Raw genomic sequence first — 71,439 nt, 5'->3', positions numbered from 1 at the left:
CTTCAGTATTCTATCTACTCTAAAACACAACACAACCATTACCACATCACATTGTTAATAAAGAAAACTAGCTGTGGACTTCAAGTTGGCAATTGCTAACGATGGAGGGTTTTCAGGCCAGTTACTTGTTCTTGATCTTACTCTATAGTTTGCTAAACTATTGTGTTACTAGAATAAAACTGTAGATTGATACATGTTTTTAGCATTCAGTAAGAAACTGATTATCATATTGCATTTTGAATAAGGATAGTTACTTGTGGGTATTGTTTCCTCTACATTTTTATATTCCATATTTTGTATTTTGTATAAACTGTATGATAATGATTATATGTTTCATACTATTTGGATATGTTGCTTTATTCAATAATCTGATATGACTCTAGTATGAACACCGGCATTGAGATATTGTAAATTCTGTATGAATTTAGTTTGCATTTCTTTTAGTGTATGTAATACCTCATGGATATATGTGCATATAGGTGGGATCCACTTGTGTTGCGCTCTCTTGTATTCTGAATTGTGTTTGATTTGCTTGTTTTCAATTAGTGTTGATTGCTAGCTGATAGGGACGCAAGTGTACGTGTCGACCGCCTAATAAAGTGCGCGAGTGCAGAGTGTCGGTCCAGAAGAAATAAAGTGAATACTAGTATTGACTTTAAACCCAAAAAATAGCCTGAAAGATCGAGTGGTGTGTGTGTGTGTGAACAAAAGCAAACAAAAATAAGAAAATACGGGAAATAATATGAGAGAAGTTAAGGAAGAAAGCAATGTTCAGGCATAACATCCCTCTAGGGTTATGAGATACAGGACAATGGTTGTCTAAACATGCAATCCTATTTGAATCGAAATGATTCCACATACAAAACCCTGTTTTCTCAGGCGAAATATAACTAAATAGTTGCAGAGTTGGTACAAAAATTCACACAATTGCATTAACACTATGAGACCTTATTATAGACTAATGAAAATCTCTTAAGTAGATACTCTCTCCCCAAAAAGAGATTATTTCTAATCCGAATACAGTACAGAAATGCGATTTCTCCTAAAATCCACTCCACATGATTACAAAAAGCACAGAAATTATCACAAATCTACTCGAAAGGATGGTGGGAGACAAAGTCTCCTAGATATACCCTAACCAGAGATGTACCCACTATCCTCTCGAATTGCGGTAAATCTATACTAGGTGGGGATTTCTTCTCGTTACGTAGCAATACGAAATATAATAGCTAGGGCTTTCATCTCATTGGCAATTAAGCATTCAATCACGCAATTAAACTCAAATAGATATGATTGCAAATGAGAAATAAACTAAAGCATCAAGATCCAACAACCAAAGTCAAGAATATAAACCCTATAAGAGTTTAACTATGCCCAAACATTTACAAATCAACTTTTTATTAATGGAGGGAAAGCATTAAAGATACAAATAATGGAGAAAACAAGAAAGCCATGAAAACACCCTTTTCAGTCCCTAGGATGAAGAATTATCAGAGAAGTTGCTTGAAAAGTTTTCACGTACATCGCCAAGATGTGCTTGACGGTTATGATCTTCAATCCCCTTGAATGTAGATCTGAATCCCTCTCCAAATTGCTCTTTAGGTGTTGGATATTCGTCTCTTCTCTACCCTAACCTTGCCTTCAAGAATCACCCCAAAAGAATAAAAGGATAGAATAGAGTATGTCCTAAAAATCCTCACAAGTTCTATTTATACCAGACTACTTATGGGTTGCTTATGGGCGTAAAGGCTAGGCCTTAAGGGAGCTGGAGAAAATAGTCGTGAGCCTTTCAGGAACACTTACGGTCGTAAGTCAGGTCTGTAAGGTCTTTTGTATATGTTGCTGTCCAACTTACGACTGTAAGAATTAGACCATAAGCTTCACTATTTTGCTTCTTGCGACCCCCCTTATGAGCATATGCTGTGGTTGTAAGCTCCTCTTGATGGTCCTTACGGGCATCTTTACTGGCGCCGGCCTTCCTAGTAAGGTCCTCTGAATTGGTTATGAATTCCCTTTTACGAGCATAAGCATGCCCGCAAAGTCTTCTAGAACTGACTTATGACAGTAAGGCTGGCCGTAAGCCACTTAGTTTACCTTATCCTTGTTATAATGATGCCAAGAGAGCTGAAAATTCATCATTTGAGGTGTGAAATGCTAGCTTTGGCTTTCTCTTGTCTTGAATAGGGCTGTAAACGAGCCGAGCCGAGCTGAGTATCACCAGGCTCGAGCTCGGCTCGAGTATAGTATTCGAAGGCTCGAGCTTGGCTCGAGCTCGTTCGAGCTATTTTTTTTGTGCTCGAGCTCGGCTCGCTGAAAAGCTTAAGTAGCTCGAGCTCGGCTCGTTTAAGCTCAATTACCTTGTATACATAAGTATTTTTGTAATTTTATATAATTTATATAATTATGTATTTTTATAATTTATATATAAATAATTTAATATTTTATATATAAAAGCTCGTTTAGGCTCGCGAGCCTCACGAGTTGAGTGTTTTTGGGCTCGAGCTCGGCTTGTCAACATAAACGAGCAGTTCGAGCTCGGCTCGGCTCGTGAAAAATCAAATCGAATTCGAGCATTAACCGAGCCGATCTCGAGTAGCACATGAGTAGCTTGGCTCATTTACACCCATAGTCTTGAAGTGCTGCCCTAAGCATGTAAATACGAAACACACTAAATTTAGCATCGAATTTCATAATATGATCTTAATACATGTCGGATGAGTGTACAAATTGGTATAAAATACATGCATGTTGTACACTTATCATAACACTATCAAAATGCGTCAATGGATGAAAAAATAAGTGGATACGAACAAAACACGGCAATATATTAAAATAAAGCAAACTTTTATAATAGTACCCCCCAACATTTGGGCAGACTATAATTTTCAGCATTAATATATTAATGATAACATTAATCAGTATACAAAATACATAAAAATTGATACAGATAAACATTCTACTCAAATGATACATCTAAATACCATAAGTGTCTTGCTGAAGCTATGACCACTTTGCAAATATTTGCAAAAAAAGTAAGACCAAAGCAGCTGCCTTGAAAACAATAACCCAAGGGATCACATAACAACCCTTTCCAAAGAGCCCCTTAACGAATGACCAGAAGCTGAGTAACACCCATAAACTGCAAACAAGCTCCCCTAATCCAGGACCATCACCACCACCTTCTTCTACATCTTCTCCATTCACCATCATCCTCACAAGGCCAACCACAAGAGCCACCATATTCACCATCACCACTGCAGTCCCCGGCACAAACATTGGTGATGAGTCGAATGTGAATCTCCGAGGATCAATATTACTCTCACCTGAGTTTTGATTCTTCCTTGTGAGCTCAAAGATGGTCTCAGATAACCCCATTGTCTTTAACACCCCTCCAATGAAACCAAACAACCATGCAGTCAGTGCATAGATCCTCTGCATCCTCTGGTTGTTCCACCATGCACGTATGGACAAACCACACTCGAAGTACTCCAATAAAGTCCCAACATTATAGCTTACCATTAGTCCCAATGGTATCATTATTGCCGGTTCACTTGCCTGAAATGCCATTCATCATATAATATTACAAATATGTTCATAAATTTCTTTCAAGAGTTTGAGCATAATAACAAACCTTTGGCAAAAAGGAGGTGTTTGTGAGGAAACAAGAAGCAGGGAGGAGAGTGTAGCAGAGCTCAAAGAGAGAACGCAATGGCCAGACAATGAAGAAAAGGTAAGCGAGGCACTGGCGAAATCTGAGACTTTTGTAGATGATGGCCAACAATGGGTTGTATGGACCAAGGAGAAACTGGAGAAGGCCAGTAGCCCATCGCTTGAACTGTGTCAAGCTGGCTGGACCACCGGCCGGAGCAATGCCGAGGAATGGAGCCGGGTCTAGAGTCATACACTTGGATTCCCAACCCATGCTTTGAATCTTTAACCCAGTTATTATGTCCTCCGCAACCGCCCCATATACCCAGCCAATCTATATATAATAGTTGAACATATACTGAGCTTTAATTAACTGTGATAAATAGTAATTAATGATGATAATGGTTAAATGGATGAGAATTAATAACCTCTTTTCCCCAGCAGGTATTGAACTCGTAAGTACAAGAAGCTACTTGTTTTGCTGTTTCAATCTTGGTTGAGAGATCAATGAGTTTTGCTGATGTCTTCATGGTGGCAGACCTTATATGAGCAGCAGAGTCTAGTAACTCTCTGCAATCTCCAAACACTTGTTTAGGTTCTTTGTAGGACAACACATCTGTTGTACATAAATTACTAGTTTCAGTTATTGGGATTACAAAATCAATTGAAAGGAAGTGATCAAAATGTTACCATATTTGTGAGCATGGGGAAGATCAGGAGAAGAACCATATATGATTTTCCTACGGTGAAAACAACCAGTTCCCCCATACAAGGGACCTTGCAGGCCTGCAATCCCAAGCGCAACTTTCTAAAACAAAATGAAAAGGCATCATTAATTATAAGTTGGAGGTAATCTTTGTATGAAACTTAATTTAACAAATTGATCACCATTACTGACATGTTGTAGGACAACAAGTTGGTTGCCGAACGGATCATCTTTGAGACCACCATAGAATTGTTGAGGGGTCTGAACATATCCACTGTGGACTTCATGAGGGAACCCAAAAAGAAGGCACATTCCATGAAGAAAAACCTCCGGGTTGTTTGCAAACATGTCACAGTCCACATTGAGAATTAATGGTGCATTGGTCATCACTCCTGATACTCTTGTCTGTGCACAAATAAGAACATCCATTAATATGCTAATCAATAACTAGCTCAATAAATAAATAACTTATTGTGTTTTTTTTTCCAATGTACAATATTACAAAATGCAAAGATTATATGAAAGGATGCTCACATATGTTAGGATACAACTATATTAAGTGATAACTTAATATAAGATATAAATAACTGCATATAAAAATAACCGGATATAGGAAAAAGAAATATGTCAGTGCTATATTAGTATAATTATGTAATTTTTTTTATATATTTTATAATGTTTATTAGACTTGGATCTAAACTTGTTTCTTACTTCAATTTACTTCATTTTTTCATAAAATTACAAAATGTTAGGTGCGTGTAATCATTAAATATGTGGGATTCTTTAGTTAGTCAAGAGTAAATTAGTTCTTTCTTGTTTTTTATTGCCTGTACAAATGATTTTTGTGTGTATGAATATGTCAGATAAAAGTTTTCATATTAATGTAATATTTAAAAGACCCCCATATGGTTGTTTTTGGTTTGTAGTGATTGGATCCAACAAGCCCTGGCAGTCAAATTGTTTTTTACATGCAGGTTAAGTCTATCATGAATATATAAATAATATATATATAAAAGTATATTGGACTATGCATGAGTCCATGACCACGAAAGACAATCAATGTGGGTCATGGCTTTTTGAACCCAATCACTTCAAAAAAAAAAAGAAAAAAAAGAAGAGACACCGACAGTATGGAAATAATTGTGGGGATTAAAAATCTTTTTAAATATTGGATTAGTAGAAAAAATTTTATCCGCTCAAATTTTAATCTAATCAATATTAAAATATTTTAAGACTAAAACTTTGATTTGATCAAATTCTTTTAATTTTAATTATAAGCTGAAGTACAATATTTGAAAATTTCTTTTTTGACAAAAATGTTTGAAACTATATATATATATATATATATATATATATATGTAGCTAAAATCGATTTAATTATCGTCTTGATATTGATTGGATGGTTCGATTAAAAACACGCAGTATTCCACTTTTTCATCGCTCTTATAAATAAGTATCTATGTTCATCATTTATAAAAGCGATATGCAGCCGATTGGATTGAAATCCAACGACCTATATGAAACGTTCACGATTACGAATCATGAGCGTTAGTAAATGATCGTCCTCTCTCTCTCTCTCTCTATATATATATATATATATATATATGCAGTAATAATAAGGCTTTTCTATAATACTTACCAAGACATTCATAGCTCCTGCTTTGAAGTGGTGTGAGTGCCTTGGCCTCTTCTCTCTAGACACATAAATAAGGTGTGGAAATCCATCTTCCATAGCATTAGCATCCTTGTTGTTCTCCCATATAATCTTCATTAACAAAATCATCATCAAACTTTAATTACAATTATGATTCAATCAATCACATTCAATCAAACATATATGTACCTTGACAATGCTAGGATGGTTCCCTCTTTCCACATCTGAAAAGTCAGCAAACTCATCAGTCTTGGGAACACCATCATGTTTTTCTTTACATGCATTCTCTATTCTTTGGCATAACTTCTCATACTCATCCTGAGCAAATATTTAAATGCGTGTATAAGTTTAGCTCAAATCTCAAGCATGGTATATATATATATATATATAACTAGAAAATTAATTCATCAACCTTGACATGGTTCCAATCATTTCTGAAATCTGAAGGGAGAGCTGATGGAACTGAAGGTGGACACTGAGTGGAAAAGTAAACTGAAGGAGCTCTAACTCTAACATCATACTTCTTGCAAAAGGGAACCCAGAGCTTGGCAAACTTGGAAGCTTGAACAAGAGAGTAAAAGGTGGCAGCTGAGGCAGCATCATCAGAAACATAACAAGCCAACTTCTCAACAGGGTACTCCACTGCCAAAAGAGATAGAACAGTGTTGACAGTGATGATTGGAGGCTCTAGCTTTGGGTCTGCTGTTGTGACAAATATGTCCACTGCTGGAAGTTCATCAAGTCTGCAAACAAAGTAATACAAGAAATTAACAAGTTGTTTAAACTGAACTCAATATGAACCAACTCTATGAATTTACATATCTATATTTAATTATACCTTTTGAGAAGGTTATGTGGGTATGTTTTGTATGTGACTGGATTCCATTTGGCGTTGGTGTCGAGGATCCAAACGAAGGTGAACCAAGACTCACAGATAAAAGAAAGAAGCCAGACAAAGCCATGAAAATGGAGTGATATGAGACGGCAGTAAAGAAGGGAGATGAGAAGGAAGAGGATCGTGAGGTCTGAAGCTCTTTGCAGAGTGTTGTTGAGAGGAACTCTCTCTTGGAGTGGTAGAGAGTGTGTGGTAGCCATTGGCATAGCAGAGAAGATGAGAAAAATGATTAGATGCTTATGAGAGTAGGTGTGTCAGTGTGTCTGATTGGTCTCTAGTTACAAGTTACATATAATGAGCTGATGATTTATATGGAAAGTTTTGTTCCTTTGGAGATCCTTTAATTAGTTCCAAAGTATATCCCCGTGAATAATTGTCCTCTGTATCTAGAGTCATCATTTTTGAGACAGATTTTAAGCTTTTGTTACGTGAAAAACAAAATTTATTATATATAAATAATATATACTCAAATGCTCAATATATGATTTGATGTTTTCTTCTCTATGTGAACGGCGTTTCCTCTCTGAAACTAACTAGTCGCCAAAAATAAGTTTTCAAGTAAGGTTTACTAACTTGTTCTACTTTTTTAATCTTATTTTATGCTCATATGTTTTAGATATTTTAATTAATCATTATATATATATTGGAATAAATGGTTAAATCATAATTTATTTAAATAATAAATGTCAAGTACATGAGGACCACAACAAAATAACAAGGACCACACACAAAGACTCATATATATACTCCAAACTAATTAATTAAAAAATAAGAATAATGACAATTACTCATCAACAGTGGAAAAGACACATGACGAAATCATAACAAAAAATTATAAAGGGAAGAACCCTCAAACTTGTGAATCATGGAAATTTAAGATATGGATCAATACTGGGGAATTTTAGGGATAACTTCAATTTCATCAAATTATGAGAGATTTTGTTTAATATTATTTTTTTAAGATTTTTTTATTTATTAAAACTAATAAACAAAATTTTATTAATAAATAAATAGATTACAATTTGCCCAAACCTAACAACATCAAGACTAATACATTACATGAAATTATAACAAAATATATAATATATACTAGAAAAAGCCCCAACTTCCACCCCTATGATCAATATAGGGATGCAGAAGTGATTTGACCACTAAAAACCGACACCTAAAAAATAATTATATAAAAATATCATCGGATTTAAGATTTTTGTTTCTATTTTTTTATCTTTGATTTTTTTATTGTTTTAACCATAATATTTGAATGCAATAGTTTTCCATAAAATCTAAAATCTGACTTTTTTTCATTTCTGCCCTAAGAAAAACTCATAAATTTTTAAAAATGGATGGGCAGGCAGTGTTCAAGGCTTCAAGCTATCTAAGCAAGCATGCATTCATACAATAGAAGCATCTTGCTTTTTGTTAAAATACCATTAAGGCAATTTTCATTCAGATTTGGTGATTTATTTTTATTTATAAAAAATATAATATTAGTGGCAAAGATTATACTCCAATTTTTATTGCCAGATTAGTTCTTTCTTTTTTACGAAATTATTATTGATGGTTTGTTATTTTAAGAAATTTGATCCAACTTGTTGATGGTTTTTGTTTCCTGATAAATATGAATTTCTCCATAAAAATAAGCCCTCATGAACATAATATATATGTTGTTAATTTTTTTATTGTAATTATTAAAAAACTAATTATCATTAATGAAAACTTAGAAAAACAGTTCAACAATATATTTATACTGATAAATGTAGGTGTGGGACCCACTATATTTTTTAAATTCTAATGTTAAATTCGGGCGGTTAGATTTATTTATTTTTATTTATTTTATGTTTTATGCTTCAGTTATTTTTTTAAACCTACCCACTTCTGCGCTCCCTTCTGTCTTAGTCTTGTTATTTAAGAAAAAGTTTTTTAATTAGATCTAGCGTCTATCCTTGATTATGTGTGGTGCCAGGGACGAGGAAAATGGAAGGGTCACAGGGTATGGTTTTACTATTATTGATGAGGTAAGGATTTGATTCTTTAATTTGTTTTAATTATTTAGAAATTTGGTGGTTAATTTTATGAGATTAGAATGTTTTGGCCTTAAATCAATGTTGGTATAATAGCCTGATTGAAAATTTAAGGATTTTTATTTAGGGATTTAAAAAAAAATGGGATGTTGTTGTTGCCATCATTGAGAGAATCCTCTGATTCTTAGTTGTGTTGTTGAATTATTTGATCCGGTACTTTATTGAAGCATACTTATGGCTTGATTGATTGGAATCTTGAATCCTTGGTTGATTGTGGTGATTATCTTTTTTGACATGGTCCTTGACAAAATTTACACTTGAAGATGCCATTAATATTTGGGTTGTGGGGATAAGAGAATGTACAAGTCTATAGTGAAGATAATGAATTCTTGAGGTTTTCTTGAAGAGCTTTTCTTTTGGATCTATAGTGAAGATAATGAATAATGAATTCTTGAGGTTTTCTTGAAGAGCTTTTCTTTTGGATCTATAGTGAAGATAATGAATTCTTGAGGTTTTCTTGAAGAGTTTTTCTTTGGGATGTGATTTTTTTTAGAAATTGGATGACTATAAGGTTGATAGGTTTCAGAAATTTTTCTTCAAACGTGGCAGAGATATCTATTTAATTTGAGAGATCTAGAGACATAATTTGGAAGATATCACAATACAGAAATTGGAGCTATTAATCTTGTTTAGCTGACTACCCAATTTCAGAATTTGTGCATAAGTATCCTGTAAGTTATAGGCTTTAAGCTTAGGTGACATTGACAGAATTTTTGTGCAGCCCTTGAGAATTTATCCATTTATTTGGTGATTGTAAAGTCTGATTTAGATTTTGACTTATATAATAAAGTTGTAGAAGATGATTGTATATTTGGCTCTGCCGAATTTTAGAATTGTTACCCTTGTAATTTGTGAGATATGATTAGATTTCTATAGGTGTGCTCAATGGCATTTCTACAGAAAGCATGATTATGATTAGAGAATTTGATGATCTTAGAGGTTGAATCAGTACTTATGTTTAATAAGAAAGTTGTTCAATTTTGAGTTAATTTTATGCTTGTAAAGTTTAATCTTATTTGAAGTTATATGTTGTGAGATATTTTTTTGGAAGAGGCATGTTTGAAATTGTTGGGTTGTATATTTATGTTTTTAAAAGTGATCGCTTAACTTATGTAGATCTCAAATCATTGTGAGATTTGGATATGTTATACATGTAGATGTCTAGTTTTTTCAGAAGGTTGAAATTTCTATTTTGGATTAGAATTCATAAAGCTTTGTTGTTTTTAATCTTAAGGGTCATAGGGGAATTGTTTATTAGTCACTTGACTTTTGTAGCTTCGTTAGTGTCTTGAAAAAGTTTTTGCAGTCATGTGGATTTTAGAATTTGTTTCGTTTGCAATTCTGATGGGTTATTCCCAAATATAGGACTTTCCGAGAAAACTCGATTGGTGTGAATTCGAAATCTGGGCGTTAGGCAGGTAAATATCCCACATATAAATCCTACTATATGTATATACTCGAATATTCTAGTTTTCTGAACTTCTGGAATTTTTGAGAAAAATATTGATTATTTTGATTTATACTTTGAATTACTTATTTATTTGCTATTTGCAGTTCATATGTAAGTATTTAAATTTGGAAATAAATTCGAATTATTTTCTATCTGAAAACGGAATCAGCAAATTTTTATATTATGTTTTAATAAATGTTTAGACATAACGTATTTTGAGATAGCAACTTGTAGTCCCCAATCAACCTTGTAATAACCCTGTCATTGAGGGTTAAACATTGACCGTGTCGACATGTACCTGTGAAATAGAAACTATAGTTTCCACCGCTTTCTATTGGTGAAGAATAACGGCCTCTGATAATTCTAGTCGGGTCACCGAGGGTAAACATATGACCTCTGACATTTTGTTTTGGCAATATTTATTTGTAGGACATATATGCTTGACTTTTTGATCAGTTATGTTTATTGAAAAACTTGACTTCAAAATTTGAAATTGATAAACTTGTATTTTATTATACATTGTTTAAGTTTCAAGATTTTGAAACTTTTATGATCCCGATATTTTTAGTGGGTACTTACTGGACTGTTAAGCTCATAATCTGTTGTTTTTTTTTTTTCAAATCAGGAGTATAATAGCTTACCTAGAGTGAGCAAGTAGCAAGCCTATCCATGGTGTTGGTTAAGCTATAATTTTGTTTGTATTGTAGTCTATGAGTTTGTATTTACTAAATTTTTCTTAAAATTTCCGTTTATGACTTTTGAAATTTACAGTTTTTGTTTTGTAATAGATTTTGAGGCTTTGCATGCCTATTATGTTATGCACTATGGGTGTGCGGCAGTTTGTCGGTGCACCAGGTCTGGCAAGCCAGGTTCAGGGCATGGCAGTAGGCATGAGCAATCGGTTTTTACATAATTTGGGGACTCACTCAGACAAGAAATGGTGGCTCTTACGGTAAATGGGTCCTTTACAGTGAAGTCCTTTATAATTTTTTGAATGATGGGGGTTGCCGGTGCCCAATTTTCAGGTGGTTCTGGCGTAGGAACTGCCAGCGGAAGATTAATATCTTCAATTGGTTGGTATGGAAGAATAGGGTTCTCTCCTTTGAGAATCTTGAGAAGCAAAGATGTTACAAGCTTTCGACATGCAGCAACTTGTGTGATGTGTTATTCAGAGATTGAATCTGTCAACACTTGTTCCTTAAGTGTTCTTTTGCTAAAATTGTTTGGGAGTATTTTGTTTGTTTATTTCAGCTGCCGGAACCACCCCAGACTATGTCGAACGTTTGGGGTTCGTGGCATTCTCTTTTGAGGCAAGCTTTTCGGAATGTGGGGGACTTGATTGTGAAAGCTCTTGTTTGGAATATTTGGCTTACTAGGAACGATCATATTTTAATTCTAATGTGTTGCCTACTCTTGTTATTATCTTGAAAAGTGATCGCTTGATTTTATCTTGCTTATCAACAGTGGCAGAGGATTCCTGGGCGAAGTTTGAAGATTCTGTCTCTACCATCAGGCATAGTTTGTATTTCTTCAGTTAGTGCTCGGAGTAGTTTAGTGTTACCACGATGGCCGAGAAGGCACAAGACCATATCCAGGGCTGGTTCTTTTTATTAGGGTTGGGGTCTTCGAGGAGGCCCGTTGTTTCTCTTTTTGTCGTTTCCTACTCTCGTTTTTTTGTTTGGTTTGTTTTCTGTTCGATGCTCCACTCCTAGTGGATGGATGTGTTGTTTTCTCCTGTTTTTTTTTTTAATTGAAGTGATTTATCCATTATCTCATTGTAAGCAAGAACTATTATTATGAGAGAAAGTTGAACTCTCAACCTCTAACAAATTGGAAAAGAAATGAATTACGACACTTCTATTACAATTGTCGTGTGTGTGTGTATATATATAAGGAAAAGTTTATATATACATACCTTAAAAAAATTATGTTTGAGTAAGAATGCAAGTAAATAATATAATTACATATATTCTTTTTTAAGCTTTACCTTTGTATATATGTCTCCCTAATATAGTTGTTAAGCTTGCATCTAAAACATTGTTTATACAAATGAAATGACTAAAAACTCATCTATTATGTGTCACCCTTTGTTACATGATTTTCGTAAATTTAAAATTGTTATTTATATATTTATTTATTTATTTATAGTCTTTGATTCACCAGCTCCTTAAGGGCCATGTGCTCTAATCAATCTGAGTGAGGTGTTGAAAGCGTTACAAATTGGTAGACCTCTCCTTATTTTAAATTCAAGATTAGATTCTTTTTCTTGTTCAACATAGAGATTTTTTTTTCTAATGAAGTGAGTAAGCCACTCACTTCAACCAATATTGTAAAAAGAAGTTGATATTTCAACCTCTCACTTAGCATGAAAAAGAATAAGTATCATCCTTCTAATGTGAAAGTGATCACCATAAAAAATTTATAAGCTTAATATATAAATTATTATTATTTTTTTTTGGAGAAATTCTCTATTTGCATATTTTACCACTTTGTATGGTGATATTGCCAATCATATTAAAAAAAAAAGTGCATTTGGTGTCTGCTTAAACATCATTTTACGACAGTTAATACCATCACTAAAGTTTTTTAGTGATAATTCAACAATCACCGCGAATACTAGCGTCACAATACTGCTGTAAAATATCATTTACATTTGTCAATTGCATGTTAAAACTACCATCAAATATACGACAAAATGTATGAGGATTGCATTTAGGATTGCGTAATTGCCATTGAGTGCAGATTGGAACCATAGCAAAATGAACACTTAGAAGCAGTTATGTAGTAGTGGCTAAATGCATATTATTTGCATTTATTTAAATTGTTAACTCTGAGCCATGCCTCCCTCAAACCCAACTATGTTTATATATATATATATATATATATATATATATATGTTATTATTAAATTATTTTCATTATTATTATTATTATTATTATTATTATTATTATTATTTTGCACTTGTACTATATATCATTGTATAATTCATTACTATTAGTTACGTTATATATTATAGACCTACGCGTAGCATAACCCTTCTTTTATAGTTCTATTTGGTTATCAAATCCAAACATATATATATATAACGGCTGCAATTACTGAAGTTTAATACTAGCTCTAAAGAAAATTTTGGGTCAAAATTAAGTTGTGGCCATCTACCCTCAATTAGGAGTAAGTAGGATTAATTAAGGGTTAATTTTCTCCCATTTTACCTATAAATAGACATGAGTACAAGCCTTAACACATACTAGAAAGAGATAATATGAAATAGAAGAGAAAAAATATTAATCTTTTCTTTCTGGGTTTAAAGAGTTACTATATACTCCTTTTATAAAAGAGAATAAATTAGTTTTTTTTATACGTAGAGAGATTATAACTCATTATTTTCCTACTCTATTGAATTTTTTCCAAGTCCCAATTTATTTAGGAGTTTTCTACATAAGATTTGTCTTTTTTCTTTGTTATTATTTTAATTTTTATTTTACTGTAACAAAACTCTATTTTATCCAACTTTTCTTAATAAGTGGTATCATGCCAAAGTCTGATTAGGTGGTATATATATTTACTTATTATATGCTTTGCGGTTGTCATTAAAGAGTGGATTCTCCTATAGCCTTATAGAGGGGTTTTTTTGTGTATTGTATTGTAAAAGAACCTCAACTGAGGCTGATATATTAAAAGGAGAAGAATACAAAAAAGAGAAACTACAGAAATAACACTGGAAGTCCAACAACAAGAAACACAAACGCATGGGAGGAAACTTAAAAGAAATGGAAACCGGCAGCAATAAAATTCTTCATGACCCAGTAAGGGAGATCATGTCCCAATAGGAACAGATTCAAAGTGTGATGATTGAGACTTATATTAGCGAGGCTAATAGCGGGACACATCCAAAATGAAGGAGTGATGTGGAGCTGAGGGTTGCCATTCATATTCAACAGAAACTTCGTGTTGGAGATAAGATCAGCAAAACGCCAGGATGTGGGTGAGTGCTCATCGGTGACTGCAATAACAGCTGCGTAATTGTTGATGAAAATGTGTTTAATCAGTGCGTGCTTCTCCCAAGTAGAATATAATGCAGCCTCTAAGGCGATCAAGTCTCCACTAATGGCATCATTTGCAGGGCCGGAGTAGCATCTTGTAAAAGAGATAGCGAAGTTAGTATTGGAGACAAAGAAACCGGTGGAGAAAATAGACCTAGAGTACTTAAAATGAGCATATATGAACAGGAATTGTCCATCAGCCCAAGAGAAGTTGTTGCAGATAAGCATCCTGCCATGGAGATTGTGATTACCGATATTAAAGTCTTTGACATGAGACACAGCCTTGCAAACAACATTACAACCGCTCAATTGTGCATTTCTAAAAATAACGTCGCATCTGCATTTCCATAAGAACCAGGCACCGGCAGCAATAAGAGAAACAACGTACAAGGAATGATTGTAGCAGGTGAGCCAAGACCCAGAAGCGAAGCTATCTAGGAAAGTAATGTGTTTATTAACCCATCTATTGATCAATAGCCAAATAAATTGAATTTTTGGGCAAGATACAAATAATTGATTGATGGTTTCTCTGTGCAGGCCGCAGAGAGCACACAGGATGTCTGGACCAAGGTTTAACCTGAATAAGTGGTCTGTTGTAGTAAGCCTTCCCATAAAAATTAACCAAACAAAATGCTTAACACGAGGGGCAATATTAAGAGACCATAATTTTTTCCAACCGGACCAATTGGCATTGCTAGAAGTATTAGCATTCAACTTGTGATAAATAGCAGCATAAAGCTTAAGACTAGAGGGAGCAGGATGCCAAATCCAATGATTATTGGAAGATGAATTAATAATACGAAGATTTTCAGTTTCCAAATCAAGGACATTTCCCAAAAGGCCGTTATGCGTATTCACCTCCCAATTATCATCCTGGATAACATCCTCCATAGTGATGTGATCCAAATCAACGGATTGACAGATCCCCTGGAAGAACCAAGAGCATTTGGGAGGGGCTCTGTCCCTCCAGAAATTTATGCTTCCATATTTCATACTAAGGATATTCACCCACAAAACATCATCGTCATTTAGGTACTTGAAAATAAGCTTAGCCATAAGAGAGTGTTTGACTATAGAGAGGTCATGAATACCAAAGCCCCCCTCAGTCTTACCTTTAGTAATGTTACACCATGCAACATAATGCATGGCCTTTCTATTGCCATCTTTACTCCAAAAATTTTTTCTTGCAATCATAGAAATCTCAGCAAGAATGGACTGAGGAATAGGGTAGACTGAAAGGGTATAAATGGGAATAGATAATAATGAAGTATTAATTAAAATTGCTTAGTGGCAGTGGAAAGAGACAGGTTAGCCCAACGATTGCAAGAACTTCTAATTTTATTCACCATGGGAGTAAAGGTGGAAGCATTCATTCTATTAGGAGAAATCATTACACCAAGATATTTAATGGGGAAGGAAGCTTATTTAAGATTAAGAATAGAGCAGATGAGATCTTTGACTTTTTTGTTAAACCAAGAGGGAAAGAAGACTTGTGATTTAACTTGGTTAGAAAATTGGCCAGTAATGGAAGAATAACATTTTAGACAATGAACAATATTCCTAGCAGTAGATCTAGAGGCACGTGTAATTAAAATTAAATCATCAGCATACATAAGATGATTAAAATTATGTTTCATGTTAGAACAAAATCCAGGAATCATTCACCTTCTAAGCTCAGAATAAAGAAATGTTGTAAGAATATGAGAAACTAGAATAAACAAATGGGAGGAAATGGGGTCACCCTGACGCACACCTCTAGAAGATGAAAACCAAGGAGAAACGACACCATTGACCATGACAGAGAAAGAACTGGACTTGAGGCAGGTGGAAATCCAAGAAATCCAATTGTCATGAAAATTCATTTTTTTCAAGATGGCAAGAATTGAATTCCACGAAAGAGTGTCGTAAGCCTTTTCAATATCTATTTTAATTAACATCCTAGAGGGGCCATTGATATCATGCTCCATAGTATGAACAACTTCTTGAATAGCTATAATATTATCAAAAGTACAACGGCTAGAGATAAAACCAACCTGCTCCATACCAATCAACTAAGGGAGGACACGTTTTAAACGGTTGGCAAGAAGTTTGGTAATGATTTTAAAATAAACATTGCAAAGAGAGATGGGCCTGTAATTGGATAATAGATGTATTACCCCAAGAAGAAGGCAAAACAGAGTTATCGAAAAAGTATTTAATAGCTAAGAAGAGGTGATTACCAATCACAGGCCAAAAGGTACGATAAAACTCAATATTGAAACCGTCTGGGCCGGGAGACTTACCTGGGGGGAGATCGAGGATGGTCAGATATACTTCCTCCTTAGTTACCTCACTGATGAGGGATGATCTCTCGGCATTGGAAAGCTTGGGAATGTCATCGTGGAGAAACTCTAGGATATTGAGATCGCAGACGGAGGGAGCTGTCCAGAGCTTAGAATAAAAAGTACTGAATGTATGAAGGATGTCTGACTGGTCAGTGTGGATGATATCATCTGGGTCCGTGACCTGGCTTATAAAATTGTAATGAGAACAGGAACGAGTAATATGATGAAAAAACTTAGAATTCTTGTCCCCATTCATGAGCCAAAGCATGTGAGCGCGTTGGGCCCATCTAGAGTTACTCTGTCGGTGAAGGGCTGCAAGCTTAGAGTGGAGGTTCGTGAGATAGGAATGAGAACTAAGATCAGAATCTGAAATCGCAAAGGCACAGATGTCAGACTCCACTCTCAGGATTTCAGATTCAATGTTATTCACCCCGCTTGCATAAGGTTCCCAAGCGGGGAGAAGTTCCATACTTTCTGAACTACGGCATGACAACCCAAATAATCAAGCCGGAAGTTATTGAAACGAAAGGGATTATGATTAGTACAAGAATGCATGCTAACGCCGAGAAGAAGAGGGGAGTGGTCAGAGAAAACCCAAGAAAGATGATTCAGTTTATAAAACCTAAAGGCGGTGATCCAGTCCATGTTTACAAGACAACGATCCAGCCTGGCCCAACGACGAGCAGGCCCATTCTGGTTATTGCACCATGTAAACTAACGACCGGTATAATTTAAATCTAAAAGGTTATTGAAATCAACAAAATCTCTTAAAAAAACGAGCATTTCTATCATAATAAGAAAATCCCCCCAATAAACTCATTCCTGGAAAGCACAGCATTAAAGTCTCCAATAATAAGCCATGGAAGATGTAAATGAGAGATTTTAGATAGCTCATACCACAAAAAACATTGGATACAAGAAAGGGTGGAGTTATAGACCACGGAAATAATGCAGTTTTTTAAAATCGAAGAAGAAACCACAATATGCAAAGCATAACGGGAAACAACGATTGGGGTAACATGCCCAATATTTTTAAGTCAAAAAATAAAAATGCCTTCGGAGAACCTGTCTGCTTCGATAGCAACCTAGTCCAAGGAACGGGGAATTCTAGAATTGAACCGATTGATACGTCCAGAGTTGGCTCTAGTCTCTACAAGGCACATCAACGAAGGCTTGTAGGTACGAATGATTTTGAAAATGTAAGAAGAAGTATCTCTAGCTGAAAGACCCCTGTAATTCCAACAAAAGACTTTAATCATCATCATAACTAAAATATAGAGGAGAATACAAATAATATCTTCCATAAAGGAAACAAAAGACAGAAACCGAAAAAAACCCCAAGCCGGGATCAAGATCCGGTGATTTCAGATTCCATCCTTCCTTTCTTCAGAGAAGAACAGGAGGAGTGGGTATTCTTCCGTATGAGGGCTTCTCGTCTGGCTTCTTCCTGGTACTGGACGAGGGTCATATCATCGTCAGGATCGCCATCCTCTGACATCTCTTTTGCATCACCATCATCATCAGATAAGCCGGTGTCGCCAGTGCTATCTTTATCCATGTCACCATCAAGCAAGGCAGCAGACACATGATCGACGACGAGAAGGTGAGCATCTCTCTCAGACTGAGGAGAGCAAGGTGAAGGAGGATGTAGTGATGAACGGAGAATAGGTGGGGGAGAGTTCAAATGGACAAAAGGAAGTGCTTTCTCAGTTCTAAGATAGTGAGGATCTAGGCACCGCTCGATTTGATTGGAGGGAACAATCGGTTGGATAGCTTTGGAACCAGAAGCGCCACTCAAAGCATATCGGTGATCCCGATGAAAAGAAGAATTATCTTTATTTACGGTAGGCGGAGAAACCAAAGAAGTATCAACTTTTAGAGATGGGGTTTATTGGGATACTCTCCATATCAGTTATCTCAGAAGAGATAGGGTCATTGTTATTGGCATTGGAAGTATGCGAACGATTAATATTGTGATCGGATTTGCCTCCACGTGTCCCACTAAAGGCCGAATACTGAGGTCTACGTTCTTTGAGACTCACCGCGGCTGTGTTGCCGTGTGCCTCGGGATTGGTACGATTGCTTACCCCTCGGGCCCGAACAGGGCCACGCCGGCATGATACCAAGCCGGAATTCGGAACATCAGCCACCGGGACGACAGGAGTGGCCGGAAGAGAAGAGTTAGGAGCCACAGGTCCACGAGAGTTCGCCTCAACAGCATGAACGTGACCGAACCCTACCGCCGGCTCTCGAAGACCTCGAGAGGGTGAAGAGGTTAAGTCGTTCACAACTACTTGCGAACCCGGGCATTTGTTAGAACCGTGGCCGATTAAACCACAAGAGTAACATAAAGTTGGCAATTTTTCGTACATCACAACCACAAAAACCCGATGAAGGTCGTCTCCGAGCCAGAACCCCCGGCAAAGGGGCTTAGAGAGGTCGATGTCGATGCAAACCCGAGCATATTTTGACCTAACAAGAGTGGATGTAAATTCATCGATTTTGATCAAGGTACCCAGATGACCCGCTATGTACTCCAGGATTTCTCCGTCCCAAAATTCAACTGGGAGGTTGTGGAATTGTACCCATATGGCGGCAGAGTGGATTTTGGTAAAAGAAAGTTCAAAGAAGGGTTTCCAAGGTGATAGCTGCAAAATGATGCCGTTAATGGACCAGGGACCTTCAGTAATAAGATGTTGCATAACCTTCTGGGAGGAGCATCGGATAAGAGGAAATCCGTTAGGTAGATCGGAGATGAACACTTCACCTAAATCAGCCCATTTAGAGAGAAGGGTGTCTTTAACTTGTTCAAAAGGAGGCGATTTGCCAAAAAAAAAAAAATCCGTACAATGCAAATTGGAAACGACGACGAGCGCTGGACAAGGCATCATTATTCAGTTTAACAAAGTTGGATGTGGGGTCCTTGAGCTTCTGAAGGAGAAGGGGATTATGAAGTGGCGAGTTGTCCAAGTAAGGAGTAACTGTAGATGCCATTTGAGCCCAGGACTTTCTGGGAGGTGGATGGGTCTGCGGGATCGGGGGTTGATCCCCGCTTGCCATGGCAAGAGGGGAGGAGAAGCTAAACGAGATTGAGAAACTTAGTGGAAAGTTGAGATAGCACACTAGTTCAAAAGGAACCTTGTGAGTCCTCTCTGCTCTGTGAGCACAATATCTTCTTTGTTGTTAAGTTGATTGAGATGTGACTTTAGCCTCATAAAGTTATAAACAATATAAAATGAGAAGGTAGAAAAGACAATGTAAAGATATAATTGATTTTTAATTAATTTTTCAAATGAGAGAGTTGTTATCAAATTCAAATATTACGGTTGCAGTTGTTGATGATTGATAATAGCTATGGATCAAAAGTTATGCCACCTACTCTCAACTAAGGGCTAGTATTAATTAAGGGTTAATCTTTTTCCTCTTTCGCCTGTAACTAAGAGTATTGAGTCTTTAACACATGAAAAAGAGAGAGTGAGATGCAAGAGAGACTAAATTTGTTTCTCCTTGTAAATAAAAAAAATCATAACTCCTAATTTTTAATTCTACTAAAATTATCTATTCTTACATGTGATTTTTATCTTTAACTTAAAATGTTCTACATAAATCCCTTTTTCCCCAAATGATCCACCTTCCAAAGATGAACTATTAGAGTACCAATACGCCAGCTCTCTGCTAGGGTTTCGGCTCTCGCTGCTCTTCGAGTCTCTTCTGCGTCTCCTTCGTCACTGTCTCCCCCCTTGCGATGACAAGTGGGGGAAACAACCCACCTCCTGCCTCTACACCTTCTCCCCCACCAACTTGGGCGCAAATCGCGTCCAATGCTGCTCGGGCCTCTGAGAACTCCCCTCTTTACAACCCCCAGCTTCTGGAAAAGCTTAAAAGCTCCACGTCTCAGTTCGTGTGACTGGATGACGATTCCCTTGCTCGTGCCCGTATGCGATTCCAGCATTCACTCTACGGGAAATTCTTTGGTAAGCCTCCTCCCTTTGAGCAGGTGAAGCTATCTCTATTGGCGAAATGGGCTGATATTGGTGAGGTTTCCATATCAGACCTCCCCAATGGTTTGCTCTTGATTCGGTGTGATTCACACAATGTTAAACAGAGAATTCTTGTGGAGGGCCCTTGGTCGATTAACGGCATTGTTCTTCAACTATCGCCATGGCAACCTTTCTTTGAGCCTGTGTTCGCTAAACTTACCACTGCTGCAGTATGGGTTCAGCTGCATAATTTACCTGTTGATTTCTGGGAAGCAGAGACGCTGGAATCGATCACAGCTCATATTGGTAGCATGCTCAAGGTGGATGATCTCACCTCGTCTCTAGTTCGTTCTAGATTTGCTCGAGTTTGTTTGGAGGTGGATTTATCAAAGCCCTTGAGCCGTGGGTTTTGGATCAGAGATGATATGCATCGCGTCTTTGTGGTGATTCTTTATGAAAGGCTTCCAACATTCTGTTATTTGTGCGGTCTCGTCGGACATGGCTCAAATGCCTGTCCTCAACCGGTGACTGTTGGAATGAGGCGATCTCCTCCACCCCCTTGCTTTGAGCAAAAGTCGGCGGTCGGATCAAACCTTCTCCCAGTACCACCTGTGTTGATGACAAGGTCTCCGAACCATGGTTCTGATGAAACGAGTGCTCTGCCTCTGCCAGGCTCCGGGGATCCGGGACCGGAGAAGGAGTTTGGATCGTGGTTGTTAGCGCCTCGCCGGCGAGGTCGCGTTCGTGGTCGTGGTGCGTCGACACGTGTCATGCATGCGGCTGAGAATGGGGCAGCCGGAATGAGGACCGTAGATAGTGCGATTCGATCTGACACCCCAGCAGCTCGAGGAGTATGTAGCGGCTTCTCAGGGCGCGACAGGGGCGGTCATGCTTCTTCTCGTACCCCAAGACCTGGAAAGGGTAGTGGAGACGTGGTCCCGCTTCAAATTGCTCCCCTTGATCAAAATCAAGCCGTTTATGGATCCTTTTTGGTTTCTCCTCGGGATTCTGGACCACCCAACGACTCCCATTTCAAAAATTCTGACACTCTGACTTTGCAACCTGCACCCCCTGGCTTGCTTGTCCCTAAAGGGTGTTGGGATAAGGGCAAAGCCCCTCTTCTCCAGCGGTCTAGTTCCCCTCCTCCCGTTCTCCGTATTGCTCACATGGAGAACCCCCCTCAACCTCCTGGAGATCTGGAACTTCACTTGATGGCAGTTGACAAGGTAAACGAAGCTCTTGCTCGCAGGGATCCTGATGTAGACGATCCTGGTTCTTCTCCTGATGATGAGGAAGAGGATGAAGGGGGAACTGGAGATGAAGAAATGTCTGAAGGCGATGATGAGATTGATGATATGATGACCCTTGATCAATACCAGGGTGTACAGAGAAGAGATTCTCTGGTTAGAAAGAAACTCGCAGTTCCAAATGATCCCCATAAAAAGGGCAGGGTTGAAGTGGGAGGGAGCGGTTCCTCCTAAGTTTATTCCAGTTTTGGTGTTCATGGAAGTTGTTCTTATGAGTATGGTCATGGTTACTTTCTTTCTCGTTTATATGTTTGCTCCTAAAATAATTTGCTGGAACTGTAGGGGGATTTCCAATCGAGATACTTCTAACCGGATTCTAAAGTTTCTTCGTCAGGATAAGCCTTCTGTGTTATGTCTTGTAGAGACCCGTGCGGACTCTTCCAGAGTTGATCGGCTTATTAGCAAGCTTTCTCGTCTTTGGAGATGGGCTGCGATCCTGGCCAATGGCTATTCGGGAGGCATAATGGTTATTTGGAATTCTCGTTTGGGTTTGGTATCCCCAATTGCTATTTCCAGGAGAGCCTTACACTTAATTATTTCCTATGATCAATCTCATTCTTGGTTGATATCAGTCATCTACAATGGTACTCGCCTTTCTTCCCAAACGGATTTATGGTTTGAACTTTCTAAACTTTCTACTCTTGATTTTCCATGGCTTATCATTGGGGATTTTTATTCCATCATTTCTTCTAATGATCATAAAGGTGGCTCTTATAGGCATTATTCCTGTAAAGCTGCCTTGTTTTCTGATTTTATTAGTAGCAATAGGCTTTTGGATCTTCATTATATTGGCTCTAATTTTACTTGGTGTAATAATAGATCTGGTGCAGCTAGGAGATGGGCCCGTCTTGATCGTTGTTTAGTCAATCTTGTGTGGTATTCCATGTTTAATTCTTATTCACTTACCTATTTGCCTCGATTGTTTTCTGATCATGCCCCGCTTCTACTTACTGTTAATAATCGGAATGCTAGAAGGTTTTTTACTTTTAGATTCAACAATATTTGGTTTGACTATTTGGGTTGTCATGATGCTATTCGGAAAGCCTTTGATTGCACTCCGCACGGTAATGCTTTACATGCCTTTTCACATTTCTTATCTCGTGCTCGTGCTAATATTAAATCTTGGTGTAAAGTTGGTTTTAATGACATCGATTCTGAGCTTATTTCAACTGAGATGGCAATTCGAGTTGCTGAGCATCAGGATCTCACCTCTATTGGTAATTATTCTCAACTTTCTAACCTTTATGCGAAATATAGTGCTTTGCAAGACAGGATTCCATCAAGTGGGCCCATCGCAACCACATGCTTTGGATCTGTAATGGAGATAGAAATACCAGATTCTTTCATAACACAGCCCGTATCCGTAAGCATCAGTCCTTTATCACTCAAATCTCAGATACTAGTGGTAATACTTATGTTAATCAAAATTCTATTAGTATTGCCTTTGTGAATTACTATTCTAATTTGTGGTCTTCTAACTACTCTGATTCTTTTTCTGAGATTTTTTCGACTCTACCGGATGACTTGCCTTGTCTTTCATCAGAGGATGGTGAGGTTCTTATCCGGGAAGTTACTAAAGAAGAGATTTATCGTATTGTTATGGATCTCCCCTCAGGTAAAAGCCCTGGTCCTGATGGTTTTAATGCAGAATTTTATCGATTCTTTTGGAATGACATTGGGGATCATTTGTTTGCTGCCATTAATAAGTTTTTTAAGAATGGTTCCCTCCCTGCTTCTTGGAGTCATACTTATATTACTCTTATCCCTAAGAAGGACAATCCCACCTTGGTTTCTGAATTTAGACCTATCTCTCTTTGCAATGTGTGTTTTAAAATTTTATCTAAGGTTATGGCTAACCGACTTAAGCTTGTTCTCCCACACCTTGTTGGTCGAGAGCAGGCTGGGTTTGTGGCTGGCCGTAGTCCTTTCGATAACATTATTGCCCTTCAGGAGATTGCTCACTCTATAGAGAATGATCTTACCCACCCCCCTAGGATGATTGTAAAAATCGATATAGAGAAAACATATGATTCTATTTGCTGGAGTGCAATTCTTGCCACTTTAACCAGAATGAATTTCCCTCCAATTTGGATCTCTTGGATTAATACCTGTCTCCCTACCTCTTCTTTCTCCATTCTAGTCAATGGTGAGCCTAGTTCTTGGTTTATTTCTTCTCGAGGCATTCGTCAGGGTGATCCAATATCTTCTTACCTTTTCATTTTAGTCTCCCAAAACCTTACCTCTATGCTTAATTTTGCTCTTCACAGGAGTTGGATTCCTGGGTTTGATTCGAGATTAGCTTTTAACTTCAATCACCTTATGTATGCCGACGATCTAGTTCTTATTACCCAAGCCTCTAGAAAAACTGCCAGAAATATCAAGTTTTGCCTTGAATTATATGGTCGTCTTTCTGGCCAACACCCCAATTTTAACAAATCAGCAATATACTTTCCCTCTTGGTTTAACGCTAGAGTTAAGAGAAGTATTTGTTCTATTCTGAGCTTTTCTCATGCCTCTTTTCCTTTTACTTATTTGGGTGTTCTTATTTCCCCTAAAAGGATTGCGATGATCTCCTTTAACCCCATGATTGACAGAATTCGTAGACTCTGCACCACTTGGAAACATTCCAAACTTTCTCAGCCTGCTAAAGTAATCCTTATTAACTCCTCCATTTTCTCTATTCCAACTTATTACTCCACTGTTTATACTCTTCCAGATACAGTCCTCAAAGAAATTGACAAAATTGTGAGGGATTTTTTCTGGTACAAAGGTGGCAATGGAAAGGGCATCCATGCTATTGCTTGGGCCAATTTAACCCTGCCCAAGCCTGAGGGGGGTCTTGGTATTAGAAATCTCTCTATTGCTAAAATCTCTTTAATGGCTAATAATGTTTTCAAATTTTTGAATAATAATGATTCAATATGGGTTAATCTTCTTCGGTCCAAATATGACAATTTCAATTTTTGGAAGGATCATATCCCTCAGGGTTGTTCTTGGTTTTTTAGAGGGCTTTGCCACACTGCCACTCATTTAAAGCCTCACTGTTTTATGAATTCGGTGAATCCCAACTTGGCTTCTTTCCTTTATGACCCTTGGTGTGATAATGTCCCTCTAGCTTTCAATCCAACCTTTTGCAATATGTCCCGGAATTTGGATGATTTCCAGATATCTGATTTCATTACTCATGGTACTTGGGACACTCACAACCTTCATTCTTTATTTGAGGATAATTTAACCCATTTTAGAGGGAAACATGGTCAAGTTGATGATGCTACCCCTTGTTATTGGATCTGGGTTCCCAAGTCCTCTAGGTGTCGAATCTCTTCTAAGGTTTATCATTTCTTTAATCATACTACTCATGATTTCAATCTTTGGACTGGATGGAGGAAGATTTGGAATCTTAAGGTTGCCCCCAGAGTCCAGCATTTTATTTGGACTTGCCTTAATGGCAAGCTGGCTACTTATGACTATCTCTATGGGATTAATTCTGGTCCCCGTAATTATTGTGTTCATTGTGGATTGGAATTTGAACATACTGATCATCTTATGGTTTCCTGTCCCAAAGCTCACTCAATTTGGCTCATGGTCAGCAGCTTGGTTGGTCATATTTTTGAGTTTCCTGAGGGTTTCTGTAATGGTTCTTGGATCACTTGTAGGAATTACTCAGTTTTTCATAAATCTGTTATAGCTGCAGTGACTTGGTATATATGGAAGCACAGATGTGATGTTGTGTTTAAGCAGTCTGAGTTCAATTTCCCTGGTATACCTGCACGAGCTTTGGCCCATGTCCGGAGCTACTTCACTGCTACTGACTCGCTTCTCGGCCGGAAATTATTGCTTAACAACTTCTCGGATGCGGATGGTCCATTTCTCTTCATCTCGACTACACATGTTCCAAATAATGAGGTAAGTGGTTTTGGTTTCTTCATTTCTGATCATCGCAGGACCATTAATCTTGCAGGCTGTGGGCCCGTTGTCGGAAATTCTTGTGCTTTGCTTGAGCTCCATTCTTGTCGAATCATTCTGGATGAACTGTCAACAGCCCAGCTGCGTCTTCATCATATTTTTACAGCTAATAGAGATGTCTTTCAAGCATTGAATGGTGATCATATGACTATTGATATTCCGGTTCGAATCTTCAATCAATGGGTGCTGGACATCAGTTGTTTGCTTAACTGTATTGGCAACCCCCGTCCTCACCAAGTCCCTTTTGAGTGGAGCTCTCCAGCTTATAAGCTTGCTAGCCACGGCAGAAACCTGCATACCATTACTCTCTACCATCAGGGTAGAGATCTCCCGAAGTGGATCATGAAAAGCATTTCTACTGCTGGGTTTCAGTTTTAGTTTCATGTTTTTTCTTTAGTCTTGTTTGTTTTTGTTTCTTTGTTTTTGTTCTGGTTGTATTGTTTGTTTTTTCTTCCTGGTTTGTAACTTTAAACTCTTGTAGACCTTTTATTTTCTATCAATAAAACAACTCTCTGAGCTCCTTCCCCCCAAAAAAAATAAAATGTTCTACAGAAATCTATGTGCCTTTTATCTTTGCCATTACTTTCGATACCTTTTAGTAGTGGGAGACCATCCCATTTTGTCCAAACACTATCAAAATGTATCAATTTATGAGAAAATAAAGAGAATATGAACGAAACACTGTAATATATTAAAATAAAACAAACTTTCATAACAATTAATACCCTCTTATGCAACATTTGGGCCGAATAAATAACTATAATTTTCAGCATTAATATATTAATGATAACATTAATCAGTATGCAAAATACATAAAAATTGATACAGATAAATGATACATCTAAATACCATAAGTGTCTTGCTGAAGCTATGACCACTTTGCAAATATTTGCAAAAAAAGTAAGACCAAAGCAGCTGCCTTGAAAACAATGACCCAAGGGATCCCATAACAACCCTTTCCAAAGAGCCCCTTTATAAATGGCCAGAAGCTGAGCAACACCCACAAACTGCAAACGAGCTCCCCTAATCCAGGACTATCACCACCACCTTCTTCTACATCTTCTCCATTCACCATCATCCTCACAAGGCCAACCACAAGAGCCACCATATTCACCATCACCACTGCAGTCCCCGGCACAAACATTGGCGATGAGTCGAATGTGAATCTCCGAGGATCAATATTACTCTTACCTGAGTTTTGATCCTTCCTTGTGAGCTCAAAGATGGTCTCAGATAACCCCATTGTCTTTAACACCCCTCCAATGAAACCAAACAACCATGCAGTCAGTGCATAGATCCTCTGCATCCTCTGGTTGTTCCACCATGCACGTATGGACAAACCACACTCGAAGTACTCCATTAAAGTCCTAACATTATAGCTTACCATTAGTCCCAATGGTATCATTATTGCTGGTTCACTTGCCTGAAATGCCATTCATCATATAATATTACAAATATGTTCATAAATTTCTTTCAAGAGTTTGAGCATAATAACAAACCTTTGGGAAAAATGAGGTGTTTGTGAGGAAACTACAAGCAGGGAGGAGAGTGTAGCAGAGCTCAAAGAGAGAACGCAATGGCCAGACATTGATGAGAAGGTAAGTGAGGCACTGGCGAAAGCTGAGACTTTTGTAGATGGTGGCCAACAATGGGTTGTATGGACCAAGGAGAAACTCGAGAAGGCCAGTGGCCCATCGCTTGTGCTGTGTCAAGCTGGCTGGACCACCGGTTGGAGCAATGCCGAGGAATGGAGCCGGGTCTAGAGTCATACACTTGGATTCCCAACCCATGCTTTGAATCTTTAACCCTGTTATTAAGTCCTCCACAACCGCCCCATATAACCAGCCAATCTACATATAATAGTTGAGCATACACTGAGCTCTAGCTGTGATTAATAATAATAACAACAACAAATACAACAGTAGATGGATGAGAATTAAATGTAACCTCTTTTCCCCAGGAGGTATTGAACTCATAAGTACAGGAAGCTACTTGTTTTGCTGCTTCAATCTTGGCTGAGAGATCAATGAGTTTTCCTGATGTTTTCATGTTGGCAGACCTTATATGAGCAGCAGAATCTAGTAACTCTCTGCAATCTCCAAACACTTGTTTAGAATCTTTGTAGGACAACACATCTGTTGTGCATAAATTACAAGTTTCAGTTATTGGGATTACAAAATCAAATGAAAGAAAGTGATTAAAATGTTACCATATCTGTGAGCATGAGGGAGGTTAGGAGGTGAACCATATATGATTTTCCTACGATGAAAACAACCAGTTCCTCCATAGAAGGGACCTTGCAAGCCTGCAATCCCAAGCCCAAGTTTCTAGAAAAAAAAAAAATGAAAAACCATCATTAATTAGTTTGAAGTGATATATCTTTGTATGAAACTTAATGTAACAAATAATTTATGAACATTACTGACATGTTGTAGGACAACAAGTTGGTTGCCGAACGGATCATCTTTGAGACCACCATAGAATTGTTGAGGGGTCTGAACATATCCACTGTGGACTTCATGAGGGAACCCAAAAAGAAGGCACATTCCATGAAGAAAAACCTCCGGGTTGTTTGCAAACATGTCACAGTCCACATTGAGAATTAATGGTGCATTGGTCATCACTCCTGATACTCTTGTCTGTGCACAAATAAGAACATCCATTAATATGCTAATCAATAACTAGCTCAATAAATAAATAACTTATTGTGTTTTTTTTCCAATGTACAATATTACAAAATGCAAAGATTATATGAAAGGATGCTCACATATGTTAGGATACAACTATATTAAGTGATAACTTAATATAAGATATAAATAACTGCATATAAAAAATAACCGGATATAGGAAAAAGAAATATGTCAGTGCTATATTAGTATAATTATGTAATTTTTTTTATATATTTTATAATGTTTATTAGACTTGGATCTAAACTTGTTTCTTACTTCAATTTACTTCATTTTTTCATAAAATTACAAAATGTTAGGTGCGTGTAATCATTAAATATGTGGGATTCTTTAGTTAGTCAAGAGTAAATTAGTTCTTTCTTGTTTTTTATTGCCTGTACAAATGATTTTTGTGTGTATGAATATGTCAGATAAAAGTTTTCATATTAATGTAATATTTAAAAGACCCCCATATGGTTGTTTTTGGTTTGTAGTGATTGGATCCAACAAGCCCTGACAGTCAAATTGTTTTTTACATACAGGTTAAGTCTATCATGAATATATAAATAATATATATATAAAAGTATATTGGACTATGCATGACCACGAAAGACAATCAATGTGGGTCATGGCTTTTTGAACCCAATCACTTCAAAAAAAAAGAAAAAAAAGAAGAGACACCGACAGTATGGAAATAATTGTGGGGATTAAAAATCTTTTTAAATATTGGATTAGTAGAAAAAATTTTATCCGCTCAAATTTTAATCTAATCAATATTAAAATATTTTAAGACTAAAACTTTGATTTGATCAAATTCTTTTAATTTTAATTATAAGCTGAAGTACAATATTTGAAAATTTCTTTTTTGACAAAAATGTTTGAAACTATATATATATATATATATATATATATGTGGCCAAATTGATTTAATTATTGTGCTGATATTGATTGGATGGTTCAGATTAAAACACTGTGTATTCCACTTTTTACTGTGCTTATAAATAGTGTACAATGTTACTGTTTATAAAACGGTGTGCAGCCGTTGGATTGAAATCCAACGACCCATATGAACATTCACAGATTACGAATCTGTGAACGTTGGCAAATGATGCATCCTCTCTCTCTCTCTCTATATATATATATATATATATATGCAGTAATAATAAGGCTTTTCTATAATACTTACCAAGACATTCATAGCTCCTGCTTTGAAGTGGTGTGAGTGCCTTGGCCTCTTCTCTCTAGACACATAAATAAGGTGTGGAAATCCATCTTCCATAGCATTAGCATCCTTGTTGTTCTCCCATATAATCTTCATTAACAAAATCATCATCAAACTTTAATTACAATTATGATTCAATCAATCACATTCAATCAAACATATATGTACCTTGACAATGCTAGGATGGTTCCCTCTTTCCACATCTGAAAAGTCAGCAAACTCATCAGTCTTGGGAACACCATCATGTTTTTCTTTACATGCATTCTCTATTCTTTGGCATAACTTCTCATACTCATCCTGAGCAAATATTTAAATGCGTGTATAAGTTTAGCTCAAATCTCAAGCATGGTATATATATATATATATATATAACTAGAAAATTAATTCATCAACCTTGACATGGTTCCAATCATTTCTGAAATCTGAAGGGAGAGCTGATGGAACTGAAGGTGGACACTGAGTGGAAAAGTAAACTGAAGGAGCTCTAACTCTAACATCATACTTCTTGCAAAAGGGAACCCAGAGCTTGGCAAACTTGGAAGCTTGAACAAGAGAGTAAAAGGTGGCAGCTGAGGCAGCATCATCAGAAACATAACAAGCCAACTTCTCAACAGGGTACTCCACTGCCAAAAGAGATAGAACAGTGTTGACAGTGATGATTGGAGGCTCTAGCTTTGGGTCTGCTGTTGTGACAAATATGTCCACTGCTGGAAGTTCATCAAGTCTGCAAACAAAGTAATACAAGAAATTAACAAGTTGTTTAAACTGAACTCAATATGAACCAACTCTATGAATTTACATATCTATATTTAATTATACCTTTTGAGAAGGTTATGTGGGTATGTTTTGTATGTGACTGGATTCCATTTGGCGTTGGTGTCGAGGATCCAAACGAAGGTGAACCAAGACTCACAGATAAAAGAAAGAAGCCAGACAAAGCCACGAAAATGGAGTGAGATAAGACGGCAGTAAAGAAGGGAGATGAGAAGGAAGAGGATGAGGAGGTCTGAAGCTCTTTGCAGAGTGTTGTTGAGAGGAACTCTCTCTTGGAGTGGAAGAGAGTCTCTGGTACTCATTGGCAACCAGAGAAGATAAGATAAACGAATTTAGATGCGCCTGAAAGTGTTTGTCTTCAGTGTGTGTGCTTGGCCTCTATTTAAAAGGGTTGAGGTAATGGTTTATTTGGACATCCTTTAATTTGTTCCAAAGAATTTACTTTAAGAGAGTCTCTGGTACTTTAATTGGATTCCACGCTAATTACTTTCTTAGAGACACAAACGGAATCTTTTTTCACATCCCTCCCAGGAACAAATCCTTCTTTTGGGCCGGTGTGACCTTCACTCTCTCTCTCCCTTTCGATCTTGTATCTCGAATCTTATCAAAAGTGGCTCCAACACATCCCTTTGGTTTGACCGCTGGTACAATGGAATCCTACTTAAGGACCAATGGCCTGACCTCTTCAATGACTGTAAGGAACCTTGGATCACCGTTAGGCAGTTTTCCCAGAATCTTTTTCGCACTGAGCAAATCTTCCATTCAGCTACGCCAGACTTATTAGCTCCACTCATAGATATTATTCCCGATTGCTCTCACGCTCAGTGCGACACTTATTCTTGGACACTGGTAAAAGGTGGCATCTTCACAGTCAAATCTTTCTATAAATTTCTCATTGATGGTGGAACCCGCAGCCCAGTGTACTCCCAATTCTGGAAAACTCGCAACCCTAGCAAAATCACTCTTTTCTGCTGGCTTGCTGGAGAGGACAAAATCCTTACCTTATCCAACCTTTTCAAAAAGGGCTGTATTTCCCACTACTCCTCTGACACCTGTGTCCTTTATCATAATGCCTCTGAGAACCTTCAACACCTATTCATCGACTGTGCTTTCTCAAAGCGTATATGGGCATTTTTTGCTCATTCCCTAGACTCTACTACTCTCCCACAGACCATTCCCCTTCTGTGGACATCCTGGATTCCTTCCCTCACTCCTCACCTTCGAACCCTCTGGGACCTTATCTCCCACGCAATATTGTGGAATATTTAGCTCGGAAGGAATTCCCGTATTTTTCAACTGTCTGCGTTGCCTCAGTTACATATCATTTTTAAAACTGCTAATACGATTCTCTCCTAGTTTCCAATTGCAGCTAACAGGCACCAGCAAACCCTTAACGAAGCTTCCCAGAAAATCAAGCGTTCTCTTGACTTCTTCATCGCAAGGACCTCAAATTCTACTAGCGAGACATACCACATTACTCCACAGGAATAGTTGACCCTCCCGATCTTCTAGTCAGGCCTGAGTCGTCAGACGGTGCCTTTCGCCTGATTAGATTATTATCATCCTCTTTGTTCTAGTTTTTATTTTATATTTTTTGTTCTTCCTCACTTCTGATGAGAGTTTCCTTATCTTGTACTGTTTTCTCTACTTTTAATAAACCAGTGGTTTATCCACTTTTTATCACAAAAAGAATTTAAATGTGAACAAGCCTTCTTGAACTCTCTATTCTTATCCTCTGTCTCTACTCTCTAAAGTCATCATTTTATGAGACTAAGATTTTGAGCTTTTCTCACAAGAAAAACAAAATTGATTGTATATATATATATATATATATATATATAATCAAATAATCAAATACTCAAGCCTTGCTGTGCCCTCTCTCAAACTAACTAGTCGCCAAAAATAAATTCACTAGTTTGGTTTACTAAGTTGCTCTATTTTTTTTATTCTTATTTTGTGCGTGTATGTTTTAGATGTTTTAATCATTATATTCAATTTCATGAGATTGTGAGAGATTTCTTTTTAATATTAGGGGAGTTTTTTCTTTTGAGATTTTTTTCACATTTTGTAAAATTAAATTAATTTTTTTTATGAAAGTAAATAAATCAAAACTTTATTAATAAACAAACACAGTAACAACTGTCAAAACACAACACCATCAAAACTTTGTATGTAATTAGAACAAACTACATAATATATTTTAAAACCAAATATCCACCAATGATGAATGTGGGGGATGCATTATATATATACATATATATTTCATAAAAATTGATAAATCACTAATTTATTGAAATAAAAACGATTATTACATAAAGACAGCAATTCAGGGAATCATAACAGAAAACACAAAAAGGAAAAAAAAGTTAAGAGACCATCAACTATTTTTATTTTTATTTTTAGTTTTTTTTTTAATGAACCACTAATTCATTCAACAAAAATAAACAATACAAAAGTAAAGGAATAAAGTCAACTAGACCTAAGTAAATTTATCACAAAGAAGCAAGATACAACGATATATATCATGAAAATAATCAATAGTAATCGATCATTCATCTAAGATGACATAAGAAAAAAAGAAAAATGGTGACACGTAGGAAATTAATAGATGAGAGAATCATAGAATTTAAGACTTTCGTTTCTGATTTTATCTTTCATTTGTTGATCATCTTTTAACTTTATATTTGAATTTAATAGTAGTCTTTTAAATCCATAACCTGAGTTTCTTAATTTTTGTCCTATTAAAAAGTCATAAATGTTTTAAAATGAATGGACAAGAATAGTTTAAGTATGCAGGTATTCACTCAATTGGAGCATCTTTCGTTTTGCTCAAATATCCAATAAGGTTATTTTTTTATTTATATATATTTGGTGTTTATTTTTATATAATGTCTGTGGCAAATAAAATTCTATACTCCAAATTTTAATGGTAAATTTTTTTAGGAAAAAATTAGTAGTAGTTTTCTGATTCTAAGAAATTTGATCCAACTCATCCGTGTTGAAATAAGACCTCACGAGTCACAATTATGATATTTTGATATTTGTTTTATAGCAATTTTAGAAAAATTAATTATCATAAATAAAAACATTGAAAAGAAAGTCCAAGAAGATATATATATATATATATATATAGGAAAAGTTTATATATATTCTGAAAAAACAAAGTTAAGTTTGTGGAATATATATATATATATATATATATATATATATAAGTATTATTTAGAGCACACGTATTTTTCACCTTTCTAGGATATATATATATATACACAAATGCCTCAATGTTAAAAGAGCCATATAACTAAAAAAAAAAAGTTCCATGTTTAATCTTGGTCATTAATTGCAAATGCTAAAATTGAGAATATTAATTTCGAACTCTCTAAAATTAGCATAATTTGATTAATATTTACCAAAAACAAGCTTAAGCTTACAAATAAAAATATCAAAGATGTATTGAAATTAGTAAATATTTAATTAGTTGATCTATTTATGTAAATTTTTTACTAGCAGATCCCAACAAGGGTGATTTTAACAATTAAGTCTGAATGTAATTTACTTATTTTTATGAAATGTATAGTTTAATATAGTACTTGAACCATTTTTTTAAGTAATATATATATATATATATATATGAAAAATTGAGAGTCATTTTGTATTCTTTTTTCAATAAAAAAGATATTATGGATTTTGAGTGAAAAATACTAGATCTAAAAGTAACTTTTGGATATATAATATATATTGGTGGTTAGTATATAGTTTTTTATATATCAGCATATCTATAATTAGTGCTAAATATATTTCCAATCTTGATTTAATAATTTGGATTTATTTGCACAAAATAAATTATTATAAAAAAAATAGATTTATCAGTATCTAATGAAGGGTGGGAGTTTCTTAAACAATTAATTAATTAATTAATTTGTCGCAATGGATTAAGACTTGCTTAAGTGGCTGAAGTTCATATATTTTACTCTTTGACTAATGGGCCAAGTAGTGGGCCCAAAATAAATTGCCATGTCTCATGTGTCTCAACAAAGGAGGGGTTTTATTTTTTATATTTTCTTTTTTCTTTTTGTTATTAAGTCCAATTGTCTAGCTACAGAAAAAATGAGCCAAATTCAATTTTACTTCAGTCCGGCCAATTTTAACTATTTTTAAGTTAATCATATATTGTTGGTGTGGGTGTCTATAGTTTTCAAGTCTAAAAGAAACAAGGTATAGGATTCTATCAATTTTATAAACTGAAGACTTAATTTTCTAAAGTTCCATAGAGAAAATGTGAGAGATTTTGAAAAGCCAGAAACCTACTAGAGATCTAGCTAATCATGTCACATAAATTATGAATGCGAACCTGGAAAAATATAATATTTTATTTATTTCTAATATGCCATTGGCTACATTTTGCAGTTTTGAGTTCTTATGTACTCTCAATTGCTAGTGGATTTTTTATTGTCATGCCCTAATTTGTGTACCAAGCACGTGGCAACTCTCATAATGTTTCAGTGTAACTAACACATATGTCCGCCTAACTCTAGAATCTTGTAATGCTTAGCGGTACCTTAAATTTGTTTTTTTGTTTTTTTTTTTGTTTTTTTTTTTAAAAAAGTTGCTACAGTTTTGTGGTTCTAAGAAATTTGATCCAACTCATCAATGGTTTAAATTACACCTCGTGATATGTTGCTACTTATTTGTTTTATGGCAACTTTAAAAAAATTAGTTATCATAAGTATGAAAAAATAGAAAAGACAGTCGGCAATATATATATATATATATATATATATATATATATAAAAGCAAAGTTAAGTTTGTGGAATATATATATATATATAAGTATTATTTCGAGTACACACGTAATTTTCACCTTCTTAGGGATATATATATTTACTCATACACACAAATACCCCAATGTTAAAAAGAGCCATATAACTCAAAACAGTTGTGAATGTTCAATCTTTGTCATTAATTGTAAATGCTAAATTTGAGAATATTAAATTATTCATACTCATTAAAATTGGCCTAATTTGATTAATATTTACCAAAACAAACTTAAGTTTACATACAAAAGCAACAAAGATATATTAAAATTAATAAATTTTAATTAATTAATCCATTTAGATGAATTCTTTACTAGCAGTACTAAGTAAGTCTCAATACAATTTACTTAATTTTATGCCGTGTATAGTTTAATATAGTACTTGAACCATGTTTTTAAGCTTTATATATATATATATATAATGGAGAGTCATTTTTTATTTTTTAAATAAAAAAAATATTATGAATTTTGAGTGAAAAATAGTAGATCTAAAATTAACTCTTGGATATATATTACATCTTGGTGGTTAGTATATGGTTTTTTATATATCAGCAAATCTATAATTAGTGCTTAATGTATTCTCCATCTTGATTTAATCCTTTGGATTTGTTTGCACAAAATAAATTATTATAAAAATAGATTTATCGAAATCTAATGAAGGATAAAATTTTCTTAAACAATAATTAATTAATTAATTTGTCACAATGGATTAAGACTTGCTGAAGTTCATATATTTGACTATTCTGCTAATGGGCCAAATAATGAGCCCAATACAAATTGCATTAATTACTTAAAGAGGGCCTTTTCTTTCTTTCTTTCTTTTTCTTTTTCTTTTTTTAAGTCCAATTATTTGACCGCAGAAAAATGAGCCATTTTCAATTTTACATGAGTCCGGAAGACTTGAATCATTTTTAAAGTTAATCATAAATTTTTGGTGTGAGTCTCTACAACTTTCTACTTTTTAAGTAAAAAAAGAATCAAGCTGGAGGATTCCATTAATTCCTTAAACCGAAGTTTTGATTTTTTTTTAGGATCCCATGAAAAAGATGTGAGAGATCCTAAAAAGTTGGAAACCTACTAGGGATCTGGCTAATCATGTTACATTAATTATGAATGCCAACTTGGGGAAAGTCTATGCTTTATTCATTTCCAAGATGTCATTGCATGCGCTTTGCAGTTTTAAGCTCTTATATATTCTCAATTTCTAGTGGACCTTTTATTGTCATACCCTAATATTTGCACCAAGCACGTGATAACCCCCATAATGTTTCGGTATAAGTGACACGTATGGTAACCTAACTCTACTAATGTTTTGGTGTAATTGACACGTAAGTCCACCTAACTTCACTCCAGGATATTGCAAAATTTAGTGACACCTCACTTATCAACATTTCAAGAGATATACAAAATTTATTTAGAAAACAAATAAAAACAAAAGCGGATGAGTAACCCAATCACTCGTTGAGGGATTAGCAAATAGGTCAAAATAGAAGAGATTTTTCTAAAAAAATATAAAATAAAATTTCAAATCCATATTCTCTACCATAGCTGCATTTCATGTGGCTTAAAATAAAATTAATATAAAATTTAATATAAAGGTATAAAATTTAGTAAATCATTTTAGAAAATAAAATACACTAAACATAAAGCAAGAATAAAACTTAGTGACATTTTTTTAATACAAACATGATAAACAAATCTCATTATAAGATGCATGAAACTTTGTGTATGCTTCTCAAGTATAAAATAAAATAAAAAAAAAATATTCTTTATAATATCACCAATCGACCCAAGACTCTAGAATTTATAAATAGTGCAGCGAATGTAATAAAAGCATCCGCATATGAGAAATCAAATTATTGGGCCTACTAGAAAAACTATCTTGAACTAGCTGCAACTATGGCTTAGTTTAAGGTCCAAGAAGGTTAAGTTGTGTATATCAAAATAAAAATCAAGTTAAATCCAGTTTAGCATTGGCCTGAGATCACATGGGTGTAATGATGCATCATGTCTCACTATTCGTAGGAGGTAATCTCTCCATTCCCCATAAGGTTTTCTCCGCGTCTTTCTCAATAGTGCTAAATATATTTTCGGTCAACTACACCCCTTTTAAAAGAATGGATAGTAGAAACACTAATTACAATAGGCGGAACTCTTAGCTCTTTATTACCAATAAAAATGTGAGAGATTTTAAAGTGAAGATGTGTATTAATTATTTCATTATGTGAAAACTCATATAGAAATTTATTTATGACTATTCATCTGGACACAACACTACATTAGATAGTTAAAATTTTAAAAAACACTAATCTAATAAACACTATTTATAATACAACTAATGAGAAGTTTTCATTTGTAATTTTATTAATTAATGAATAATTATTTTATTTAAACAAATGTCTCATCAATGAAGTGATGTGTCTTATTAATGAAATAATGTGTCTCTTTAATGAAGTGGTTTATTGAAGTGATGTGTATTTTTGAATAACACTCATTATTGAAGTGATGTGTCTCTTTTCTAAACACCACTTCATTCGTATAAAAATAATCTCCTACCATCATTCAAGTCAATTAAATGATAAACAAACTCATCACAAGTTCATTTGTTTTGTTTTTTTAGTGTACAAAAGATAGAAGCAAACTTTCATTTTGTAAAAATCATTGTTGCCTTTACTTGAGTTTGGAAGTGCAAACCATACTTAAGGGTCTTCGTTGTATCCTAAAGAAAATTCTTCATTTAATCCATTTTACATCCAAGGTTTGAAATTAGATTGAGGCGAATTAAGCCTAAAGGAAAGAGTTTTTCACGCCTTGAAAACTTATGCACCATTTTCTTTCTTATCTCTTCTTCACTATTCTTCAAAGAACTATCCCCACCAACTAAAAATATTATTTCAAAATATCAAAATATACTTAATAGCATTGTTCGCATATAAATAAGTATAAATTTGATCAAAATTCAAGAGAGCATTTATATGCATATAAAATGCACATTATCGCTTTCAATGACTATTAAGTGAAAAAAAACACATTTGCAAGTCAAATCTTTTAACAATTCAATTCTTAATAGATATCAAGTTTTTAAAAAGGATCCTTGCGGGCCAAACCATAAATCAATTCATATCTCTTTATAAAACAAAAGATGTTTTATAACCTCACTGCCTCTATTACACTTTCTATCCTCACTAAATGTATTACACATCCTTCTAACCCCATTATCTTCATTGGAACCAACTTTTAGCCTCCACAATACAACATTTGCATGCATGCTATTTAGGATGCAATCTCCTCTCTTTTCTTTGACCTTGAAATCCCAAATTAAATTATCATAAACATGGCCGATGTCTTATAACCCCAGATATAATAAAATGTTCCACATTCTTATCATGTTAATTACATAATATTACATTCCAACAACATCAATTCTTTTATTCTTATATTACAACTCCCATCATTATTACCAACATCTTTTCTCCTATTATCGTTTGAAACATAGAATTTATTTTAGCAAATAAGATAAACTCAATAAGTATTGAAAAACCACTCTCACAAAAGAATAAATACTTCTATATAAACTACATCCAACCTATCTTGCCAAACCATTAACATCTTCCACACATAGGACAATTTTCCACATTCTCATACAAGTTCTCAACAACATAATTTTGACTCCACTCCTCAATATTTATTAGCTTAATTTAAACACCAACAAACTTTATCAAACTTAAACTATAAAGAAATGTATAACAATTCAACCATTTCAATTAAACAGCTCTAGCACAAAACCTACCCAACAATGTAATAAAATATAACTCAATATCACAAATTTGATCTTTTAAACAATAAATCATGCATCATAGTCACCATCAACATCATTATTATCATTGACATTATCAATCTTTCATAGCTGCAAATACATTAGAGCATTTTACGCCAACATCAAATTCCACAATATCTCACGTACTATCTTATAGCACCTAGAGCTTTTATGTATTCTACCCCAATCCAACACTTCTACACAAACTACTAATTGGATAATCAATTTGATAGTTACATTTTCAATTGTTAGCTTTGAAGGATCGATCTAAGACTTCCCAAAGATTTAATACAACATCACCAAATTTAATTCTAACAAAATACCCTATAAAATCTCAAGGTATATAATTTCAAGAGTATTGTAACTAAGCTTCCTCTGACCCATCTCATATGATTTAAACATGGGTAATAATACATTTATATACATCCCTCTCAATTCCATAGATTCACATGACCAATGTTATATATATATATATATATATATATGGCTATGAACATGATGTTGGGACACAGTGGTTAACCTGGTCATAGTCCCACATCGCCTGTGAGAGTCAATCTCCCTAGCCTTATATATCCTAAGACAATCCTTCCCTCTAACTCGAGTTATGGAGAAGTTAGGGTGGTGGATCCCTGTATTAACATGGTATCAGAGCTACTGTTCCGATCGGCCGTGACTAGGATCTTGGGTCCCACATCCACTGTGGGCCCAGGGGGTGTTGGGATGCAATGGTTAACCTGGTCCATAGTCACACATCTCATGTGAGAGCCAATCTCCCTAACCTTATATATCCTAAGCCAATCCTTCCCTCTAACTCAAGTTATAGAGAAGTTAGAGTGGTGGATCCCTGTATTAACACATGAATCTCTACACATATGCCTCAGACACTCTCGCACACACTTCTCTTAGACATTTCATTGAACATGGTAAAAGCATCATAGAAAAATCTAAAATTAACATACAAAGCCACACATAAACTAAGGCATAACCCAAAATATACATACCCACTTGTATACATTCTCATCCAAGTCTTTCTTCCCTCACTCTTGTCAATATCAATAACATCTTAGACCATACATAATCAAACAAATCCATAATTATAGCCTATCAAATATTAAATATTTTCATATATACATTAACCCCCAAACTAGAACAAAATTTGAACAAGGAATTTAAAGAACTTGTAAACCCAATAATATTTTAAAGATTTAAGGGAAACAAGTTCCTAATAGAATAACATCGTGTTCACAATAAAATTGTAACAATTAACTAGCAAGATTCATCAGCATAATCCACCCATTAAATATAATTTTAATGAAAATATTTGCTCATGAATTTTGATAATGTAGAAAATCATGGCAAAATCAAAGCCTTTACTTTAAGAGCAATTCAAATTAATAGAAACTCAAAGAAATATTTGGGGGTATAAAACCAATGAAATTCAAGAGAGCAAAAATTGGAAGCTTAAATTTAACTCCCAAACTAATATAAACTTTAAATTAGGACTCAAGAAAAAATGTTCAAGAAATCAATAATATTTAAATAAATAAAAAATAACAAAAGAAAACTAACTCATATGAGAGCTCTTTTCTTCTTCTATTTCCAAAGGTCTCTCCAATGGAAAAAAAAAAAAAAAAGTTACTGGTGGCAAGATTTGAGACATTACATTTGTTATCTTTCTTCCCATGTATCACAACTCTTTTTTATCCTAAACTATATATATATATATAGTTTATTTATTTTCTAAAAGAAAAATTATTTTTCTTTCTTTAATCCACCAATTTTCTATAAGTTATAGGCTCAAACTCTAAAAGAGTCCGGGGCGAGGTACTAAATACCTTATGAAAAAACATACTTTTTTAGTTTGTATATGTAAGAATGAATTTGAACTACTTGTTTAAACATCTAAACATTTACTACGTGTTCCACTGATTATTTTTATTTATTTTTTAATAAAAATAGATCCACCATGTTTTTATAAAATTGAAAGCACAAAATAACAAACAAAATTAAACAAAACACACACACTTCTGAAAGGCCTGGTTTGATTTTTTTCCCCTTTCCATTAAGTATTAAAAATAATATATATTTTTAAAATGTGCATTTTCGTAAATAATTACAAAAATGTGTAATTTGGGAAATAATTTAAAAAAAGCATTATTTTAATCAATTAGCCGCAATATGATGAAGTTAAGGTTGTATTTGTTTTTTTTCATTAGAAAAAATGAATGACCATGTTCATAAACAACACATAAATATTATGTATGCATTGATTCTCATTCACTCAAAATTCCTTGAAACTTCAACAATACAAAACACCACAACAAAACACAACCCTCTTTGCAATTAATCAAAGATATCAATCAAGATGTACAATATCAAGGTGAAGCCCATGTTCCCATCTCCATCCAACCAAGCAAGCCTTTTTCTTCATTGTCCTCCACACAAGCTTGTTGGGACCATGTTCCAAAAGGAAATTTTGACCAATCAAACCTATTTATGTCCATGTGAGCACTAGTAACACACAGATACATACTCATGTAAATAGTTCATTCATTCATTGTGAAGCCATGCATGGCCATTCACAAAGAGAAAAAAAAGAAAAAGAAAAAGAAAAAAAGAAAGAAAATTAAAGAAAAAGAAAAGCAATGAATGAAGCACAAGCACACTCCTTTTCATTTCTACCTTTTGCCTGCTTCCATAGTAGGAAGCCATTATTCCTTCCCATGGAGCTTTGTATGCAAGGCAAGAGGACAAATTTGGATTCAAAGAAAGAGAGTAGAGAGAAGAGGAAGCATCCAACATCCAACCCACCCACATGATTCCCCCACTCTCTCTATCCTTTTCAAAAGATGGATCCAAGCATGGACAGTGACCTTTTGCCAATTGGCATGCAAATGCAAACTAGTTAGCGACTTGTCTTCTGTTTTCTTGTGTTGTTAAAAATAAAAATAAAAAAATAAAAAAGCTCACCACCCTAAACAGTACACACCTAACCCACTAAAACATCTCTTCATTGCCCTTAAAGGGAAAAGTGGGAAATACAAAGAGGGTGAGTGAATGAAGGAGGGAGTGTTTCATCCACTTGCTTCACCTCCTCCTACTAAACCTAGTCCTTCCCCTTTATTGAAATTGTTAGTTGATTCTCCACTACTACCCCCCTCTCTTTCTCTTGTAGATGATAAGGAAGTGTCGAACATGGTGAACTTCTTTATTAGTCATATATAAAAGCCTTTGTTTTCTCTTTTTTAAAAACAATAAATTATATATAATCAAAGATGATATTTAATTGAAGCTTTTATTTCTAAAATTATTTTTAATATAAATATAAATAAACCACGAACCAATTAAAAAATAAATTAACTCTGAAGAGACAGTTTTAGAACTACACTTGTGCATGTATTTTTTTTTAATTTAATTATTAAATTTATTTAAAAAAGCTAAGAAGACACAAAAATAAATGATAGAGATGGTGTTTTATGCTAGACATATCACCTTTGTCTTTTTGTCCGACCAATGTGAATGGCTTATTATGATCACATTTTGTAGCCTTTTATGTCCTTATCTTCTGATTCATTTCAACGAAATCATAATAATACTACAAGTTTTAATTCAATAAAAGAAGAAGAAAAAACCAATTCTCTAATTATTTGAGTGGTCACAGGAAACAATTATTATTGAGCTTTATGGACGTCCCCACTAACAATGGCTACAATTGACTGAGGAACAGCAGAACAAGTGTGACTTGTATTTCTATCTACAGAGGTTAGAAGAGCACAGAACAACTACAGTACAGTTCAATGCAGCAGAAGTTATAAACTAGAGTCTAGACTAGTAAAATATTAAATTAAATACATGAATGAACAAAAACTTTAAAGAAAAAGTATGGTCTTTGAATCCTAGTCAAAAAAGTAAACAAATTATAAACCATTTCCACCCTCCACTCTGTAGTCTGTCACTTTCATATCAAAACAAGTGCATTTCAACATTCTCTCCCCAACTCTGCATTCCCAGCCAAATAAAAGCACTCACCCTTTTCATCATTTTTTTTTTTTTATATATTTAAAAATTAAAAATTAATTAAAAACACACTCACACAACACACACCATCCAAATCCTTTTTTTTTTTTAAATAAAAAAGAAATAAAATAGAAAAAGAGAAATTATATGAATTGCTTCTTTTCTCTATTTTTTTTTTTAATTTTTCATAAAAATGAAGATGAGTGAAAGAGATGGAGTTATCTTCTTCTTCTTCTTCTTCTTCTTCTTCTTTTCTTCTAGAAGGCCTGGATGAAGTCATCGGAGTTGGCCATGGATTGATGCAACGGCGCCCAGGCATTGCGGAGGATCTTCAGCAGCAACTGGGCTTTCCGGCGAGCTCTATCCGAGCACCCTCCTTGCACCATTAGAAGTAGATGCGTCACCACGCCGGCGGCCACCGCCTCCCGTTGCAGCAACTCCGCCCCACTCACCAACGCCACCAACGCCCCTGCCGCGTGCTCCGCCGCCCTCTCCCCTGCTCTCCCCGCCATCGCCCTTACCAACGCTCTCACAACCCCAGCACCATCCCCTCCACCAACCTCCATCACCGCCTCCCTCCCCCCTTCCCCTCTACACAGTAACTCCACCGTCGCCAACGCCCTCTCCGAATCCATCCCCATCTCACCCACTCTCTCCACCACCGCCTCCGCCGCCCCTGCCGCCACCGCTCTCACCCTATTCTCCCTCGCCAAACACAACGCAAACAACGCCCTAATCCCCACCATAACCCCTCTCGTGTTCCCCTTTTGTTTCACAAGCCCTACGATTCCCTCCATCACCCCTTCCGCCGCTCCCAACGCTACTCTCCCTCCCGCCACCGCCACCGCCTCAATCACCGCTGCCGCCGCGATCCTCACCTCCATCGCTTCCCCTTCCGCCACCCACCTTGCCAATCTCGCCACTCTCTCCGCCCTTCCGGCAACCCCGGCCGCCTCCCCTTCCGTCATCGCGAACCCCGCCAGCACCCCGATCGCCTCCACCCCCAGATCCGCATCCCCATCCCCAAACGCCAATTCAATCAATGCGGATCTCGTCTCGTGCGTCCCCATCACCACCCGATTCTTCTCCGATTCTCTCGCCAGCGCCCTCATCCTCCTCAACACCCCGATCCGGATCTCCACCTCCAGACCCGAATCCACCGCCTGCGCCACCAGATGCCGGACAAGCGACGGATCCGCCGGCTGCTTGGGCGTCGGAATCCGCTCCACCCCCTGCGACCGGTGAGCCACGCACCAATCCTGAATCAAACGCCGAAGCGTGTGGTTCGGTATCAGCGTGAACTCAGTGAGCGACGACCGAGTCACAGGACACGTCGTGTTCCCAGTCGCCACCCACGACTCGATACTCGCCCGGTCATAAGTCTGACCCGTACTCAGTGTCACTGGATCCCGCATCAACTCCAGTGAGATCGGACACCGGAAATGATACGGGATCTGAACTCCCGCCACATCCAACGGCCCTAAACTCTCCATCATCATCCCACCCAAACGTTCTTCTCTGCTCCTCATCCTTTTTCACTTCTCCTCTTGTCGTGGCTGGGATGGGTGAGAAGCCTCTCTGCTCTTCTTATGTCCGAGTTCGCACGTGCGGACCGGGTTCTGGTGAAGAATCTCAAGCCCGGATTGGGGGCGGGTCACATGCGGTCTGGATTCTCGTGCATTTAATAAGCCTTCAGCCATCCTCGTTCACGTCACGAGACTCACCAATTTCGAATTGGGTCCAATCTCGCGTTAAATGAGCTCGGGTTGGACCGCCGGGGAGTTAAATGTCGGCTGTTCAGAATGGGGATAGACACAGAGATCTCAACCGTCGGTTTCATTTAATTCACGAATCTCAAGCATGGTCGTCATGATCTGACCGGTCAAACATCTGGGTGGGCAGTGTAGTGGGCCCAGGTGTCGGACACCAGCTGGCTCCTTTTTATTCGTAGAGGGTACATGAGAGTGGGGACCAGCCCATCCGAACAAACTCGAAACGTCCACGTAGGATATAAAAGAAAAGAAGGTGGGACCCAGGCGCTGAGTTATCCAGTTCGCACAGGCACGCACGCGTGCGGCCCGGTGGGTAAACGGGCACCGGAGTCGAATCGTGTCGCTGGTCAACCGGGCAAGACTCGCGCGAAGGAGGCCAGAACCAGAGCCAGGCCCGGGGCCCGCCCCTTGCTTTCCGTGCACGTGCCATGGTTTATGCACACGTGTCAACTGTTGTTGGTTTTGGACCGCGTTGTAAAGCTCAGCGTACGAGAGAGAGAGAGAGTTATACATCGGGGGGAGAAAGAGAAAGTACGGGGAATGCCATTCAACCACGTGATAACCGAGGGTACGGTGGGAAACAACAGTTTTTCTATTCGAGTTGGGTGGGAGGAGCTCATTGACCACATTTTTTATCACTTTATCTGGAAAAGCAGCTCATTCACAGGTAGACATTGCCAGAGTTCCAATCTTTTTGTTTGTTTTTTCTTTAAAAATTTTATTTGGTGTTTAAATGTGGAGTTTTTGATGCATATTTTGATCATTTGGGTTATGTTTTAGGTACTAACTGCTAAGGATGATGCATAATGAAAACTTTGGAACAATTGATCTCATGGGGATTTGGGTCCTTGCTGTCCTCCTCTAACATGGGAGATTCAAAAGAGTATTATTATAATATAGAAGGTATGTGACATACATGCTGCATGTATTATTACATTTGATTAACTTTGAAGTTCAACATATATATATATATATTTTTTAATCTGCTTTTAATTTGATAATATGAGGGACTTCGAAATAGAGCCATGAGGTGGTTTATGACAACTTTTGGGGTGAGCTTTTGTGTTTCCCTAAGTGATTTTGTTTCTGTTGTGATAACTGAAAGTGGCATAGCTGGTGTGTTGAAGTGACATTTGTTGATTCTGAATCTTTAAAATGACTGAATATGAGACATGTTTATAGAGACATGAGTCACTGTGTGTTTGTCCTGTTGAAATTTGAAAATGTTGAAGTATGGGCATTATATAGTACTATATAGGTTTCTCTGTACAGAAGAAACATATTATTATAGTCTTACCCTCATGCAAAAACAGTTCAATGATCAAAACTGCAACAAACTCTGCTACTCCATGAACTGGCTTTGGATGCATTGGATGGAATTACATTGGGGACATGACACTGAATCACTTTTTATTAGGGACAAATTCGGTGCTTAATTTATAGATTGGAATTCAAGGGTGAGAATGTAGCGGTATCATCAACTGATATTGTTTGAGCTGTGTATTCATTTAAACTAATCAATTGAAAAATTAGTTTATCCACTTTGTTAAGAAAAACAATTAAACCACATATGGAAGAAGTTTGGTCTTTGTTACAAAGCCTTGATATAAATTCTGTGTGTAATTTAATTTCTTCAGAACAAACTGGCCTAGGAAAGCATCATGTTCACATATAATTTTTTTTTTTTTCAAAGACAGAAGCTTGACTAAGATGATTAAACGACAGAGTTGAGAAGGATGATTGTTTTGCTTTTATTTTCTCAACGAGGATGATCAAGTCCTAGTTCTATGAGTTATATATAGAAATGGCGATGCCTAGTTAGCTCAAAAGATCAAGTTCGATGTACAAACTAACAATTGAGATCATATAATTGAAGGTTGTCAAAATTGTCATATGTAATGTGCTAAGATAATGCAACTCTTGGAAAATTAAGTAACATATTAGGAAGGTTTTGTTTCTAGCAACTTGGATGATCTAGCATAACTTGGGGGGTGTTGCCATGGTTTTCAAGAGATGGAAACAGTTTTCTAGTCACCAAAAGATTGGCCAGTGGTTAAATTTGATGATTCTCCTGAGTTGATGGAAAGCTTTAGATTTTTAAGGTTGAAAAAATGTTATCTGAAATGCGTAACATTTAGCTTTGGACTATCCACACCATCAGTTCCTTAATTCTTAAAGCGGAAGTTAAGTACAGGGCCAGACCGCTAGTTATTGAAATCAAGATAGTTAGAGAAGTGATTGGATTTAGACCTAAGCAGGCCAATTTAATTGGCAGACTCCAAAAAAGTAGTTAAACAAGCCGTGTGAAATAAATAACTCGTCAAGTTGGATTTTAGTCAAATCAAACTATCCGTGAGTCCAAGCGAAGCACTGCCAAATGGATGATTGATGAGATCAAGATCAGGGGTTAATGATATAAAACTCTGTATGTCCTCCAATTTTAGTGTTTCCATTGTTCTTCCCATTGACTAAAAAAATTGCATTGAAATCCTAAAAAATAATCTAGGGGCATGGCTATATACTGCTAATTAGATTAACATATCTTGTTCTAAAACTTTGCCTTCCAAGGGCCAACGACCAATTTTTCTATTGGTATACGGGTCGTTGATAGAGTTTTTCACCGAGTGGTGAGAGTTTGATTCTCGGCTGAGGGCACATTTCTGGGAGACGTGAGCGGTGGTTGTGTGCAGGTGGTCCCATCACCACTAAGGTTGTTCTAGTCCATGATGATGCCTCTTGAAGGACCTCTAGCTAGAATATGCTGAAAGGAGTTTCAATAGGTGACTTGATTGATTTTCAAATAACTTGGTTAATATCAGACAACTTCGACTCCTAAAGACAACAAATGGTTACATGGGAGTTTGTTGGAAAAGTTCTTAACTACAAGCATCTTGATGATCTACCAAGGTCTCTTGCATTCTAAAAAAAATGATCTTTACATCAAATAAAGATAAAGAAAAGTAAACACTTATTAAGATGCATGTCTCCATTGTATCCTTAAAAGGCAACAACTTTCTTGGCTTCAAAGGCGTGTATCACCACATACAGATTATTAGTTCCAAGTGGGAAGAGAGAGGTTGGAGAAAACTACCTTTTTTTTTTTTTCCTTCTTAGTGGAGTAAAGGAGTTGGGCAAAGAAACTGGTATCTTTATTCAAGTATGGCGAAGGTTTTTTTGGGATGATTGGGCTCGTTGGATACTTGGCATAATCTGAGTAGGAATTGGTGAGCTGTTAAGGATTGTCCATCTTTTGAGAGTTATGGAGCAAGGAAAATTTCAACTTGCTAAAAAAACTCCTCTAAATTATCATCCAAATCACCTTCTTTGTCAAGAGAGTCTATCTGAGATTTTTGCATTGAGATCCTAAGAGTCTTTATTATTAGACACAAGTGAAGGTCTTTTTCTAAATTATCCTATTTAATGTAATTAGAGTTGTTATCGATCCAGTCGTTTGACATGAGTCACATGACTAAGTAAGAAAGTACCAATATTGCTTGTAAAGTATGAGTCAAATCTAGTGGTATCATATGAAGGGAAAAAAAGGAAACATCCTTATAAAAAGCAGTCCCCTTTTGTAGTTAGGGGCAATAGTCATAAGAGGGGAATAATTAAATATAGGTCTCAATATTGGCAAAATAACTATACAATAGCATATTTTTGAGAGTGTGAGTAATAGTTATATTTGGGTGGTTTCAGCGTTCACATGTGTGTAAGTCCCACTTTCACTTGCTTCACCGAAATTTGTGCACGTCTCTACATTTCTTAGTAATTTAGTCGCCCATCTTACTAAAAAAACAAAAGAAAAGCATAAAATATCATATCAAGAAGCTAGGCCCAGTTCATTACAATTAGCAATAATAGAAGAGGAACCAAGAGAAGTGGGCTTTGGGCTCAAAACAATTATCCCACTTGGGTTTTCAGTATCCAAATTACAATTCTGATGATGGGCTTTGCATAGGTGACAGGAATGGGCTCGAGCTGAGCCACATATGGAATCTCACAACGAGCGGAGTCTACATGGTTGCATGCGCCAAGTCAGCATACTTAATGCCAATGAATCATCCACACCGGTTGCATGACATGGCATGTCACCTTGCTTTAGCCTCATGCGGTTGTGCCCGTTGGATAGACGGTGAGTGCCATGAAATGATTTATATCATTAGAATGTTTATTTTATTCACTCCTTGGAAATGCTCATCTTATTAACTTTTTATTATTTTGATGTTTGTGTTTAGAGTCAAATTACCAAAAAAAAAAGGCCCTTGTATGCTTTAAGTAATCATGGATATAAAACAAAATAAGAAGTCAATATTTTAGTTTTACTAGCCAAAGGAGAGAGTTATTGCGCCCTAGATCTACTTATGTAATAGCTATGCTAGTTTAAATATTTTCCATATTGCTTAAAATATTTAAATTGTAATATTTTTTTTTTTAAGAAGTAGGAAAGTCACAATCTCTGTTGAAACAACAAGTATAGAGTCCTAATATGATAGAAGTGATTGACTAAACAATTTTAAAAAAAATTAAGAAGGGAAGCATGCTCTTATGAGACAATTGGCGGAAAAAAATTTATTTGACCATGCATGGTGAGTCCCAAGCATCTTTAATAAGCCAATGATGATATTTGAATTACTGCCCATATTAGGATGAGAACCAGTTTTAGCCATGCTTGGTAATAAATCCAAAAACATCAAGTTGGTTATTTATTGAATTAAGGATCATAAATAAATAGGTAAGGAACATAAGATCAATATTAATTAATAAATGAGGTGTATAAGAGTGGTTTCTAGAAATATGATTACATCCTTTCAGCTAAATATTCACAAATTTAACTTAATTGTCTTGCTAAGTTGATGGAAATGCCCTTGCTGAAATGGAATATATATTTACTCTTAAAGTTATCCTAAATATCTCCCCTTCTAAGTTGTTTTGTGTGAAGCCAATTGGTCATCCAGTATTGGTTGGATGATTTACCTTTTTAATAAGTTTGCTAATAAAACCATAACATTACAATCTCATTAATACCCCTGCTGACCCACTTTAATATCTTTCCCAATTGCCCACAGTTAGTAAATGAGCCTATGAACAGGTGACAGCGATAACATGTTAGCCATACCCGCGAGTGAGTATATCAGCCCATTATTACGCGTTAAGTTGTCCGACGGATCATTTTAGGGGTTAAAACGCAAACTACAGGAACCCATCAAAATCATCTGTTCAATCGTGACCGTCCACTTCCCACAGCCATGATCAGGCTGTTGCAGTGTTCGGCATACGTTCCCTACTACTGCAAATCAATATACCACCATTTCGAGAGCCCTTTAGTTGTTGTTATGCTTGCCCTAACCCTAGCCGCCAATGCCGCTGCCGCCTCCGCCCCCTACGTCATCAAGCGTGCCGCCAATCTCACCGTCCGCCACCTGTTGCTTGCCGCCGAGCTGTTGTTTCCCTTTGACTTCCATGTTTTAAGTCGTCTTCCTTCCCCTCTATTTTGTTATTCTTTTTTTTAACCCTAACCCTAGCTTCCATGGTTTTCAGATCCTCCGCGCCGTCAAACAAACACTTCATGGCCTTCCTTCCTTCCCAATCCTTCGATCGCCGGATCTTCCTTGACCCTTGTGGAAAAACCTCTTATCGCCTCCGATAAGGACGTGATCTCTGTTGCCTGAGTCTTATGCCTGAGACCCACTGCCTGCTCATTAAACGGCAATGTGAAGTTCTCTGTCCTTTATCTTTATATAGTGTCATCTGGATCACGGGATTGAGTTGATATTTTTGTTGCTTATTTCTGGAAGATTTTCATACACAATGCTTACCAGAATATTGATCTGGATTTTCCCTGCTAACTAAACTAACTCAGCATCCAAGTGAATGGTTTCCACGTTTATGATCCAAATTCTGTGTTTTGAATTTGTTATTTTCCCCTTTATTTAAATGGATTTTACATAAAAGACCTTTTTGTTGTACATAACTGGAAAGAAATGAAAAAGAAATTGCAGCAACATCAATCCTCACAAATAAATAAATAAAATAAAGTTTTAGAGAAAAAAACATATCCTAAATGTAACATGTGATGTGGTTGGTTTTTTTATTTATTTATTGTACTTATCTATTAAAAATACTCCAATTAAACCAAGACGTAGCTTTATAGAGATTAATGCAAAGCATGTGATATGCGTTCATATGAATCGTATATTCCTTTAAAAGCTGGCAGGCAACTAATAAATAGTGTTTACTTCTCTATGTCTGAAACTCTAGCACAACATATATATGATATAACATTGTATTCCAATTCCATTGAAATGCACGCTTGATTTATTAATGCATAATTTATCATAATAGTTCACAATTATGTTAGTGTATGGTGTATAGCTTAAGTTTAAAGTAGCTCATTTCCTGCTTTCACAATATAATGGCTTATCTTTGCTTTCATTGATCCCTCCTAATGCTTTGGGCTCTTCTATCGATTGTCGTTATGACAGTTTTCTAGGTAAGCTGGCATTTCCACCATATACTAGATGTGATATTCTGAGTTTTGGTTATTTCTAGCTATGCTAAGCAATTAAGTATATGTCCATTGAAGTTTGAATGTATTTTTGTAAGGTTGCTAACAAAGAACTTTATTAATTTGCTCCAACAAGCTGAGGATGGAACACATTATTTAAACAAAGCAGTGGTTGTTTTGGATGTATGATTTTATTGAGGAAGCAATAATAGAGTGTATTGGTTTGCAATCTTGCTCTTATTATAGCTACTGTTTATCTTTGCCTTATTTGTTTTCCCCCATGTATTATTTTATGCATTCATTCACCCCATGTTTAAATTTATATATATGACAGTTTATTTGGAGCAATCAAAACAAAAGTTGTTGAGCTCAATTCTGCAGATAAATAGAGCGCTAAGAACATCAACGAGGTAAAACACTAATAAAACAATGTATACATATATACATATTAAAACCATATATGAGCTTATTTATTTATTTTGTGTTTACATGGGACTAGACACATCGGGAGGATAATACGTTGCAAATTACTATGTTGTACAAGAGATGGCTCAAAATTAATGAAGCAGATTGAAATCTACCAGGTTAAAAAAAAAGTACTTTACTATGCTCTGTTTTAGCTTCTTAGGCTGTTTATTTCCCTATTATTATTTTTTTAAATGTACTACTTCATAATACCAGTCCATCAACCATTTCCAAATAACCTTCCTCCCCCCTCTTTTTTATGGATTGTGGTATTGTATAGCAGCCTAGGTGAGGCTGAATGGCAAGAACCCTTTGTGCATTTTGTGTATAATAGAATGCATTATGATTTGCTTAAGATACGAATAAATTAGTTGACGAGATGAATGTCTTTATATGTTGTATACATTGTTTATTGTGCTTATATGCGTTTAGATGCGATGATACACTCACAAGACTCCCAACGACCTCTATATTGGGTTGTGACGTGTAGGCCAGAAATCCTATATATATATATATGTGTGTGTGTGTGTGTGTGTGTGTGTGTGTTTTTTTAAAAATTGTTTATGTCTTTTGTTTTCTTTCCATAAGCGGTCTGTTTTACCTTATGAATCACCCTTATTTTGTAGTTTATTTGTTTCTTTTCCTTTTAATTTATATCTCTTTGTGAAGTATGAAGTTAAATGATATGAACCGGGTAGAATCAATACAGTAGCAGGATACACTTTTTATAGGAAATCGTATCTTTGAAAATCCAAGGGGGTGTTTGGTTGCAAGGCATGGAGTAGGAATCATTACTTGGGGATTCCAATGTCTTGTTTGGATGACTATGCATGAGAGTGAGAAAGGAGTGAGTGAGGAATTAGTGAGGAGTGAGACATGAATGGCAATCCTCCCAAAAATGGCAGGATTGCTCATTCCTCTCAAACTCCTTAGGGTGAAATACCACATTTGCCCCTCTTATTTAATAATTAAAATAATAATTTAATTCAATAATAATTAAATATATAATTCTAATAATAAATAATGATTAAAGTGAAATAATAATATCCGATAAATAAAATAATAATTTAATTTAAAAAATAATTAATTAGGTTATTTGAATAATAAATAATAATTAATGTGAGATAATAATAATTACTAATTAAATATAATAATCTATTTCAAATAATAATTAAATAAATAAATTCAACAATAAATAATAATTTATGTAAAAAAATAATAACTAATAATTAAGAATAATAACCTAGTTTAAATAATAATTAAATAGATAATTTTAATAATAAATAATAATTAAAACGAAATATTTAGTTAAATGAAAATAACAATAGTCAAAATATTTTAAAATTAAAAAAATATTATTATTAGCTTATGACTATCACCCTCATTTGGAGTTTGTTTGTTTTTATTCATTTCTCTCTGATAAGTATGAAGTTGATATGAATTGGATAGAATCTACATGTTAGCATTGTACTATTTTTACAAGAAATCATATCTTTGAAAATCCAAATCTTTGTTTAGATTTGGATTGGATTCCGATTACATGCAAGTTTAATGGCACGAATTGAATAGAGCTACCACGTTAGTAGCCTGAAAACCCAATCCTTTTTTATCTATGCCATTGAATTGATAGTAAATGCAATCCTGATATTAATTAATTTTACAGGGTTTTACTATTGGATGTAATCGGCACAATTGTTGACATGTGTATAATTTGTTGCAAGTGTTACGAAAATCTTATTCTGACATTGCATTGAAACTGTTTTGACTTCTCATGGACATGTACATTAAATAAAATAAACTATAATTACCATCCATTGGTTATAAAACCATGTCACTGCATTGTAACAAAGTTAACTTTCACGGCCACACATTTTACACATTGTTTGAAGGTTTAGCTATCCAAGATCATGCAAATCTTATAGTTATGATCTTTTTTATTTGTTAATTTTAACAACTAACATCCTCCATATTTATTTTATGATAATTTTTAAAAACCAGATGGATCATATTAATACTTTATGATGTTTAATTCCACCACTGATTTGAAATTTGTTTATTAGTGATCTTTAACGTAAAAAAAAATCTCATGTTGAAGCAACTCGGTAGATTATTATTATTATTGTTGTTGTTGTTGTTGTTGTTGTTAATATTATATGTTTCCAAAAAAAATATTTTCCCTACTAAAATTTGATGACAAACGTTTAATGGTTATTATTATTATTATTATTATTATTATTATTATTATTATTATTATTATTATTATTATGCAGGTGGGAGAGATATATTTTTCCCCTCATAAAATATTTTTTTTAAGAGATCCACGTTATTTGTTTTTTATAGAAATTAATGTGACGCAATATAATACATTGGTTAGAGAGGTTTGATGAATAAAAACCCCAAAAAAAAAGGTTGAGATATATTTTTTTTTAAAATAGAGATACGATTGGAGCAACCAAAAACCCTGTTAAATAAGATAATGGTTTTAGAGATATGATTGTAAAAAACCTTTTGTTTAAAAAATAATATAATGTTATTTGTTGCAAAATCCAAGTCCATTAAAATAACTATTTTAAATTCTTGCACAATTTAGCATTGGTTTGTTGGATTGTTTGTACATGTGTTAGGCTTACAAGGTTGTTGAATATTAATATTTGTGTGAATTTGTAATGAAACCCAAATAGTGATTTTGTTAGTGAAAATACATCCTCCAAAAATAATAATAATATTTAGCTTTCCCATTGCATATGGGAAAAACCCATTTCCAATCCCATCATTATCAAAATCAATGCAAAAAAATATTTATAAACAGTTAAAAAAGGACTTTGTTAAAATAGATTTTACTCCTATGAAATGAATTTGTCTGATATGGACTTAGCCCATAAAAGCATATTATACCTACTAAATAAGTCATAAAGTTAACACTATGTAAAAATTATATCTCCCTTATGTGTTTTAAAGCTAAATTAATTAACTGAAACTTTTACCTGTTTTTAACATCCATAGCATTATGAGAGTTTTTTCTTTTACTAATAATATATAGTTCACTTTGTTATCCATATAGTATTATATATAACATTGAATTGTCCTCAATTAACTAAAAACAAAAATAAAACCCTAATAAATTATTAGATTTTTCTTTTATTATTATTATTTAAGGGTTAATATATTTTAATAATAATTTATGGTTCTTTCTCAATTAGTAATATAAAATAGCTTTTTGCTTTGCAAAATTGATTTTTCCTTGAATCATTTGTAAATGAAAAAAAATTACTCATGTTAAGTATTTTCTTTTTATGTTCAGGAGGTTATGGAACTCTTGAAAAGCTTTTTGAAATGATTAGTTGGGCACAATTAGGCATATATAACAAACTGGTAATTTGATCTCAATGCTCTATATACACACATGAAATTATAAAAAGAAGATAAATAACTTACACTTTGTTCCAGATTGGTTTGCTGAATGTTGACGAATACTATAACTTGATGCTGTCATTTATCTACAAAGTTCTACAAGAAGGGTTCATCAACCCAGTTGCATGACAGATCATCATCTCTTCTCCAAATGCAAAAGAACTGATTGAGAAACTCGAAGTAATAATTATAAAACTTTGAATACTACTTACAAAATATTCCATTTCAATCAATATTATTGATTATTTGAAATTATGAGCATAGGAGCATTCCCCACAGCATGAACAAGTTGCAACAAAACAAGTTGCAACAAAACTAAATTGGGAGCATAAGGACCCTACATAATATCATCTCAAGGACAACATTACTCTTAAATAGCAAACAAATCTAGATAAATTAGATTTGGTTCATTACATGTAATACTTATATTCTCTATGTTTGACAAAAGTATTAATGATATATAAATATATCTACTTCCTAATCATATTTACTGCACCTATCAATTCATCAAAAGAAAGACAATATATAAATGTTAATCTGTATGTATTCTATCAAAATAAATAAAACTACTATATATTGCATATATATATATATATATATATATGAATTACAAAATTTAATTTCCTAAATAAAATAACTAGACCATTATATGAAATATATATTAAAAAAAAATTAATTTTCTATAGAAAATAAGTAAACCACAAATCCATCTTTTCCTAAAAAAATACTTAATCAGATAACATATTCCAATAATATATTTCACAATCCTTCACATCTTATAAATATATTTCTCATACTGAAAATGATTTTAAAAAATTACATTAACAATGATTTTTTTCTCAAAATTGATACTATCTTTGCAATATTTCGTTTTGAATATATTCAACCCGCAACATTAGCGCGAATCTTTAATCTAATATTTAATAAATGCAAATACTTTATTGAAAAGGGTCTATATTTGAGAAGCTTCGAAAGGTAAATGGGTATTGTAAAAATTAAGGATCTCTCATCTCTACAATAGCATGACAAAAGTTATTGGTAATTCATCATTGTTTTATCTCACAAAGTTATTTATGGTCATAATTTTGTTATTCAAATTTAAGCAGATCACAAGGAGTGATTTTATTGAGGCATCAATATTAAGAGAGTGGTAAAATGATATAATTAGTATCCAAAACTAGATTTTAGAGCCTCCATATTGGGCGAGAGTTAGTAGAAAGCTTGAGATAATCGCAATGACCTCAACCAAATTAAAACAAATTATAAAACTTAAAAATAACACATTTTGATGCACCATTGTTTAAATATATAATATTTATTTCTATAATCTTCTTATTCAAAGAATGAAATGTGTTCATTTCTACGAGAAAATATTTTGGCATCCTTTCATTATCATTATTTTTTTAATCCTAAAACTTAAATGATCCATGTATTGGGTTGATTTTTATTTTTCAATAATATAAAATTATATTAAATTTATATCTAATTTTTTTTACAAATATGAACAGAAAAAAAGGGAGGGAATTGCTACTATATGTCTATTGAGGTTATCCCTTAATAATATCCCTTCTAATATTTTTTTTCATATTTTTTTTCCAAATTAATATCTTTCAAAAATATCATTATATAAAATTTTCCAATAGATGGATCGTAAATACTTTTCCAATCACGCGCAAAGCACGTGATTCCCATAGGATATATATATATATATGTTCTAAAGTTAGGGTTTATGCCGCTTCCGATCTGAAGATCACCCTGAACTTCGCTGCCGCCGCACTCCTCACCGGGGCCGCCATGGTACCCAATCTAGGGTTTTGATTTCTCTCTAAATCCTTCCGATCGATCTCTGACTCTCCATTTTGCTTTCAGATCATCTCCAAGAAGAATCGTCATGAGATCTGCAAGTATCTCTTCCAAGGTATTTCCTTTTTACGCAAACTTGTACTCCATTTCGTTGGAATTAGGGTTAGGGTTTTGGTCTAATTTGGGGATTTTGTTTGGTGTTTCAGAGGGAGTGCTGTACGCGAAGAAGGATTACAACCTGGAGAAGCATCCGCTGATCGATGTGCCGAACCTGCAAGTGATCAAGCTGATGCAGAGCTTCAAGTCCAGGGAGTACGTTCGGGAGACTTTTGCCTGGATGCACTACTACTGGTATCTCACTAACGATGGCATAGAATATCTCCGTACTTTCCTTAATCTCCCGTCCGAGATCGTCCCAGCGACCCTTAAGAAGTCTACCAGAGCTCCTTCCCGCCCGTTTGGCTCCGGGCCACCGGGCGACCGCCCTAGGTATCTTCTTCTTTCTGGCTGTAGCTTAATTTTCATCTTCTTTGGATCTTATTGCTATAAAAATCAGTGCTTTATAGTGTTTGACATTTCATTCTTAATTCACTGCGATATTTTATGAATTGATTTGTTCTTAGCTTTTCACTGTTGTGCTTCTGGCTTTCATCTCTGTGTAACTGTGTAAGTCTTTACTTTGTGCATGCTTGTTAAAGGTTTTAACGCCACAAAATATATGTTTTGATTTTAAACATGTCACCGTATTCTTTTGGCAACTTCCCAGGTCAGGTCTTTTATTTATGTATTTATTAATTCATTTTTAATTGATGCCTCATTGGAAGGTTGTAATTGGGGATTTAGAACTGTGGTTACCGGGCACCTTAAATAACTAATGCACAATCACAGGGGTCCGCCACGCTTTGAGGGTGACAGGCCGAGATTTGGGGACAGGGATGGCTACAGAGGAGGTCCTCGTGGTGGTGGTGGTGAGTTTGGTGGAGAGAAAGGTGGTGCTCCGCCTGAATTCCAACCATCATTCAGGGTCAGTTATTTTCTTCTGAATTACTTTTTGTTTCAACTTAAGATACCGTTTGACATGGTTGTGTTATCTGTGTATATTTTTTGTTAAAAGATTTATAGAATCAGCCAGAACTGTCATTTGTGTGGGTTCTATTAAAATAGTTAAAAGAGCACTCAGTGGTATTAACTTTAAGTCTGGATAGGTATGTGCTCTCCTTTCTTTTATCTTTTGGGGTATGATGTGAGATATACAACTCAGTCTAGAGGCTTCCTAGATTATGGTGGCTTTGCTGAGACATTTGCACGTCAGGCTGATCCCAAATCTCTCCTTAGTCTTTTTCTGGCTTTTGTATTGCGTGGGTTGATCAACTAATATGTATGTACTGGCACAAATAGAACTCTATTGCTTGAGCCAAAAAAAAAAAGATACAAATCAAATTTTGTTTGATGTGTCTCATGATCTGTTATGAATCCGAGTGGTTTTAATGCTAAGCCTGAGGTATTTGTATGAATAGATGAAAACTGTTATAATATTTGGATGGTCTAGTATGCTTTTATCTTAACTCTGCATCATCTTTTTAGTCTAGGGAGTAGATGGGCTTGAGGAAGGATGGAGTCTAATTTTGTTTCATTTTATCTTTTCTAATTTTTTTTAAGCTTTATTTTTCCCTATATCCAATGGAGTGTAGCTAGATGATGAGACTTATATCATGACGATCATCGAAAACACTTAGGCCTTGTTTGGATTGGTTTTTAAAAAAAGTGCTTTTTTTTTAAGTATGGTAGAAAGAAAGACTTCTGGAAAAAGTGCTTTTTAGAGTTAAAGTGTTTTTTTGTATTTTGTATTTGGATATGTTAATACAGAAGTACTTTTATATTTGTGAAGTTGTTTGTGTGTGCATTCATAGGAGGGCATTTTTAGTAGTAAATTATTAAAATGAGTATTCATTGAATTATAATAATAGCTCAATTATTATGCATTTATCCCACGGGGGTGGGGGCAAGAGCGGGCGGAAGGCCTTAAGATCTAGGAAGGATACTAGATGGGGATGCAAAAAGTTTGCAGAGATCCCTTAAAAACGTAAGTCATTTTTTTATTTCGTAAGGACATTTAAGTAATGTGTAACCCCAAACAACTTTTGAAAAAAAGTGTTTTTGTAAAAAAAGCATCACATGACCAGTTTCTAAAAAGAAGCAATGTTTTTCTCTTCTTTTTTTTGTACTTCTACTTCCGCAGAAAAACTAATCCAAACAATTTTTTTTTGAGCCAGAAGCAATATTTTTAGCTCGAAGCGCTTTTTTATATAAATTAAGCACTTCTGGGCTTTTTAAAAGCTAATCCAAATAAGATTTTAATCAATTGTGTACCGGCTAAATTTTACCCTGATGAATTTTATTTTTATTGTCTAGGGGATATATGGATTAGAGAGAGGGAGATGTGATTCTGAGTCATTGTGTTCACTCTTGCATGTGTTTGTTTCCTTTTGTTTCTTGCTGTATTAAATGGAGAGGGACCAGATGATGAGATCTATATCACGATGGTCATCAGAGACACCTTTTTAATCGTGTCTTTGCTGACATTCAATTTAACTCTGATGGAATTTTCTTTACAGGGAGAGGGGTTAGGCATAACTTTAAAATTGTGCATCTTTTTTTCCCCATGCTTCTTATTTGGTTTTTATGTTGTTTAGCTTTTATTTTTTACTTGAACAAGAAAACCAGACGATGAGGCTTATATCACGACGGTCATCAGAGACACCTTTTGGGCTTTGTCTATGCTGACATTCAATTTAACTCTGATGGAATTTTCTTTTATAGGGAGAGTGAAGAATGTGTAGTTTTATCTCAATGCATTAGTTTTTCTTATTACTGATTTGTTTTTAGTTTCTGTAGCTTTTTTTTTTCCTATGTGAACAACAGGAAGGAAACCAGATGGTGAGACCTTTTTCACAACGGTCATCATATGCATTTTTTTTTTAAGAAAGGAAAAGCTTTCTCTGCTGATGTACCATGCAACTCCTGTTGGCATTAAGTTTTTACACTTAAGTTTTCTATTGACATCAATTTATGTTTTTGATCGTTAGTGAATCCATTACACAGCATTGCTTAGAAATTGTTCTCATGGGCCATCATTCCTTTGTCTCTTAAGTTTGCACTTGTTTTTGAGTGCTATATAGATGCAGTTTACTAAAGCATTTGTGTTGCACCAATGGTTTTTATGAAGTAATTCTTTTAAGATTTAATGTGTTTGTTATTTTTATTCATCCCATTAATGTTGTGTATCATTTTTTGTTAGTTGAAGGTGGAATAAGAAATTTATCTTTTTTTATATTTGTGGATCTCACAGGGAGCCGGTAGCAGGCCAGGATTTGGTCGCGGTGGTGGTGGTGGTGGTGGTGGTTTTGGTGGAGCTGGTGCACCAGCTCTTGAGTAAAGCATGTCATTCATGGTTTGAGTGGCATTTCTTTGTGTCGTTAGGCCTATCTAAATTTTGCATTTCGAAATGTCTCTTGTTTTGGATCATGAATGCTGAGAAAACTAGTTTGCTTTATTGATATTTTGTTGAAGCATTGTTTAACTTTGGAATTCCCTTCTATTGATCGATAATTACCTTATACAGTTATATTTATTAAACTTGTCACCTGCAACGAGTGCCTTAAGTACAATCACAGACTTTGTTCTTCTTTGAACTCTCTATCTGGATTTGTATAAGTTCACTCGCATGACCAGATTTCGTCCATGATCAAATTTGAAGGATCAGTTATAGTGTGAAGGATTTTAGTGAACTTATTTCATATATGCATCAAATTTGAGAACTAGTGATATCTAGATTCAGATGCTCAAGTGATGGAAAGATGAATAAACAGCTAGATAATATGCTAACAATGCAGACAGGTTTGGCTTGTTGGTTGTGCTTTCTGCTTTAAGGAAAATTTTTGTAGACTTCAAAAAAAATAATTTAGAATGAAAAACTAAATTATTATGGCTCATTAATTGAGTTTTTGGTAAAAGTTTTCAACCAGTAATCTATTATTATTATATTTTTTATTTTATTTTGCATAAAGATGATAAACTCATCGCTGTTGATTTTTAACTAGATTGTCTCTAATCCCCAGGGTTATGGAAGGAGCAGAGAAAAAGTATCAACAAGAAGTGGTTTTGTCACCTTTATATTGCTTTTAGTATATTTTATATTTAAAAATATTTATTGCATATTCACGGTGCATAATAATTGAGTAAATATTTATTGGTTTTTAAAAAATTTAGAGGGTGTTATAATTTTTTTTAGAGGTGTTTTTGTAAATATAAAAAACCAATGGTGCAAAATTATTTTTTTATCCGTGAAATTGTAATGTAAAAAATGAATTTATAAAAAAGAAATTCTTGCACTGTTGAAACTATTTCTAATACAAAATTAAAAGAAGATAAAAGAGCATGTTTTGATTTGTTAAAAACACAAAATAAAAATAAAAATAAAAAGAGTTGTATCCTTTTGGTCTAAGGCTATGGCGGCAATGGTCAAATTTTTTTTTAATAAAATAAAATAAAATAAAATATCACCTTTGAACCAAATAAAATACCCAACTAGAAACGTGAACCAAATATGGGAAGTGGTTTTTTTTTATGGTTCTTTATATGTCCCCATGTGTTTAGAATATTCTCATACATTCTCATCGATTGCATCGAGTTACCTGCACCTCCTAATTACCTTCTCAAATCAGTATCAAATGCCAAACACTTGCAACCAAGCACAAACTCCTTCATCCTTAAAACTGTTTTCTCTTGTTTTTTGTTTTCGTTAAGATTAAAGTCACACAATGCAATTAAACAGATTAAACAAAATCAAGGTTGCCTACCATGCAAACCATTATAAATACACTAACGCATTCCTCCTATTGTGTTCAATTATCTATACACATACATCATTCAATCATGAATCACAATGTTCTTTCCAAGTTATTATTCTTTTCTCTAATTCTATTATTATGTAATGCTTCTGATGATCATCGGCTAGCTTATATAATACACATGGATGTATCGGCAAAGCCAGCTCCCTTCTCCGACTTGGAGAGTTGGCACATGTCGATACTGTCATCTATTTCTTCATCCACGTTTGGCGAAAAACCGGCAACACACCTATACTCATACAGTCATGTCATACAAGGCTTTAGTGCGGTACTATCACTTCGACAACTTGAGAACATCAAACAAGTCCCTGGTCATGTAGCAACTTATGCCGACTCGTATGGCAAATTACACACCACACACACACCCCAGTTCCTCGGCCTGAGCTCTGGCTCCGCGCTCTGGCCGGCTTCCAATTATGGCAATGGCATGATCATTGGTATGATAGACACCGGAATTTGGCCCGAAAGCCAGAGTTTTAATGATGATGGACTGCCTCCAGTGCCGGAGAGATGGAAAGGAACATGTGTAACAGGTACTGAATTCAACTCTTCACTCTGTAACAGGAAGTTGATTGGAGCAAGATACTTTAGCAAAGGACTTAAGCAGGCCGGAATTAACATATCAAATGCCGATGATTATGAGTCACCTAGAGACTATGAAGGCCATGGTTCTCACACTTCGTCCACCGCAGCCGGAAGTCCAGTCTCCGGTGCCAATTACTTTGGTTACGCACCGGGCACCGCCATTGGAATGGCACCAAAAGCCCACATTGCCATGTACAAAGTTTTATTTGCCGCAGACACGTGGGATTCGGCAGCCACCGATGTGCTAGCCGGAATGGACCAAGCAATAATTGACGGAGTTGATCTCATGTCATTGTCACTTGGCTTCTTTAAAACACCATACCACGATGATATTGTTGCAATGGGAGCTTTCGCGGCATTGAAGAAGGGTATCTTTGTTTCATGCTCTGCAGGGAATGATGGTCCTCATGCCTATACAATCATCAATGGAGCTCCATGGCTAACATCAGTTGCTGCAGGGAAAATAGACAGAGAATTCGTTGCCACTGTGAACCTGGGCAATGGAGATAAAATCATCAGAGGATTATCAGTCTATCCAGAGAGATTATTTGTATCAAATGTATCACTTTACTATGGACTGGGGAATACCAGTAAAGAGTCTTGTAGTAGCCTATCTCTGGACAAAAACGAAGTTGCCGGAAAGATAGTCTTCTGCACTCTGACAGACGACGTTAATGTCTACTCTCAGATGGATGAAGTGTTAAGAGTTGAAGCCGAAGGAGCCATCTGTGTTTCTGATCTTGGAGAATTTTTGTTTCCAAAAGATTACTTCATGCCATTTGTTGTTGTGAGTACGTCGGAGGGTCAGTTGATCAAGAAATACATCACAGGAACAACTAACATGGCAGCAGTTAGTATCACATTCATAGAAACAGAGCTTGGAACAATGCCTGCTCCAAAGGCTGCTTTCTTCTCCTCTCGGGGACCGAGTCGAATAAGCCCGGGAATCCTGAAGCCTGACATACTGGCTCCAGGGATTAACATCTTAGCTGCCTGGGCACCGAACAGAGCTTTCGCTCCAATTGGCAATGACTATCTAGTCACAGACTATGCATTGGTCTCTGGTACTTCCATGGCCTCCCCTCATATTATCGGCATTGCAGCCATAATCAAATCGGTGCACAGGAACTGGAGCTCGGCCGCAATTCGGTCAGCAATGATGACCACTGCTGATACGGCTGATAACACTGGAAAACCGATCATTGACATGATCAGCGGTATAGCGGGATCACCGCTGGAATATGGAGCAGGGCATATAAACCCCAACAAAGCCATGGATCCAGGCCTTGTCTACGATATCACTGTGCAAGACTACATTGATTTCCTGTGTGGTCTAAACTACACTAGTCTTCAGATTGGAATGATCATTGGAAAGGCTAACTACACATGTATCAGGGCCAACCTTGACTTGAACTATCCTTCATTCATGGTAATCCTCAACAATACAAACACAACAACTGGTACATTCAAGAGAGTTCTGACGAATGTTGGGAGTTCTGTAACAAGTAGTTATCGTTCAGTGGTAAGAGTGCCGGAAGGGATGAAGATTTATGTAGAGCCTCAGACACTGATCTTCAACGAGTGGAATAGCACTCAAGAGTTCTCAGTCAGGGTTGACATAGACCTGAGTAAATCTACTGGACCACAGAGTGAATACTTGGGGAATTATGGTTATCTAAGCTGGAATGAAATTGGAGGCGAGCATGCTGTCACTAGTACAATTGTGTCTGCCTTTGCACCATGAAGGAAAGATAATATTCTTGTTTAATTCTACTAGTATATTTGTTCTAGTCTTCTTGAATAGTAAATAAAGGAATTTAGCTCCACTAAGTTCATAAAAACTAGGAAGAATGTTAAAATCTTGCACTATTGGATAATTCTGCATTCAGTCAATGACCAGACAGCTATAGGAGAAAATTCGTAGTATTGTTTCTATAGAAAATGTCATTTGTATTTCTTTACCCTACACTGAGCTATACAGACATCAATCATACAGCTAAGATTCCTATCGACAACAAAAATGGTAAATATTCAGTTTTCGTTAATCTCATTTACAAGGAAAGCGAGCCACAATTAAGTCATCAACACAAATTCCACTAAGCTTCAAAGATACCGCATCCCATTGACTACCAAAAAGCTATAGGAGAAAATTTATAGCCATGTTTCTATAGATACTATTTTTTGTATTTCTTAACTCTACACTGAGCTGTACAGACATTAATCATGGAGATAAGATTGCTATTGAAAACAAAAACCGAAAGTTCACAATTTTTGTTAATATAATTTTCCAAGTAAAGTGCACCACAATTTAGTCCTCAACACAACTTCGATAAGAAGCTTCAATGATACTGCATCCCATTGACTACCAGAAAGTTATTAGAGAAAATTTATAGCCATGTTTTATAAAGCCTATTATTCTTCATACTTCTTCATTCTACACTTAGCTATACAGACATCAATCATGTAGATAACAATTCCTATCAAAAACAATAAACTTGAAGTTGACAATTTTTTTGTTTTATTTCATCTTCATGTAAATCATGTCACAATTTAATTATCAACACTACTTAACTACAAAGTTTCAATAATTTCGCATCGATTGACTACTAGAAAGCTATAGGAGAAAATTTATACCCAAGTTTTATAAATACTATTCTTTGAACTCTACACTGAGCTATATAGGCATCAATCATGGAGATAAGATTTTCAACAAAAGCAAAAACTAAAAGTTCAACATTTGTTTAAATTTCATTCTCAAGTAAAGCGTGTCACAATTTAGTTTTCTACACAATTCTACTAAGAAGATTCAATGATACTGCATTTGATTGATCACAAGAAAGCTATAGGAGAAAATTCAAAGCCCTATTTTTATAAATACAGTTCTTCATGCCTCTTAGCTCTACACTAAGCTATGCATACATCAAGCATGGCGCTCAGTTTCCTGTTTTTCATACTTATATCATGTACTGTTTTATTATCATCAAAGGCGAACAATGATCAGAGATCATACATTATCCACATGGATGCCTCAGCAATGCCTGCTCCTTTCTTGAAGTCTGAAAGCTGGCATGTGGCAATACTCTCATCACTTTCAGAACCAGCAACCCACTTATACTCATACAAGCATGTCATGAAGGGCTTCAGTGCTGTACTCACATCGACACAGCTTGAGCAGATCAAGCAAGTTCCTGGGCACATCGCAAGCTATCCTGACTCATATGGTCAGCTCCTGACCACACACACGCCAAAGTTCCTCGGCCTGACAACAGAATCTGGTCTCTGGTCAACATCTAACTATGGCAGCAGCATGATCATTGGTATTTTAGACACCGGGATTTGGCCGGAGAGTCAGAGCTTCAAAGATGATGAAATGCCTCCAGTGCCGAAGAGATGGAAAGGGAGATGTGAGACGGGCACTGCATTCAATTCTTCACTTTGCAATCGGAAGCTGATTGGAGCAAGATCCTTCAGCAAAGGGCATAAGCACCATGGCCTTAAGGTACGAAAATCCATTGACTATGACTCCCCCAGGGACTACTTTGGCCATGGCACCCACACCTCATCCACAGCAGCTGGGAGACCAGTTGCCGATGTGAGCTACTTTGGCTATGCCAAAGGCGTTGCTACTGGAATGGCACCCAAGGCCCACATTGCCATGTACAAGGTCGTCTTTGCTGAAGACACCGTCCACACTGCAGGCGCAGACATCCTCGCCGGCATGAATCAAGCCATAGAAGATGGAGTCGACCTGATGTCTTTATCCCTCGGCTTGGGGGTAGCACCCTACTATCGTGACATTATTGCAAATGGGAGCATTTGCAGCCATGGAGAAAGGAATTTTTGTAGCATGTGCGGCTGGCAACAGTGGCCCTAACATGTCCTCTGTCATCAACGGAGCTCCATGGTTGACATCAGTTGGAGCAGGGACGATTGACAGAAAATTTGTTGCTACTGTGTCCCTTGGCAATGGCACTGAGACCATCAGAGGGCTATCGACCTATCCAAAGAGGTTGTTTCTATCCAATATACCACTCTACTATGGTCTGGGGAACACTACTAGCAAGGAGTCCTGTGACAGCCTCCATCCTAATCCAAAGAAGGTAGCGGGAAAGATAGTGTTCTGCACAGTGGTCTCTGAATTTGACATGTATGATCAGATAAATAAATTATCTCAACTAGCAGTCAAGGGAGCGATCTTCGCTACAGATCTTCGAGAGTTCCTTCTTCCCACAAGTTACTACATACCGTTTGTTGCCGTTAGCTTGTCCAAGAGGAAGGTGATCAAGAGCTACATGGCGGAAGCAACTAAAATGGCAGCAGTGAGCATCTCATTTGGAGAGACAAAGCTTGGCACGAAGCCTGCTCCCCAGGTAGCATTCTTCTCCTCCCGGGGTCCAAGCCAAATAAGCCCTACCATCCTGAAGCCAGACATATTGGCTCCAGGGGTTAACGTCTTAGCTGCCTGGGTGCCGAACAGAGTTTTTGCTCAGGTTGGCAATGATAGCCTTTTCACAAACTATGCATTGGTCTCGGGAACGTCCATGGCTTCACCGCATGTAATCGGCATTGCAGCTATGATCAAATCAGTGCACAGGGACTGGAGTTCAGCTGCCATTCGCTCCGCCATGATGACCACTGCCGATACAACTGATAACACTGGGAACTGGATTATTGACATGAGCAGTGACACAGCAGGATCACCTCTGGCATATGGAGCAGGGCACATAAACCCTAACAAGGCCATGGATCCAGGCCTTGTGTATGATATCACTGTGCAAGACTACATCGATTTCTTGTGTGGGCTAAACTACACAAATTCACAGATTAGCACGATCACCAGGCGGTCCAACTGCAGCTGCACCAAAGCCAACCTTGATCTAAACTACCCTTCCTTCACAGTGATCCTCAACAATGCAAACATGACAACTTTTAGATTTAAAAGAGTCCTGACGAATGTTGAGAGCACAACAACAAGATATCAGGCTGCAGTGAGGGCATCAAAGGGGATGAAGGTGCTTGTGAAGCAACAAACGCTCAATTTCAATGGTTTGAACAGCAAACAAGAGTTTTCGGTAAGGGTGGACATAGACCTGAGCAAATCTGCTAGAAAACAGAGTGAATACTTGGGAAACTATGGCTATCTTAGTTGGTACGAGATTGGAGGCAAACATGTGGTCACTAGTCCCATAGTTTCCACCTTTGCAGCTTCACATAAGGACTACACAATCTAGATGAGCAACTTCAGAATAGTTACTCAAAGGGCGTGTAAGTTTTAGTTCTAGCAGTCTGTCTTCTATGAATATGTATGCCAATTGCTAGTCAAATGGCTCGGGTGTGACTTCTGGACCTCCTGTGCTAGTTTCCGAAAGTTCAGCATAAATAAATGGCATAAATAAATGGCCATACTTAATTTGATAAGAAATCACAAAATTTCAGCTATATTTATGCATAAGCATCCACTCATGCAGACAGAAGAGCAAAGGTTAACCTTCATTTCTTGATCAAGCTCAATAACAAAAGTTCATCATTGGATAAAGAACTCATCCGAAAATTTGTAGATTATTAAAACTTTATCAGGAAACTTTATTAAAGCACTCGGAATATCTGACAACTGCTTTAGAATGCAGAAGGAAAATACTTTCGTGTGTGTGTTTGCGTAGTTGTGCGTGTGTGAGAGAGAGAGAGAGCCGCTTTTTCTTCCCAAATTTAACAGACCAGCAACTAGATTTCAATTGAAGCTACCAATTCAGAGTAATCATGCTTTCACATTTAAGTTCATGACAACCACTCAGCGCTCAAGCGAACCAACTTAAAGAAATGCTATGTCTTTTTGTGTCCTATTAACCAGAAACGAGAATGGAAAAGAAAGATGGATTCACACTAATGTTGAACTCACATTTCCAGCCGCATAGTATATCTATTCATTTTAATGCAGAATTACAGAAGGTGGCTCTCCTATCATCTAGCATTCCTTCACCCACAAGAACAACACAAAACTCTCAAAGGCAATTTCTAATCAATGAACTTCTCATACTTGACCAAAGATCTACACATTTTGTATTCACATAGGTATTGACTCATTTCAAAGTATAAAGAAACAAAAACAGAAAACAGAAAAAGTAGCTCCAATCCTGTTATGCAAATGCAACATAAATTCTGAACTATAAACAGAGAAATAAGATATAAAAGATTAGCTAACCCCAATGCCCAACAAAATAGCAGTAATTACAGTATCACAACCAATGTCCCAAATCAATTCATCAGATCCCCCAACAACCAAACCTTATCATTTGCACATAAATATAAAGTTCAATCCATCAGAATCACACTATAATCCACCAAAAAAAGAGATCTTTTTAACAGAAACTCATATACGATAGCGAGTACAATCCAAAACTAGCTACATAGAGCACACATTTCTCCAAAACCATTAATACAAACAAAAAAGAAAAGAGAGAGAAACATACACACATTGGCATTAGATCAAGAACAACAAAAATTCACCTTCGGCAGCGAGTGATGGCGGAGCAGCCGCGGGTATAAGGATGGACGGGGCCACGGGCGCGGTAGCAGTTGTGAGTGTAGTAGGATCGGCCGGATCGAGGCGGGCAAGGGACTCGATTGGCCGAGAGGGCTCCATACGAGATGTAGTAGTGAACATGGTACCAAAAGAGAGCCCTTCTGTTGCTCTTCTCCACATCGCCCTCGAAATCACCATCGTCCGTCTCGCCGGCGAAAGGGTAGGAAGAGGAGGAGATGGCAGATGGCCATTCCGCCATGGTTTCTAAGCTGGTGTCCTCCATCTGAGCTCCCACGAAGAGGCCATTGAAGCTCAAAACGAGGAGGACGATGAGGAGAATGGAGGAGCTTCGGGGAGCCATGGATGCTGGAGAGAAACAGGCAAGAAGTGACGAAGAGCTTTTAACTAAACTGGGAAACCCGTTTCCTCTTCTGGGAAACGTATCATTGTTTAATTTAGGATTTTTTTAATTATATATAATGCTTCTTATTTATTTATTATTAATGGCACATTAAAAGCAGTGTCGGTACTCATCATGATAATTATAAATTAAAGAAATAAAAATGTTTTAGTTACTCTGGTAATGGGAAAAATTTTGTAAATATGGATAATGGGAAGGAGTAGAGAATGCTTAATATAAGTTGTTTGATTTATTAGTGAATCAATTTTTTTTTTTTTGGTTAAAATAGAAGATTATTTGTTTAAATGATTTTGGAATGTTTTTTTTAATTTTAAGGTATATTTGGTAAAATTATACTACTATAACAAATTCAAAACTTTATGAGAATTTGATTATTGTTGAGAATAAAAAAAATATAACAAGGTATATAATTATTTAATCCTTTATTAAAGTGTGTAGTTCACTGTTTTTTATGTGCGACAAGCTACTCAAATGTATGATGTATCATAATTACAACTTATTTATTAAAATTTTTAAAACATGTTTTTGTTATGAGATTTTTAAAATATTATAAAAATTTTAAATTTTTTATTTTTGTAAAAAAAATACAGTAAGTCAGTAACTCTTTTCTCTTTGTTTACGAGTACCAACAAGTGGGAGAATCAAATTTTCTTGTAATAGTATATGTGAGTGGCTTGTTTATTTTTTTGGAAAAATATATTTTAAAAATAATATTTTTTTAAATATATTTTTCACAAAGTAAAATTAATGAACTACTAGGACTTTCGATTATAATAATTATAAAAAATGTTACTATAGTATCATTACATCAATTTCATATATATATTTGAAATGAGAATAACCGAATAATGTTTCACATGTGTTCATTTAAACAATGACAAACTCTTTTTGAAAAGGAAACTCAATGTTTCAACTTTAATTAAAAGAGAGATTTGATAAAAAAGAGAATAGAATTAAAAATGCTCACTTATTTATAACAAAAATAGTCTAACAATGTATGGATAAAAAACATAAAATACGTACAAAAAGTGCCTAAGGATGGAGTTTTAATTTTTTTTTTAATATCAAACACATCAAATATTTAAATATTATAAAATATCTTACAAAAAAAATTTAACCCCCTCAAAATAAAATATATATATATATATAAAGTACGTGAAAAATTATTTAATTTTCGCTAGATCTAACCAGCTTAAAATGCGTTTCCCATGAGCGTTGTGCTTTGGGGGAAACGAGTTTCCCTGGGAATTTGGATCACATGCACTGCCTCGAGATGTGTGCTTGTGTGTTTTTATTATGAGCAACAGCTGGCGGTTAAGGACTCAATGAGGGTGCGGTCACCTCCCTCGTGACCATGAGAGAGCTTTTAGTAATGAACCAGGTAAGCTCACCGCATTGGGAGACAAGTTTAAGATTCGAAACACGTGAAGCGATGTAAAAGTGGGCCCTTGGAGATGAGAAGTGGGCTCGTGACTGGCCCGATAATTAAATAGGTGGGCCCAGTAGCACGGTGCACGGTCACAGGAGTCATTACTAAGTTGAAACTTTATTTTGCCAGGTTGGCCTATGAAAATGTTGGAGATAATTTTGATTATTTTTTGTAATATATTACTACTAAGAGGTTATGTATAAAAGGACCGGTTGCTACTGCCAAACGTAGTCTGGAGTTCCTCAGACATAATTCCGG

General features: G+C 35.7%; 9 protein-coding genes and 1 non-coding gene across 11 annotated transcripts; 6 read left to right on the top strand and 4 right to left on the bottom strand.

The window, feature by feature from the left end:
- Positions 1-2,827: 2,827 nt before the first annotated feature.
- LOC120261031 (cellulose synthase-like protein H1) lies at positions 2,828-7,170 on the bottom strand. The gene is made up of 9 exons (XM_039268689.1): positions 6,847-7,170; positions 6,421-6,751; positions 6,198-6,326; positions 5,994-6,119; positions 4,547-4,759; positions 4,339-4,456; positions 4,077-4,264; positions 3,632-3,982; positions 2,828-3,555 (listed from the first exon to the last, which is right to left on the bottom strand). Exons 1-9 carry the CDS (start codon positions 7,107-7,109, stop codon positions 3,001-3,003), a joined length of 2,274 nt encoding a protein of 757 aa, XP_039124623.1. The 5' UTR covers positions 7,110-7,170; the 3' UTR covers positions 2,828-3,000.
- Positions 7,171-22,311: 15,141 nt separating this feature from the next.
- On the top strand, positions 22,312-26,432 carry LOC120261629. Its single transcript, XM_039269585.1, has 2 exons — positions 22,312-23,451; positions 23,589-26,432. The coding sequence occupies exons 1-2, from the start codon at positions 22,312-22,314 to the stop codon at positions 26,430-26,432; spliced, it is 3,984 nt and encodes a 1,327-aa protein (XP_039125519.1).
- A 372-nt stretch (positions 26,433-26,804) lies between these two features.
- LOC120261033 (cellulose synthase-like protein H1) lies at positions 26,805-31,080 on the bottom strand. 2 transcript variants are annotated; one of them, XM_039268690.1, is made up of 9 exons: positions 30,762-31,079; positions 30,336-30,666; positions 30,111-30,239; positions 29,907-30,032; positions 28,481-28,693; positions 28,264-28,381; positions 28,002-28,189; positions 27,554-27,904; positions 26,805-27,477 (listed from the first exon to the last, which is right to left on the bottom strand). In XM_039268690.1, the coding sequence occupies exons 1-9, from the start codon at positions 31,016-31,018 to the stop codon at positions 26,923-26,925; spliced, it is 2,268 nt and encodes a 755-aa protein (XP_039124624.1). In that variant the 5' UTR covers positions 31,019-31,079; the 3' UTR covers positions 26,805-26,922. The 2 variants fall into 2 exon arrangements, with proteins under 2 accessions (XP_039124624.1, XP_039124625.1); XM_039268691.1 differs by having other exon boundaries at positions 27,134-27,421; positions 30,762-31,080.
- Positions 31,081-43,484: 12,404 nt separating this feature from the next.
- Positions 43,485-45,796, bottom strand: LOC120261263 (U-box domain-containing protein 26-like). Its single transcript, XM_039269076.1, has one exon. It carries the CDS (start codon positions 44,887-44,889, stop codon positions 43,618-43,620), a length of 1,272 nt encoding a protein of 423 aa, XP_039125010.1. The 5' UTR covers positions 44,890-45,796; the 3' UTR covers positions 43,485-43,617.
- Positions 45,797-57,199: 11,403 nt separating this feature from the next.
- Positions 57,200-60,961, top strand: LOC120260829 (40S ribosomal protein S10-1-like). Its single transcript, XM_039268396.1, has 5 exons — positions 57,200-57,310; positions 57,383-57,431; positions 57,523-57,805; positions 58,205-58,340; positions 60,666-60,961. The coding sequence occupies exons 1-5, from the start codon at positions 57,308-57,310 to the stop codon at positions 60,750-60,752; spliced, it is 558 nt and encodes a 185-aa protein (XP_039124330.1). The 5' UTR covers positions 57,200-57,307; the 3' UTR covers positions 60,753-60,961.
- On the top strand, positions 58,547-58,640 carry LOC120262694. Its single transcript, XR_005536951.1, has one exon. It is a non-coding gene; the product is annotated as a small nucleolar RNA Z122 (small nucleolar RNA).
- A 1,255-nt stretch (positions 60,962-62,216) lies between the features above and the next one.
- Positions 62,217-64,716, top strand: LOC120260828 (subtilisin-like protease SBT3). The gene has a single exon (XM_039268395.1). It carries the CDS (start codon positions 62,252-62,254, stop codon positions 64,553-64,555), a length of 2,304 nt encoding a protein of 767 aa, XP_039124329.1. The 5' UTR covers positions 62,217-62,251; the 3' UTR covers positions 64,556-64,716.
- Positions 64,717-65,737: 1,021 nt separating this feature from the next.
- Positions 65,738-66,685, top strand: LOC120261622 (subtilisin-like protease SBT1.4). The gene has a single exon (XM_039269572.1). It carries the CDS (start codon positions 65,738-65,740, stop codon positions 66,683-66,685), a length of 948 nt encoding a protein of 315 aa, XP_039125506.1.
- A 1-nt stretch (position 66,686) lies between these two features.
- Positions 66,687-68,042, top strand: LOC120261616 (subtilisin-like protease SBT3). The gene has a single exon (XM_039269564.1). It carries the CDS (start codon positions 66,687-66,689, stop codon positions 68,040-68,042), a length of 1,356 nt encoding a protein of 451 aa, XP_039125498.1.
- Positions 68,043-69,067: 1,025 nt separating this feature from the next.
- On the bottom strand, positions 69,068-69,727 carry LOC120260830 (protein RALF-like 34). The gene has a single exon (XM_039268398.1). It carries the CDS (start codon positions 69,690-69,692, stop codon positions 69,312-69,314), a length of 381 nt encoding a protein of 126 aa, XP_039124332.1. The 5' UTR covers positions 69,693-69,727; the 3' UTR covers positions 69,068-69,311.
- Positions 69,728-71,439: the final 1,712 nt, after the last annotated feature.

This window comes from Dioscorea cayenensis, chromosome 5 (genome assembly GCF_009730915.1).
Source record: "Dioscorea cayenensis subsp. rotundata cultivar TDr96_F1 chromosome 5, TDr96_F1_v2_PseudoChromosome.rev07_lg8_w22 25.fasta, whole genome shotgun sequence".
In the NCBI taxonomy this organism is placed as follows: Eukaryota; Viridiplantae; Streptophyta; class Magnoliopsida; order Dioscoreales; family Dioscoreaceae; genus Dioscorea; species Dioscorea cayenensis.
The sequence above is the reverse complement of the archived record's forward strand: the minus strand, read 5'-3'. Positions and strand labels throughout refer to the sequence as shown.

Coding starts and splice junctions, on each gene's coding strand:
- LOC120261031 (XM_039268689.1), bottom strand. CDS start 7,109: ATGCCAATGGCTACCACACACTCTCTACCACTCCAAGAGAGAGTTCCT. Junction 6,752..6,846: donor CCACATAACCTTCTCAAAAG/GTATAATTAAAT, acceptor CTTTGTTTGCAG/ACTTGATGAACTTCCAGCAG. Junction 4,457..4,546: donor AACTTGTTGTCCTACAACAT/GTCAGTAATGGT, acceptor ATTTTGTTTTAG/AAAGTTGCGCTTGGGATTGC.
- LOC120261629 (XM_039269585.1), top strand. CDS start 22,312: ATGGTTACTTTCTTTCTCGTTTATATGTTTGCTCCTAAAATAATTTGC. Junction 23,452..23,588: donor TCATAACACAGCCCGTATCC/GTAAGCATCAGT, acceptor TCTTTTTCTGAG/ATTTTTTCGACTCTACCGGA.
- LOC120261033 (XM_039268690.1), bottom strand. CDS start 31,018: ATGAGTACCAGAGACTCTCTTCCACTCCAAGAGAGAGTTCCTCTCAAC. Junction 30,033..30,110: donor ACCATCCTAGCATTGTCAAG/GTACATATATGT, acceptor TTGTTAATGAAG/ATTATATGGGAGAACAACAA. Junction 28,190..28,263: donor CCCTCATGCTCACAGATATG/GTAACATTTTAA, acceptor TATGCACAACAG/ATGTGTTGTCCTACAAAGAT.
- LOC120261263 (XM_039269076.1), bottom strand. CDS start 44,889: ATGAGGAGCAGAGAAGAACGTTTGGGTGGGATGATGATGGAGAGTTTA.
- LOC120260829 (XM_039268396.1), top strand. Junction 57,432..57,522: donor CTGCAAGTATCTCTTCCAAG/GTATTTCCTTTT, acceptor TTGGTGTTTCAG/AGGGAGTGCTGTACGCGAAG. Junction 57,806..58,204: donor CCACCGGGCGACCGCCCTAG/GTATCTTCTTCT, acceptor GCACAATCACAG/GGGTCCGCCACGCTTTGAGG.
- LOC120260828 (XM_039268395.1), top strand. CDS start 62,252: ATGAATCACAATGTTCTTTCCAAGTTATTATTCTTTTCTCTAATTCTA.
- LOC120261622 (XM_039269572.1), top strand. CDS start 65,738: ATGGCGCTCAGTTTCCTGTTTTTCATACTTATATCATGTACTGTTTTA.
- LOC120261616 (XM_039269564.1), top strand. CDS start 66,687: ATGTCCTCTGTCATCAACGGAGCTCCATGGTTGACATCAGTTGGAGCA.
- LOC120260830 (XM_039268398.1), bottom strand. CDS start 69,692: ATGGCTCCCCGAAGCTCCTCCATTCTCCTCATCGTCCTCCTCGTTTTG.